Genomic DNA, 72,089 nt, shown 5'->3' with positions numbered 1-72,089 from the left:
CACTTTCTGCCATAAGGGTGGTGTCATCTGCATATCTGAGGTTATTGATATTTCTCCCGGCAATCTTGATTCCAGTTTGTGCTTCTTCCAGCCCAGCGTTTCTCATGATGTACTCTGCATATAAGTTAAATAAGCAGGGTGACAATATATAGCCTTGATGTACCCCTTTTCCTATTTGGAACCAGTCTGTTGTTCCATGTCCAGTTCTAACTGTTGCTTCCTGATCTGCATACAGGTTTCTCAAGAGGCAGGTCAGGTGGTCTGGTATTCCCATCTCTTGAAGAATTTTCCACAGTTGATTGTGATCCAGACAGTCAAAGACTTTGGCATAGTCAATAAAGCAGAAATAGATGTTTTTCTGGGACTCTATTGCTTTTTTGATGATCCAGCAGATGTTGACAATTTGTTCTCTGATTCCTTTGCCTTTTCTAAAACCAGCTTGAACATCTGGAAGTTCATGGTTCACGTATTGCTGAAGCCTGGCTTGGAGAATTTTGAGCATTACTTTACTAGTGTGTGAGATGAGTGCAATTGTGTGGTAGTTTGAGCATTCTTTGGCGTTGCCTTTCTTTGGGATTGGAATATTACTCAGCTGTTAAAAATAATGCATTTGAATCAGTTCTAATGAGATGGATGAAACTGGATCCTATTAAACAGAGTGAAGTAAGTGAGAAAGAAAAACACCAATACAGTATATTAACACATATATATGAAATTTAGAAGAATGGTAATGATGACCCTATATGCAAGACAGCAAAAGAGACACAGATGTAAAAAACAGACTTTTGGACTCTGTGGGAGAAGGCGAGGGTGGGATGATTTGGGAGAGTAGCATTGAGACATGTGTATTACCACATGTGAAATAGATCACCAGTGCAAGTTCTATGCATGAAACAGGGCATTCAAAGCCAGTGCCCTGGGAACACCCAGAGGGATAGGATGGGGAGGGATATGGGAAAGGGGGGTTCAAGATGAGGAACACATGTATACCCATGGCTGAGTCATGTCTATGTATGGCAAAAACCACCATAATATTGTAAAGTAATTAACCTCCAATTAAAATAAATAATTTAAGAAAAAGTGAAAACAATTAGAAAAATAGGAGAATGTCATACTATTGTTTTGGCTAAAATACATATACTTAGGTTCTAGAATGTTTTTCTTTGTTAATGTTTATTTATACCACTCTTCCAATTAAGGATTTTATAATTATGACTCATTCTTTTAAAATTACATTTTACATAAAATAATAGAATATTTGGATGCAGTGCATGTGGAAGAGAGGAAATACTTATGAAAGTAGGTTAAAAAAAAACAGAGGATCAATCTAGCCAAAGAGAAAAGGAAAAGTCAGAAAAGAGGAAAGAGATTCATAGAATTTAATGCTCTGAAAGACTAGATGACAGTCTGAAGAAAGAGAACATTCATAATAGAGAAAAACAGTATGAGGAAAACAGACACAAAAAAGACTGGAGACAGTATTAGAAGTGGCATTTTGAGTCAGTGGTCATGTATGGCAGAGTAGTTTCAGTCAAGAAAAATGCTGAAATTAGCCTGAAATGAGCTAGTGTGTACTAAAAAAATAGAGACACAGAGAGAAATCTGAGTACTTAAAGAGGTAAGACCAATTAATTACTATTATTTATTTGTTTTGCTAAGTTGGGAATTTTGGGGAAATTAAGTTGGGAATTAAGTTGGGAAAGTAGGAGGAGAATTTTAGGATGATACTGTATCTCAGAGAAAGTGAAGTAAAGGCAATCAATAGTAAAAATAGAGGAATTAGGCTTGACACCTGTAGAGAAGAATTCTCTCTCGGCAACTGTGCCATTTGCAGAGACATGGGTGGACCTAGAGTCTGTCATGCAAAGTTGACTATGTAAAAAAATGAAAAACAAAACAAAACAAAACATTGTATGTTAACACATATATGTGGAATCTAGAAAAATGGTACAGATGAACTTACTGTCAAAGCAGGAATAGAGACACAGATGCAGAGAACAAGCACAAGGATACCAAGGGGGAAGGGGGAAGGGTGGATTGGGAGATTGTGATTGACATACATAGACTACTGCGTGTAAAGTAGATACCTAATGAGAATCTACTGTATCACAGAGGGAACTCTATTCAGTGATCTGTGGTGACCTAAATGAGAAGGGAAATCCAAAAAAGAGGGAATTTGGATGTGAGAGTTGGACTGTGAAGAAGGCTGAGTGCCGAAGAATTGATGCTTTTGAACTGTGGTGTTGGAGAAGACTCTTGAGAGGCCCTTGGACGGCAAGGAGATCCAGCCAGTCCATTCAGAAGGAGATGAGCCCTGGGATTTCTTTGGAAGGAATGATGCTAAAGCTGAAACTCCAGTACTTTGGCTACCTCATGCGAAGAGTTGACTCATTGGAAAAGACTTTGATGCTGGGAGGGATTGAGGGCAGGAGGAGAAGGGGATGACGGAGGATGAGATGACTGGATGGCATCACTGACTCGATGGGGTCGCAAAGAGTCGGACACGACTGAGCGACTGAACTGAACTGATACGTATATGTATAAGTGATTCACTTTGCTGTACAGCATAAACTAACACAACCTCATAAAGCAACTATATTCTAAAAATAAAGGAAGCAAAAGTAAAAATATGACTGAAAATATTTGAGGTGGAGGAACCATAGATCACTGTGATCTTCAATGTCAAAAAGGAGAAAAAGTCATCTGTAACTGCCTGGGGGATAACCACTGGATTAGCTACTTAATGTGGTAGACTTTTGCCAATAATGTCATAGAACAACAAATATAAGAAGGATTAAAGAATCTTTGAGCAGATAAGGACCCAGTAGAGTCTAAAAAGGAATGTAATAATATGGAAAGAACCTAATCAGCTCCTGCTGGACCTCAAGGAAGTTACTCAAAGTAATAAATATGCCCCTTTTGGTCATCGTTGTTTAGGCACCAGAAATTATGCCTTGAATCACCATTGGAAAACTAATTTCTGTTTTCCAGGAAGTTCCAGTTTAGTTAAAATTGGAAAATTTAAGAATGGGAAAATTGTTTACTATCTTAAAATAGTTTTTGTCTCTCTTGGAAATTCTCTTTTCAAGAGAATTTGAATCACTGTCTTGATTAAAAATATGTATGCTTCAGTTCAGTTCAGTTCAGTTGCTCAGTCGTGTCCGACTCTTTGCGACCCCATGAATCACAGCACGCCAGGCCTCCCTGTCCATCACCAACTCCCAGAGTTCACTCAGACTTGTGTCCATCGAGTCTGTGATGCCATCCAGCCATCTCATCCTCTGTCGTCCCCTTCTCCTCCTGCCCCCAATCCCTCCCAGCATCAGAGTCTTTCCAATGAGCCAACTCTTCATGTGAGGTGGCCAAAGTACTGGAGCTTCAGCTTTAGCATCATTCCTTCCAAAGAAATACCAGGGCTCATCTCCTTCAGAATGGACTGGTTGGATCTCGTTGCAGTCCAAGGGCCTCTCAAGAGTCTTCTCCAACACCACAGTTCAAAAGCATCAATTCTTCGGCACTCAGCCTTCTTCACAGTCCAACTCTCACATCCATACATGACCACTGGAAAAACCATAGCCTTGACTAGATGGACCTTAGTCAGCAAAGTAATGTCTCTGCTTTTGAATATACTGTCTAGGTTGGTCATAACTTTCCTTCCAAGAAGTAAGCGACTTTTAATTTCATGGCTGCAGTCAACATCTACAGTGACTTTGGAGCCCCAAAATATAAAATCTGACACTGTTTCTACTGTTTCCCCATCTATTTCCCATGAAGTGATGGGACCAGATGCCATGATCTTCATTTTCTGAATGTTGAGCTTTAAGCCAACTTTTTCACTCTCCACTTTCACTTTCATCAAGAGGCTTTTTAGTGCCTCTTCACTTTCTGCCATAAGGGTGGTGTCATCTGCATGTCTGAGGTTATTGATATTTTTCCCTGCAATCTTGATTTTAGCTTGTGTTTCTTCCAGCCCAGTGTTTTTCATGATGTACTCAGCATAAGTTAAATAAGCAGGGTGACAATATACAGCCTTGATGTACTCCTTTTCCTATTTGGAACCAGTCTGTTGTTCCATGTCCAGTTCTAACTGTTGCTTCCTGACCTACATACAGGTTTCTGAAGAAGCAGGTCAGGTGGTCTGAGATTCCCATCTCTTGAAGAATTTTCCACAGTTTATTGTGCTCCATACAGTCAAAGGCTTTGGCATAGTCAATAAAGCAGAAATAGATGTTTTTCTGGAACTCTCTTGCTTTTTCCATGATCCAGTGGATATTGGCAATTTGATCTCTGGTTCCTCTGCCTTTTCTAAACCAGCTTGAACATCAGGCAGTTCATGGTTCACATATTGCTGAAGCCTGGCTTGGAGAATTTTGAGCATTACTTTAGTAGCATGTGAGATGAGTGCAATTGTGCGGTAGTTTGAGCATTCTTTGACATTGCCTTTCTTTGGAATTGGAATGAAAACTGACCTTTTCCAGTCCTGTGGCCACTGCTAAATTTTCCAAAGTTGCTGGCATATTGAGTGCAGCACTTTCACAGCATTCTCTATCAGGATTTGAAATAGCTTAACTGGAATTCCATCACCTCCACTAGCTTGGTTCATAGTGATGCTTTCTAAGACCCACTTGACTTCACATTCCAAGATGTCTGGCTCTAGATTAGTGATCACACCATCGTGATTATCTGGGTCGTGAAGATCTTTGTTGTGCAGTTCTTCCGTGTATTCTTGCCACCTCTTCTTAATATCTTCTGCTTCTGTTAGGTCCATACCATTTCTGTCCTTTATCAAGCCCATCTTTGCATGAAATGTTCCCTTGGTATCTCTAATTTTCTTGAAGAGATCTCTAGTTTTTCCCATTCTGTTGCTTTCCTCTATTTCTTTGCGTTGATCGCTGAAGAAGGCTTTCTTATCTCTTCTTGCTATTCTTTGGAACTCTGCATTCAGATGCTTATATTTTCCTTTTCTCCTTTGCTTTTTGCTTCTCTTCTTTTCACAGCTATTTGTAAGGCCTCCCCAGACAGCCATTTTGCTTTTTTGCATTTCTTTTCCATGGGTATGGTCTTGATCCCTGTCTCCTGAAAGAATGTGGTCCACTGGAATGGCAAGCCACTCAGTATTCTTGCCTTGAGAAACCCATGAACAGTATGAAAAGACAAAATGATAGATACCAAAAGAAGATCTCCCCAGGTCATTAGGTGCCCAATATGCTACTGGAGATCAGTGGAGAAATAACTCCAGAAAGAATGAAGGGATGGAGCCAAAGAAAAAACAACACCCAGTTCTCGATGGGACTGGTGATAGAAGCAAGATCCAATGCTGTAAAAAGCAGTATTGCATAGGAACCTGGAATGTCAAGTCCATGAATCATGACAAATTGGAAGTGGTCAAACAAGAGATGGCAAGGGTGAACGTCGACATTCTAGGAATCAGCAAACTAAAATGGACTGGAATGAGTGAATTTAACTCAGATGACCATTATATCTACTACTGTGGGCAGGAATCCCTCAGAAGAAATGAAGTAGCAATCATGGTCAACAAAAGAGTCTGAAATGCAGTACTTGGATACAGTCTCAAAATGACAGAATGATTTCTGTTTGTCTCCAAGGCAAACCATTCAATATCACAGTTATCCAAGTCTATGCCCCAACCAGCAACGCTGAAGAAGCTGAAGTTGAATGCTTCTATGAAGACCTACAAAACCTTTTAGAATTAACAGCCAAAAAAGATGTCCTTTTCATTATAGGGGACTGGAATGCAAAAGTAGGAAGTCAAGAAACACCTGGAGTAACAGGCAAATTTTGCCTTGGAATGCGGAATGAAGCAGGGCAAAGACTAATAGTGTTTTGCCAAGAAAATGCACTGGTCATAGCAAACAGCCTCTTCCAACAACACAAGAGAAGACTGTACACATGGACATCACCAGATGGTCAACACCGAAATCAGGTTGATTATATTCTTTGCAGCCAAAGATGTAGAAGCTCTATACAGTCAACAAAAGAAGACCAGGAGCTGACTGTAGCTCAGATCATGAACTCCTTGCTACCAAATTCAGACTCAAATTGAAGAAAGTAGGGAAAACCACTAGACCATTCAGGTATGACCTAAATCAAATCCCTTATGATTCTACAGTGGAAGTGAGAAATAGATTTAAGGGCCTAGATCTGATAGATAGAGTGCCTGATGAACTATGGAATGAGGTTCGTGACATTGTACAGGAGACAGTGATGTACGCTTAGGCTTGATGATGTTTTTTCTCTAATTCATTTAAAATGGCATTTTACATAAAAGCCTCTTCATCCTGAAAATGTCATTGTGTGTGACTCCTTTCAGTTTGGTTTTTTGCAATTCAAGAACCCCTCCAGTGTAAAAGATTAGTTTGAAATTGTTGATGTTTGAGTTATCTGCAGAACTATCCAAAAATCTGAGATTCTTTAATGACTTATAAAACATTTTATTTTTATGTAGAAGTGAAAGTATTTTAGCTTAATTTTTCCTATTGCTTTGGCCATGAAAAGAACAAATTTTCACTTTATCTTTGGATGGACTTAGGCATTCTGCACTGAGAGTGTTCCAAATTCTTAGTAATATAGTAGGGAGTAATGGTTTAGAAAGATGCACATATGAATTCACTTTCTATCACTAACTCCAGAAAAAATTATTTATCCTTTCTGGGTCTCAGTTGCTACTCTTCCCAGCCTACAATGACTTTTCCTTTCCATTCCGAATTTCTTACGAGTGGAGGTCTGTATTAGTTTCTATTACTTCCATAACAAATTACCACAAACAAAATCAAAATTACTCTTCTACAATTCTGGAATTCTACACTCTGAAATAGGTCTCCTTGGACTAATGCCAATGTGTCAGCAAGACTACATTACTTCTAGAGGTTCTAGGGAAATATCTGTTTCCTTGCCTTTTCCAGCTTCTAGAAGCTACTCTCCTCCTGTCTGTGACCCCGTCCGACTTGGAGGCCATCAGTTCATCACTTTGAGTTTCACTTCAGTTGCTATGTCTACTTCTCTGATCCTCTTACCTTCTTCATTCATATATAAGAAGCCTTGTGATCACAAATAATTTAGGATAATCTCCCAATTTTTAAAATTTAATCAGATCTGTAAAATACATTTTGCCATGTAAGGAACAGATCCTTATGGTACAGAATAAAAGATTAAGAAGCGGACATCCTAATGCTTTATTCTGCCATCACAAGGACAGAAAGGGTACATACTATAGATTTATACTTCTTCACCCTACTGTTGTTCATCAGTTGCTAAATTGTGTCTGACTCTTTGCAACCCCATGGACTGCAGCATACTAGGCTTCCGTGTCCTTCACTGTCTCCAGGAATTTGGTCAGATTCATGTCGATTGAGTCCGTGATGCTATCTAACCATCTCATCCTCTGCTGCCCTCTTCTCCTTTGAATTCAATCTTTCACAGCATCATCACTTTTCCAATGAGTTGGCTCTTCACATCGGGTGACCAAAGTATTGGTGCTTCGGCTTTAGCATCAGTCCTTCCAATGAATATTCAGGGTTGATTTCTTTTAGGATTGACTGGTTTGATCTCCTTGCTGTCCAAGGGACTCTCAGGAGTCTTCTCCAGCACATGATTAAAAAGCATCAATTCTTCTGTTTTCAGCCTTCTTTATGGTCCAACTCTCACATCCATACATGACTAGTGGAAGAACCATAGCTTTGACTATACAGACCTTTGTCAGCAAAGTAATGTCTTTTCCTTTTAATATACTATGTAGTATATTAAAAGACATAATATTCATTCCAATCCCAAAGAAAAGCAATGCCAAAGAATGTGCAAACTACTGCACAATTGCACTCATTTCACATGCTAGCAAGATAGTGCTCAAAATCCTTCAAGCTAGGCTTCAGCAATACATGAACCAAGAACTTCGATCTGGAATTTAGAAATCTGGATTTAGAAAAGTCAGAGGAATCAGAGATTAAATTGCCAACATCCGTTGGATCATAGAAAACGCAAGAGAATTCCAGAAAAACATCTGCTTCATTGACTATGAAAAGCCTTTGACTGTGTGGTTCACAACAGGCTGTGGAAAATTCTAAAAGAGATGGGAATACCAGAACACCTTAACTGCCTCCTGAGAAACCTGTATGCTGGTCAAGAAGCAACAGTTAGAATTGGACATGGAACAATGGACTGGTTCAAAATTGGGAAAGGAGTACATTAAGGCTGTAAATTGGCTCCCTACTTATTTAATTTATATGCAGAGTACATCACGTGAAATGCTGGTCTGGATGAAGTACAAGTGAAATCAAGATTGCCAGGAGAAATATCAGTAACCTCAGATATGCAGATGACACCATCCTAATGGCATAAAGTGAAGAGGAACTGAAAAGCCTCTTGATGAAAGTGAAAGAGGAGAGTGAAGAAGTTGGCTTAAAACTCAATATTTAAAAAACGAATATCACGGCATCCAGTCTCATCACTTCATGGCAAATAGATGGGGAAAAAATGAAAACAGTGACAGACTTTATTTCCTAGGGCTCCAAAATCACTGCGGACCATGACTGCAGCCATGAAATTAAATAGGCACATACTCCTTGGAAGAAAAGCTATAACAAACCTAGACAGTGTATTAAAAGCAGAGACATTACTTTGCCAACAAAAAACATAGTCAAAGCTCTGGTTTTTCCAGTAGTCATACATGAATGTGAGATTGGACTACAAAGAAGGCTGAGAACCGAAGAACTGATGCTTTTCAACTGTGGTGTTGGAGAAGACTCTTGAGATTCCCTTGGACTGCAAAGAGGTCAACTCAGTCAATCCTAAAGGAAACCAACCCTGAATATTAATTGGAAGGATAGATGCTGAAGCTGAAGCTCCAGTATTTTAGCCATCTGATGTGAAGCACTGACTCATTGGATAAGACCCTGATGCTGGGAAGGATTGCGTGCAGGAAGAGAAAGGGACGACAGAGGACAAGATGGTTGGATGGCATCACTGACTCAATGGACATGAGTTTTAGTGAACTGGGAGATGGTGAGGGACAGGGAAGCCTGGCGTTCTGCAGTCCATGGCATTGTAAAGAGATGGACACGACTGAGCTACTGATCAACAACACACTGTCTAGGTGCTAGTGGTAAAGAACCTGCCTGCCAATGCAAGAGACATGAAAGACGTGGGTTGATCCCCAGGTCAGGAAGATCCCCTGGAGGAGAGCATGGCAACCCACTCCAGTATTCTTGTGGAGAATCTCGTGGATATCAGATCCTGGAGGGCTGCAGTCCATAGGATTGCAGTCCATAGAATCACAAACACAACTGAAATGACTTAGCATGCACGCAGTAGATTCATCATAGCTTTTGTTCCCAGGAGCAAGCGTCTATTATTTTTATGGGTGTAGTCACCATCTGCAGTCATTTAGGAGCCCAAGGAGATAAAATCTATCACTGTTCCAACCTTTTCCCCATCTATTTACCATGAAGTGATGGGACCTGATGCCATGATCTTAGTTTTTTGAGTGCTAAGTTTTAAGCCAGCTTTTCCCCTCCCATTTTCACCTTCATCAAGAGGCTGTTATTTAATTCTTCTTCACTTTCTGCCATTAGGGTGGTGTCATCTGCATATCTGAGGTTATTGATATTTCTCCTGGCAATCTTGATTCCAGCTTGTGCTTCATCCAGCCCAGCACTTCACATGATGTACTTTGCATATAAGTTAAATAAACAGGGTGACAATACACAGCCCTAATGTACTCCTTTCCCAATTTTGAACCAGTCCATGTACAGTTCTAACCGTTGCTTCTTGACCAGCATACAGGTTTCTCAGAAGGCAGGTAAAGTTCTCAATGAAGCAGAAGTAGATGTTTTTCTGGAATTATGTTGCTTTCTTTATGATCCAACACATGTTGGCAATTTGATTTCTGGTTCCTCTGCCTTTTCTAAATCCAACTTGTATATCTGGAATTTCTTGGTTCATGTACTGCTGAAGCCTAGCTTAAAGGATTTTGAGCATAACTTTCAGTTCAGTTCAGTTCCGTCGCTCAGTCGTGTCCGACTCTTTGCAACCCCATGAACCACGGCACACCAGGCCTCCCTGTCCATCACCAACTCTTGGAGTTTACCCAAGCTCATGTCCATCGAGTCAGTGATGCCATCCAATCATCTCATCCTGTGTCATCCCCTTCTCCTCTTGCCTTCAATTTTTCCCAACATCAGTGTCTTTTCAAATGAGTCAGCTCTTTGCATCAGGTGGCCAAAATATTGGAGTTTCAGCTTCAACATCAGTCCTTCCAATGAACCCTCTGGACTGAGCTCCTTTAGGATGGACTGGTTGGATATCCTTGCAGTGTAAGGGACTCTCAAGAGTCTTCTTCAACACCAGAGTTCAAAAGCATCAATTCTTCGGCGCTCAGCTTTCTTTATACTCCAACTCTCACATCCATACATGACCACTGGAAAAACCATAGCCTTGACTAGATGGACCTTTATTGGCAAAGTAATGTCTCTGCTTTTGAATATCTTATCTAGGTTGGTCATAACTTTCCTTCCAAGGAGTAAGCGTCTTTTAATTTCATGGTATGTACTGCTGAAGCCTAGCTTGAATGATTGAGCATAACCTTACTAGCATGCAAAATAAGCACAATTTGTATGGTAGTCTGTACATTCTTTGTCATTGCCCTTCTTTTGGATTCAAACAAAAACTAGCTTTTTCCATTCTTGTGGTCACTGCTGAGTTTTTCAAATTTGCTGATATATTGAGTGCAGCACTTTAACATCATCATCTTTTAGTATTTTAAAGAGCTCAGCTGGAATTTCATCACCTCCACTAGCTTTGTTTGCAGTAATGCTCCCTAAGGCCCACTAAACTTCAGACTCCAGAATATTAGGCTCTAGGTGAGTGACCACACCATCGTAGTTATCTGGGTCATTAAGACCTTTTTTGTATAGTTCTTCTGTGTATTCTTGCCACCTTTTCTCTTTTGCTATTGTTAGGCCCTTACTGTTTCACCCTACTACAGACAGGGAAAAATATAACTTTTATGAAAATTCTTCATGTGAGTGAGAAAAATATCTCTTTTCTTTGTGAGTTTATTTGTATAATGAAGTATCTCTCTAAAAATGCCAATATGTAATAGTTCTATTAGTATGCTTGAAGATTAATTAACAGGGACACTTCTTATCTCATTTGACTTTCATAGGTTTTGTCCATCTACATTGTGAAATGGATGATTCTTTCCCAACATTTTATTTTGTTACTTATGTATGGCTTCATGCTAGCCAAAGGTTAAATGTTACAATTATTTATGCTAATCTCAATTTGCTTTTGTGCTGTAGACAGTACAAATAAAGCTGCACCAATTGATTACACATCACTGACAGCAGAAGAAACATACAGTTTCATCAGTGAAAAACCTGAGTCATGTAGCAACTCAATGGTTATGTGCAGCCTCATGAGAATGACAATCAAAGCCAGGTCATAATGATATGAATATTTATTGGGTACCTCATCCTGCTTGGTGAATTTGATAGTCCATTAAAAATATGTTTAAAAGGAAACATTTCTGTCTTTACTGAATACTATTTTATAAAATACAGTGTATTATATTGGAGTTTTAAGTATTTTTACATTGAATCTCTTGTTTTTAAGTTTTATTATTTTGTAGTCATTTGATTTAGTTTTAAAATGGATGAATATCACATTTAAATATCTATGTTCACAAATATTTCTTTGTCTGACACAGGTCCATTGTTGTTTCATACAGATATTATTTTGGTAAATTAGACTGAAGAATAGTTAGAAATGATACAAATGTATAAAAATAATGTCTTGGTTAAAATAAACATCTATAAAATTTGTTCATCAAAATAACTATCTAAGGCTTGGTGATAAATTATTGCAAGAATGAAAATAGAAAGCATAACTTCCAAACTGTTAGAGGGAAAGAAAGGGGAGGATAAAGAAAGCACTGTCAGCTCAATAGAAATCAGGAAAGGAAGAGGAAAAATAGGCCAAATATTCAGCAACTATTTAATGAACATCTACTATAGACCAGAAATTTTTCTGTGAAAATGTTATTTTAGCAGATTGGTAAGCACAATAAGTGTTAATAGATTAAAGTCTTCTATTAAATGTCAAAGACTTTCAAGTTGTATACATTGGTTTTTTAAAAGACTCTAGAAAAAAATAATTGAAGTTCAGAAATTGAGACTATAATGCTTTGTAAATTGACATTATTTAAAAGATTGGAAAGATAAAATGCTAGTTAAGTAAGTTATTTAAAGAAAGATCTAGCTCTTAGATGAAAAAAAGACTCTAGATATGTGTGACATATCTAGAGCAAAACATGTGGAAAGACATAACAAAGGAAGGGGGAAGATATGTAATATGAATATGTTTCACCTAATGATATAACCTTAAAATATATAAATTCAAAGATATACAGAATTATAAGGTAAAGCCAACATATGCACAATCATAGTGTGTTTTTTAAAAAAATCTCAGAAATTAATCTATCATAACTTAATTTTATAGGGGTTAAGAATCCTAATATGTAGACTAGATTTAAATAATTAAAATTTACCTTTAAAATTAGTAGCAGAATGCACATTACTTTTGTTTCCGGTTGTTATTAACTTGACTGTCAGGCCATGTGATCAATTATCAAATTATAAACCAAAATCTGAAGATCTTCTGATCCTGAAATCAAAATCCTCTGGCAATCTGGCTAATTAGCCTTAACAGAACTCTTTTCTGCTTCCATTTGTTCCTAGCTTTCCCTGTGAAATTTATTAAAGAGTGTTAAATCTTAGACCACAAGGAAAAGAGGACACAGATAAGCAAGTATTTGCTTACTAGAGCATTCCCTATGAGTGAAGGAAACTGCTACGTTCTAATTCTATAGAGGATAGATATCCTTTGCATTTTTTAACACACTCAGATTGCCTAAATGAATGAAAAAGTAGCACAAAAGTTTTGAATTCTACAACTATGCATTCTAGTTGCCAAGAAGAAAATTACATGATAGGGGCATTCTAAATTTATTTTAGTAAGTAATCTTAATGAGGAAATCTCGTTAATAATAAATAAAATGAGATGCGATATGAAAAAGTTATGATATTCAAAACTGTATTTGGTTGTTTAAATTGGGTTACATTATTTTGTTCTGAAGCTTGGTGGATAATGTGGTACTATGTCATTTAGATATCTATTCAGTGAAACACAGATTGGATATTTAAACACAAAGGATGCCTACAGCACCCTGTTATATCCTGTCTTCTTGACTCAGGGTGTTCTTTTTTTAGGCAGGATAACTAGTGAATACAATCAGCCTTTATTACAGTGAAATTAGACAGTATCCTAATGGTTAGCATATATCCAAGAAAAGAGGACTCCTTTCGGAGAGGAATGATAAAACAGATCAATCAGAAGAGATAAAACTATGAAGTTAACATTTCAAATTATTGGGATTTATATTTGATTTTGTTTTTTTCTTATTTTGGTATTTGGGCCTATATTGCTTTACTTTCCAACTGCTTCTTCTGGCTGTTATGTGTGAACCACTAATTCATTTGCAAAGTAATAGGGATTGCATGTAGAAAATAAAATGTGATCTCCAGAGCAGTGTTAATATAAGCATAATTTTTGGTTTAAAAGTTTTGGTCTTGGTATCTCCTTGGTGGTCCAGTGGCTAATACTTCTATGCTTCCAATGTAGGGGACCTTGTTTTGATCCCTGGTCAGGGAACTAGTTCCCACATGCTGCAATGAAGTTCAAAGATCCCACATGCTGCCCCTAAGACAGGCACAGCCAAATAAATGAATGAATAAATACATATTTCAAAACAGGATTTCAGTCTTCACTACACACCCCTTGGCTACACCTTGCTAGACCCAGGATTTTTAACATTTTTGGTGATATTTGATTATTCTAGGATAGGAGAGGTCAAGCTGGCCACAAATGTGAAAGGTGTGTTTGAATAACTCCAGAAATTCCTGGCCAACTTGAACCAAGTATAAAAATCAGAATTAGGATCCCTTCTTGGTCTTGGAATTTATTATTCTTTCCATATTCTTTAATATTCTTTCTGAAAATATACTTTAATAATTGTTATTCCTATTTGTTATTACTGTCTTTTTAAAACCTAAGACTCTGACTACTAATTTAATTTTTCTGATGTACCTATAGTTTATACTTTATTATACACAATTACACAACTAATATAAAGTAAAGATTAAACCCTTAATCTAAGATGATATGCGGAGAAGGTGATAGCACCCCACTCCAGTACTCTTGCCTAGAAAATTCCACGGATGGAGGAGCCTGGTAGGCTGCAGTCCATGGGGTGGCAAAGAGTCAGACACGACTGAGAAACTTCCCTTTCACTTTTCACTTTCATGCATTGGAGAAGGAAATGGCAACCCACTTCAGTGTTCTTGCCTGGAGACTCCCCGAGACGGGAGGGTCTTGTGGGCTGCCATCTATGGGGTCTCACAGAGTCAGACACGACTGAAGTGACTTAGCAGCAGCAGCAGCAGCAAGATGGTATGGATCTAACAGAAGCAGAAGATATTAAGAAGAGGTGGCAAGAATACACAGAAGAACTGTACAAAAAAGATCTGCATGACCAAGAAAATCACGATGGTATGATCACTCACCTAGAGCCAGACATTCTGGAATGTGAAGTCAAGTGGGCCTTAGCATCACTACGAACCAAGCTAGTGGAGGTGATGGAATTCCAGTTGAACTATTTCAAATCCTGCAAGATGATGCTGTGAAAGTGCTGCACTCAATATGCCAGCAAATTTGGAAAACTCAGCAGTGGCTACAGGACTGGAAAAGGTCAGTTTTCATTCCAATCCCAAAGAAAGGCAAGGCCAAAGAATGCTTGAACTACCACACAATTGCATTCATCTCACATGCTAGTAAAGTAATGCTCAAAATTCTTCAAGACAGGCTTCAGCAATATGTGAACCGTGAACTTCCAGATGTTCAAGCTAGTTTTTGAAAAGGTAGAGGAACCAGAGATCAAATTGCCAACATCCACTGGATCATGGAAAAAGCAAGAGAGTTCCAGAAAAACATCTATTTCTGCTTTATTGATTATGCCAAAGCCTTTGACTGTGTGGAGCACAATAAACTGTGGAAAATTCTGAAAGAGATGGGAATACCAGACCACCTGACCTGCCTCTTGAGAAACCTATATGCAGGTCAGAAAGCAACAGTTAGAACTGGACATGGAACAACAGACTGGTTCCAAATAGGAAAAGGAGTACGTCAAGGCTGTATATTGTCACCCTGCTCATTTAACTTATATGCAGAGTATATCATGAGAAACGCTGGGCTGGAAGAAGCACAAGCTGGAATCAGGATTTCTGGGAGAAATATCAATAACCTCAGATATGCAGATAACACCACCCTTATGGCACAAAGTGAAGAGGCACTAAAAATCCTTTTGATAAAAGTGAAAGAGGAGAGTGAAAAAGTTGGCTTAAAGCTCAACATTCAGAAAACGAAGATCATGGCATCTGGTCCCATCACTTCATGGGAAATTGGTGGGGAAACAGTGTCAGACTTTATATTTTTGGGCTCCAAAATCACTGCAGATGGTGACTGCAGCCATGAAATTAAAAGACGCTGACTCTTTGGAAGAAAAGTTATGACCAACCTAGATAGCATGTTGAAAAGCAGAGACATTACTTTGCCAACAAAGGTCCGTCTAGTCAAGGCTATGGTTTTTCCAGTGGTCGTGTATGAATGCAAGAGTTGGACTGTGAAGAAAGCTGAGTGCCGAAGAATTGATGCTTTTGAACTGTGGTGTTGGAGAAGACTGTTGAGAGTCCCTTGGACTGCAAGGAGATCCAACCAGTCCATTGTGAAGGAGATCAGCCCTGGGATTTATTTGGAAGGAATGATGCTAAAGCTGAAACTCCTGTACTTTGGCCACCTATTGCGAAGAGTTAACTAATTGGAAAAGACTCTGATGCTGGGAGGAATTGGTGGCAGGAGGAGAAGGGGACGACAGAGGATGAGATGGCTGGATGGCATCACGATTCGATGGATGTGAGTCCGAGTGAACTCTGGGAGTTGGTGATGGACAGGGAGGCCCGGTGTGCTGCGATTCATGGGGTCGCAAAAACTCAGACATAACTGAGCGACTGAACTGAAGATGACTTGAGGGAAACAGGGGAAAAATAAGGCAAACTTCCACTTTCATTGTCTTGGTGCGCCACTGAATAATTTTGATTACATGTCTCTTCTATGACAGAAAAACCTGTTCAAATAAGTTTGTATGTTTCAACTTTAGCTAACTGGACCAAAATTTTTATCAGGTCAATAAAAATTTTATAAGAGTTATCTAGTATCTTCTAAATTTTAGTTGGAAATATCATGTAACTTAACTTCATCATTAAAAGATATGAAAATTTACACTAATAACTTGTCATGTTAGGCTAAAAATATAAATTCTCTATTAAAATATTTTTCTTGTCATACAATATAGAAAAGTAAAATATTCCATATAATGTTATTTCTTAAGTTTTTAAATTAATATTGATTTTTTTTACTATGAATGTCTTTAAAATATTATTGAAATGGATCGTCTATAGAGTTTTTTTTCTGTCAGTTCTTTGTTTTATGGGATGAATTCTGTAACCACATGTACTCCATAGATTAGAAATGGAAATATGTTTTTTATTTTATGAATATAAGTAAAGCTTTAAAAATAATGTACAATAATCACAGTATAAACTTACTATAAACTTTCATAGGCTTTATGTAGCTTGGAAGAAAAAAACCCTGTGCTTGACAGTGGAATGATTGAACTGACAATTGAGTCAGTATATTTTGAATTCAATAAAATTTTAGTCCTTAGAACCAAGGAGGTAATACCCCAACTTTTCCCTGCTTGTTTATTTTATTGTCTTCATTTCTGGTTCTCACTAAAAGGAATGTAGAATCAACATGGTGGTGAGACAACAAGATTGAAAAATTATAGGGATCAGGGCATATGAAGAGCCATTGGAAGTAAAGAAAAATGGAAGACTCTTTGATTATATGATGTTAATCTTAAATAATTTATTGAAAAGAAAAATGGATTTTACATTTTTATTTGTACTATGGAGAATATGTTTAGGATTAAAATGTGAGATTATATGGAAAAAGAATTAGATTCAATAAGAAACAGTTTATGTTACGTTAAGCTAGATTGAGGTAATGAATTTCTTCCATGGAAGTCTGAATGATTTATGGAAGGTATTTATAAAGCATTTTGCTATGATTGAAGACCTGAGTTAGATTACTTCTGAGGTTTCTCTCAAACTCTACATTTTACTTTTCTATATTTAAAGACAAAGAGTGGACTACATTCTCTACCAAAATTCATCCTGGACGTGTAGAATGTTGACCTCATGCTAACTGTACTCAGAAGCCAGTTGTTGCTTTTGAACCGTGGTGTTGAAGACTCTTAAGAGTCCCTTGGACTGCAAGGAGATCCAACCAGTCAATCCTAAAGGAAATCAGTCCTAAATATTCATTGGGAGGGCTGATCCTGAAGCTGAAGCTCCAATCCTTTGGCTACCTGGTGCAAAGAACTGACTCACTGGAAAAGACCCTCTCGCTAGGAAAGATTGAAGGCAGGAGGAGAAGGGGATGACACAGGATGAGATGGTTGGATGGTGTCACTGACTTGATGGACATGAGTTTGAGCAAGTTTGGGAGTTGGGGATGGACAGGGAAGCCTGGCGTGCTGCGATTCATGGGGTCCCAAAGAGTCAGACACGACTGCGCGACTGAACTGAACTGAAGCTGGGGCAAAGTGAAGATAAACACCATGCCCATTCACAGAGCTAAGGAGACTTGCAACTGGGATTTTAACCCAGAAGGATCTGACTCCTGAGCCTGAGCTCTTAACACATGTTATTCTGCTGCCAATTTATAGAAAACAGCTTTAGTGGCCAGTGTGCTCTTAAATCTCTGGAGAATCATTTCATTGAAAGAAAATAGAGTGGCAGAATATGTATCTTGAAATTTCTTATGTCAGAATATTAGAGGACAAGATGATCATGATAGTGAAGTCAACAATTGTGCTTTCTCCTGAAGCAGTTAGTGCTATCCTAAGTTATTGGTACTTTCAAAGTCCTAGACATGGTGAAAACATTATCTCACTTGATTCTTAAAACCATCTTTCTTGTACAGTAGGTGGAACTATTTCTGTTTTACAGATGAAGTTGAGGTCCTAAGTTATTCTCCAAGAAATGAATGAATGATGTACTACCCAGAGTAGCTATGTTTTACTTGGTTTAGTCTTTTATTCTATAGAATGAATCTATTCTCATTCTGTGTAGAATCATTATCACTTATCGAGAAGTTACTCCATTATGCAAAAGGTGGCATGCTTTCAAAGCAGAATTATAGAATACTTTAAACTAACTTTTAACAGCTATAAGCAATAAAATTCCTGTAGTTTATGGAGAATAGTCTATTAATCAGTTAATTATTGAATTAGTCAGCAATCAGTGTGCTAGAGTCTATGAAGGATGTAATAATTCGTGCAGTTAAGGAGCTTGCACTTCACTTGAGGAGTCAGAAAATGTAAACCTAAATCTATTTCTGCTTTATTGACTATGCCAAAGCCTTTGACTGTGTGGATCACAATAAACTGTGGAAAATTCTGAAAGAGATGGGAATACCAGACCACCTGACCTGCCTCTTGAGAAGCCTGTATGCAGGTCAGGAAGCAACAGTTAGAACTCAACATGGAAAACTAGACTGGTTCCAAATAGGAAAAGGAGTACATCAAGGCTGTATACTGTCACCCTGCTTATTTAACTTCTATGCAGAGTACATCATGAGAAACGCTGGGCTGGAAGAAGCACAAGCTGGAATCAAGATTTCTGGGAGAAATATCAATAACCTCAGATATGCAGATGACACCACCCTTATGGCAGAAAGTGAAAAAGAACTAAAGAGCCTGATGATGAAAGTGAAAGAGGAGAGTGAAAAAGTTGGCTTAAAGCTCAACATTCAAAAAACTAAGATCATGGCATCCAGTCCCATCACTGCATGGCAAACAGATGGGGAAACAGTGGAAACAGTGTCAGACTTTATTTTGGTGGGCTCCAAAATCACTGCAGATGGTAACTGCAGCCGTGAAATTAAAAAATGCTTACTCCTTGGAAGGAAAGTTATGACCAACCTAGACAGCATCTTAAAAAGCAGAGACATTACTTTGTCAACAAAAGTCCGTCTAGTCAAGGCTATGGTTTTTCCAGTGGTCATGTATGGATGTGGAGTTGGACTATAAAGAAAGCTGAGTGCCGAAGAATTGATGCTTTTGAACTGTGGTGTTGGAGAAGACTTTTGAGAGTCCCTTGGACTGCAAGGATATCCAACCAGTCCATCCTAAAGGAGATCAGTCCTGAGTGTTCATTGGAAGGACTGATGTTGAAGCTGAAACTCCAATATTTTGGCCACCTGATGCAAAGAGCTGACTCATTTGAAAAGACCTTGATGCTGGGAAAGATTGGGAACGGGAGGAGAAGGGGATGACAGAGGATGAGATGGTTGGATGGCATCACCGACTCAATGGACATGGGTTTGGGTGAGCTCCAGGTGTTGGTGATGGACAGGGAGGCCTGGCATGCTGCGGTTCAGGGGTCACAAAGAGTCTGACATGACTGAATGACCTGAACTGACCTGAAACACTTAACAGTAAAAGAAAGTCAAATGATAGAAACAGTAACAACAACAATAAAAAATGCAGTGAGAGAAACTGGTTTGGTGCACCATAAGTATTAGGGAAAACTTCATGGGATTTACCCTATGTGTTGATGAATGACTGATTCAGAGGAGTGGAGAGAATCAGAGACAACACTTCATATAGAGAGAAGGAATAGAATGAACATTGATAAGCAGTGTGTAGTATATATGTTGGGCTCCAATGAATAGATGTGTCTGGAGGGTATTTTGCTTGATTATTTATGTTACCTTAGTTCTTTATTTTAAGATTAATACTTTTACATATTCCTTAAGAACATGTACAAATATCAAAAGCAGTAGATTCTGACTGAGAAGCATGGTACAATGTAAAAATTAACTTGTTCAAGAGTCTTATCTCTAGGTTGGCCTCCCAGAGAAGAAGTCCCCCTGTAAAGCTCCAGTGAATTTGTCTGTGGCTCTATGGTTAGTCATTCAGTCCTGGTGTTGTCATTTACATATGTGGCCCAAGTCTGTGACATCTTCCCATCAAGGGGCTGGGTCTAGGTCCCAACTTGGGTGGACCTCATGACTGTTTTCACCAATAGAGTAGCATAGATATGATGTCATGTGGTCTCCGAAATGAGGTCATGAAAATCATGCGGTTTTGTCCTTATATTCTTGAACACTCACCTTTGAAGTCCCAAGCCATGATGTAACATGTCTCAACAGTGAGGCTGCTATTTTCCTCATGGAGAGGCCATGTTTGGGTTCCCTCATCTACATAATCAGCCCATTGTCCTTGCCAAATAACCAGATATATGGCTGAAGCCCTGTTAGACCTTCCAGATCAGCCCACCTGCTGGCTGAATACAACCTAAGCTTCTATCATTGCCAAATGAAACAGAAGAATCATATGGCTGAGACTTGACTTAATTTCTAACCCATGAAATCATGAGGCATATATACAGTAGTTCTTAGACACCACATTTGGGATTGTTTTTATGCAATAATAGATAACTAAAAGAGCCAATCAACTGTTAAGTCTTGAATTCCAGTCCCAACCACTGAACTCAGCCATCATGCTAATAGTGTAATTTTTGCTTCCCTCGTTAAGAAACAAATGATGTGCTGAATGGCTCTGGAGCATAATGGTCTGTAAGGGACCTGGGTCTCTTCTACCTCTCTGGTCTCTATATTTTTTCCTGGTGAATATTGCCAAAGCTGACCTAGACAAGGGTACAACCTCCAGCCCTAGTTTGCACAAAACATGGGTATTTCAACATTCCATGAGACACTGTGGGATTCCTTTAGATAATCTAGAAGTAGGGTGGGTACCAAAACACTGGAGAAAAAAGATATTCAAAAGCAGGGTACAGATCACACTCTACTATTGTGAATTTTCTGGGCCAGTCCTGATTCTAAATGTTCTATCACCAAAAATTATTGAAACATCTTAGAATCGCCTATATTTTTGGTGTCTGACATTTATTCCAGACTTCATCTTTCACTGGACAAGCCACAGAATCTTTTGTCAGACTATATGTCCCAATTTTGTGTTCAGAAAAATAGGCCAATGTACTTTTAACTCAAAGTTACTGTGTGACAAATTTGGTACCTCTCATCAGAGTATAGAGGCTGAAGGCCTCCTGGACACTATAAAAGGAGAAAGTAGAAGAAAAACAGTTTCTGTATAAGGTTTATATTTAGTTCATATATACAGATAGCTTGCCAAAAGTAATAATTTAGCCTAGTTTTTTAATAGTTGAAATGATCATTAAAAGCCTTTCTGGTAAATGTGCATTTCTCAACAAGATTATCTTGTGGATTTTTAAAGATATGCTTTTAGTATCATAAGAGAGGGAAACTTTTATCTCAACAAAAAGTTGAGATTCCTTACCCCATTTTTGTGTTTTGTCTTTTTTCCCTGATTGTATACTGAATTTTTAAAATTATGGTAGACCACAGTCATTGCTATCGTGCACATTTTACCTTTATTTTTTGTCAGAGTTGGGGGGGGAGTGAGCCAAAAAATCTTAATGGCACCATAACTCAGCTGGCTTATGAACACTTCATAAAGAGTACTTCTGGGGCTAACACTGCCTTGACGTAATTGCTTACCATACATGGCTGAATTTGCAAAAGGCACCTCCTTGCTACAGATGGTCAAGTGGGCTTCATGTACTAATCTCCTTAATGATAATCAAAATAGGTTTTGATCAATAGAAACAATATCTGTCAACTAAGTTCTTTTCCTCTTTTCTAGGATGTTAATATTATATAAACAATTCAAACATTATTGGTGTACATAATTAAGAAATTTTAAAAAATGGAGCCTTGATATTTCTAATTATACCTCTAATATACCATAGAGTAAATTTTGCTCTATCTTTCAAAAAGAAAAACTCCCATCTTTCATCTAATCCATCATTGTACTTTCCCTTAAGTTTCTTTACATTATCTCAATAAATTAGTTTATCTTACTGATCAGTAGTAGTCTTCAAAATAAGAGTATATCTGTACCCTTTCCTATTTAAAAAGATGCCTTAATGATTAATGGAGACAATTCTCCATAGTTAAAATTTTAATTTTACTTATAAAGAAACTACATAGTAACTATTGGGTTGGTCAAAAAGTTTGTTCATGGATTTCTGTAACATCTAATGGAAAAACCTGAATGAACTTTTGGGCCAACACAATATATTTCATAACTTTTTGATAAAGTGCTAATTAAAAAAATTCTTAAAGGGAGTGTCCACTTTAGAAAATAAGAAATGATGGCAGAAGAATGCAGATAAAAAAATGCATGATTTGGTCAGAGTGATTCAAGTAATTGACTATATGTAAAATAGGCAAGGGAGAGTCAATTAAATGAGTGAGTTATTTAATTGCCAAACTTCTTGATTAAAAGTGACATCAAAGGGTCTGAATTTTTTTTAAAAAAAAGGGTCTGAATAAAAATTTACATTGATTAGGTTCAGATCATTTGGTTATTTCTCCAAGTTTTTTGTTTCTAATGGAGAAAAGAGAAAAGATCTATAGAAGATGAGAAAATGGTAGAAGAGACAGCTGGAGGCCTGCTTCAATATTAGCAAGACAGCCCCTTTATAAGAAGTTCATTGTTTAATTAAAGCTAAGTGTCGGGTAGAAGACGTTCATCTATAAGTGATTCTGAATTAAAGCATAAAGTAGGAGAAAGTACTCTAAGAAGTTTCATAGCAGGTCGCTTGCTTAAAGTCATAGACAGGAAAAGAGACAAAGTATTTCAACTCCTGAGAGCTCTGTCTTGAAAGCAAGGGCATGCCTGGAATGGAAGGGAGCCTAACATTTAGTTAGGAAGTGACAGTTAGTGAGGCAAAACTCTATATGCAAGACTTTGCATTTGTTTAACTTGACACTGTGACTTGCCTTAAATACAATAATGATATTCCTGGTATAGTAGAGAACATGTGAGATTACAATCAAATGACTACATAGATGTGGTACATATACACAATGGACTACTCAGCCATTAAAAGGAATGAAATTGGGTCATTTATGGAGACATGAATGGACCTACAGACTGAAGTAAGAGAAAAACGAATATTGTACATGAATGCATATATGTGAAATCTAGAAAAATGGTACAGATCAATATATTTGCCAGGAAGGAATAGAGATGCAGATGTAGAGATGAGTGGACACAGGATGGCAAAGGAGAGGACAGATGAACTGGGAGATTGGGATTGACGTATACACACTGCTGCTACTGCTACTGCTAAGTCACTTCAGTCGTGTCTGACTCTGTGTGACCCCATAGATGGCAGCCTACCAGGCTCCCCCATCCCTGGAATTCTCCAGGCAAGAACGCTGGAGTGGGTTGCCATTTCCTTTTCCAATGCATGAAAGTGAAAAGTGAAAGTGGAGTCGCTCAGTCGTGTCCGACTCTTCTCGACCTCATGGACTGCAGCCTACCAGGCTCCTCTGCCCATGGGATTTTCCAGGCAAGAGCACTGGAGTGGGGTGCCATTGCCTTTTCCGCATATACACACTACCATGTGTAAAATAGTTAGCTGGTGGGAACCTACTGTAAAGCACACACGGCTCAGCTCAGCTGTCTGTGGTGACCTAGAGGGATGGGATGAGGGGTTAGGAGGGAAATCCAGGAGGGAGGGGATATATGTATACATGTAGTTGATTCATGTCATTGTACAGCAGAAACTAACACAATATTGTAAAGCAAAGTGAAGTCGCTCAATCGTGTCTGACTCTTTGTGACCCCATGGACTGTAGCCTACCAGGTTCCTCCATCCATGGGATTTTCCAGGCAATAGTAATGGAGTGGGTTGCCATTTCCTTCTCCAGGGTATCTTCCTGACCCAGGGATCAAACCTGGTTCTCCCACATTGTAGATAGATGCTTTACCGTCTGAGCCAGGGAAGTACAAATATACCCCAGTTTTAAAAAGAAGAAGAAATTCTGAATATATAGGAAAAGCAACTTCACACACAGAACACTTTTTCCCTTTTAGTTTTCAATATAGTTGGAAAGAAACATATCTTAATTCCATTTCTCAAAGGACAAGTATATTCCCTCCCGAACCAATCTTTCCTCAGCAGGCTGATTTAGATAAGAAAATGAAAAAGAGCTAACCGAATGGATCCTCTAACCTTGTGATTCAGGAATTGGGGCTGGGCGCCCCTCGGGGTTGCAGAGCAATTCTGAAACTGCCAAAGGTCTCTGAACAGCTGTTTGGTAGTAGCTTCAGCAGAGCTCGTTAGCACAGCTCCTGGTTGGAGCAATGTTAACTGCATCTCTTTACTGTCGCCATCACACTCCGTCTTATCATGTCTCTCCATTATCACTTGCCCACCTCCCCAGCTTGCTCTGTTAACACTTCTACTCTCCAAGGAGGAAAGCATTCTCTATCATTCTCTTTCCCTCTCTTTCCCTCTCCCACTTCGCTTTGACTATTTCTTTCTCACCTCTCCCACTTTTCATGTCTATCCAAGGCTGCTGCCTCTTTTCCTTTCCTCCTTCTCCATGGCTGTTTCTCCCAAACCAAAATCCATAGGTTCTTTTTTCCCCTCCATCAAGCACTGCTCTTGACTAGCTTCCATGCTTTTGATGGAAAGAGCTGCTTGGATGCCTCATATCATAAGACTAGAGGTATATTCTCTTTCTTTGGGAGGGAGACAGTATACCGAATTGGTTAAGAACACAGGCTCTGAAATTAGATTAGAACTTGGCTTACATCTCAGTTCTTACATGCTGTAGAATGCAGCATCCATTCCTTTCCCTTAGTTCCCATTTCCACATCCGTTAAATGGGGATAATAGTATCTTCCTAGAGTTAAGTACAGGGATTAAAGAAGTCATTGTTATAAATGCCCTTTACTCAGTAATTGGAACAGAATCAGCCAGCAATAAAAAACAGCTCCTGTTAATCATAATGATACCTGCTGCTCATATAAGGACTGGTCTCAAGTCTTTGGCTTTGCTAAAATCTCTAAGTCTTCCCTTTTTGCCCATCCAGGGATTCCTGTCCAGCCTCAGGTCCTTCATTCGTTTATTCATTCAGGAGCCTCCTTAGAGGATATGTTACATCCTATCCTCAGGTACTTTTTGTCACTCTACTATGGTCACAAAATAAAGTTGATAAACTTGAAGACATTATTCCTTCTAGATACGTTAATGATCTAGAGGAGGGGAAAGGGGAAGAGATAAGGGAGGATGATAGGGATCCCTTTTAACTTCTAAAGGGTCCTCTGTTCCCAAAGAGTAGATTTCTTGGTAATGGACCAGCTGCATGGGCAGGAGAGCTAATCTTCTCTGTCTGCTCACTGGCAAACTTGTTTCTAATATCTTGCTTCCTTCTTCGCTGCAAAAGATTGCGGTTTTTGTTGTTTGTGTGTTGAGTGGGTGAAGTATCAAAAAATTAGTGTGGTCTAGATATCATGCTGAATATATTTAGTTCTTGGTAAATCCTTTGTAACCTCATTTGATCCTTGTAACTTTTTCAGTAGGCATTTTTATTCCTACTTTACAGATCAAATTGACCTTTAGAGGGGTTAAACAGCTTGCTTTAAGTCATTCAGCTAGTGCATGACAGGTCTTTCTGATGCCTGAACTCTGGCATCATTTGCTTGAAAGTGAAAGTGAAGTCGCTCAGTCGTGTCCAACTCTTTGCAACCCGTGGACTGTAGCCCACCAAGCTCCTCCATCCATGGTATTCTCCAGGCAAGAATACTGGAGTGGGTTGCCATTTCCTTCTCCAATGATTTGCTTACTGCACACTTAAACTCAAACTCAGACTCAAACTCATGTGTGTGTGTGCACTAAGTCGCTTCAGTCATGTCCTACTTTTCGACTCTATGGACTATAGCCTGCCAGGCCCCTCTGTCCATTGAATTCTCCAGGCAAGAGAATTGCTGCAGAATACTGGAGTGGTTTGCCATGCCCTCCTCCAGGGGATCTTCCTGACCAAAGGATTGAACTCGCGTCTCATGTCTCATTCTTTGTCAGGTAGATTGTTTACCACTAATACCACCTGGGAAGCCACTCAAACTCATACTCATACTCAACCTCAAGTTCATACTCAAATTCATAGTCATATTCATACTATCTGTGAGTCCAGAAGTTCTGAAACATTGTGACTCACTACATTCTTCCCCCACTCCCAAAATATTTAATTTATGTTCAGTGATAGAGACTTCTTAAAGTACCAGACAGACTGTGATTCTTCTTAGCAGTTCTTAGGAATCACTATTTCCTCACTGCTGAGTAGGAAAAAAATCCAGGGAAGTGCTAGGTACTTCTACATTCAGCACTAAATCCTGATTTTCCCTAAGCCTCTGTTTGGGACATGATGCCCTGTTCTTCTCTTCATTTTGTATAAACGAGGAAGTGGACGTGTATGTTTTGTTTCCATTGTGTTTAATCATGCTTTTAGTATTTTTTTTAAAAAGAATTGCCCAGATGTTTTAGGTAAAAATCCTAGACCAGAGTTTATATCAGAGTTTCATTAAATCAGAGGCAAAATGAACACCAATTTATGTTTCTATAGAATAATATACACTGTAGATACTTAAAAATGGATGGGCGAAGGAATCAACTTATGATCTCTAACCTTAAAACATGATGCTTTTTTCTTGGCTGCATGAATGCCAACTATTTGGATTTGTAAGATGAGTTCAACCCATCTGATTACATCCAGGGTATACAAGTCTATAGCATTTTGTATAGTTGTGAACTGATGAAATTACACCAGCCAGAAGCACTGATTTTTCTACTTGCACTATTTAAGTCAAAAGAGAAAGCACAGGTTCACACCTCACCAGAGAAGAATGAAAATTTCAAATCTGAAGCTGCAAGCTAATGGACTTCAAGGTGAATCATATTCATAGACATATGTAGATTAATTCGTGTTTTTCTTGAATTAACTGTGAATATTTAGAAATTAATAGATTTCACATGCAGATACAGATTTCTAGTGTTGCCTGAAGAATTAGATGATTTCCTAATGCTGAGCTGAAGAGCAGGAAATTCTGTGGGGCACACAGCCTCCAGTCCTGATCTATTTTGTTTGCTTAACTCCTATGGCATTTGAAGTTTTGATCCTAGCCTTAGGTACTAGTTTTCAGATGATATTCTAATATATTTGTTTTTGATTTGCTTCCAATTCAGCTCTCTTATTGGTGGGTACCTACACCTTATTCTCAGAATGGGTTCTCAAGAGATCATACTAGTGGGCAGCTGGCTTCCAACCACCAGGCACCAGTCCACTAGAAAAAAGTGCAGCTTGAAAAGTCTTCTGCTGTATCAACTTCAACCCTATTGTTTCTAAACATTGGAAAAGTTGGCGGAGGGGTTTCAGCAGCTTAAGTCAAAGGAGGATACTCCATTATGGAAATGTTAGACCGTTTAAACAAATGGAACCGCTATGCTGGTGCCTGCCCATGGAGGATCAGCCCTGCCTGTATCTGGGGCAAAGTGTAGTGTCTTTGCCCTTGATCACATCCTTTACAAGCCTGACTCTGTGAATTAGCTGTGTATTGTGTGTGTGTGTGTGTGTGTGTGTGTGTGTGTGTGTATGTCAGGTTTACTTATTAGATTTAAGTTTTACAAAGGTAGTGTAAAGTCTTGGACAATATAGACAGGTCATAAATGTATTTTAAGTGGAATGGATTGAATTATTTATTTATTCAATAGGCTCTGTAGTGTTCATTGCCATATGATAAATGAAAACATGACTTCCTTGTGCATATTTGATTTTCATGCACTTATATTTCATATCAAGAAGAAAACTAATCCATACTATCATATAGGAACATCTCTGATCAACACATAAATAGCTTAAATAAACATTTAAACTTTGAAACTGAAGTGTAAACAGGAGAAGAATTCATAGATTTTCTTCTTGTCTTATCCTGCTATGGACACTAGCAGGCATTCTATCCATATCTACAACTGTAATTGCACACGATAATTAATGCAGAGCTAGGAAAATTAGTTTAAAAATATAAGGTTATTTTCAGATCATTAGATATTGATAGTGCTTTTTATTTCATCCTCTACTATAATTTTAAGCTTTAGAAAATTTTAATACATATAGGAACAATGAGAAGAGATAATTGCTAGAGGAAATATTTCTATTAAAATGGTGGATTACAGAGAAGGTAAAAATTTTCCAGGCTGAATACAAATTTTCTGTATAATTATAATACAGTCTTAAATACTGTCTTAATAGTAAAAGATTCTTCCAATAAAAGTTGTTAAATGACAGTGTATTTGATATAGAAGATTTGGCTCAAACATTCCATGTGTAGTAGCACATAATACTTTCTAACTGAAGCTTTCTGAGTCAAGAAATTTCTTTCTGTTTAGACAGTAGTATGAATAGTAATTGATACTTACCAGGGTTTAAGAGACTATTTCTCTTTGAAACAATGGATTTTTTTCTAACCCCATTGCCTTTTGTAAAAAGATGTCTTTGGAGATATTGGTAAGACACACAGTTACTGAACTGACTTTATTAAATGAATCTGATGTGTTATTTTACACCAAAAAAATGTTCACATGCATTCTGAAACTTAAAAGTTGATTTTAAAAGTAAATGCAAGTAATTGATGTAAAAAATGTTTTCTTTCAATGCTCAGAAGATTTCATCTTTAACTAAACATACATATACATTCATTTTTATCATAATGTGAATAGAATTCTTGTATTTGTTCTGTTAAAGTGATCTGTGATTTCAGAGTCTAGGTTACATTTAAAAATGGACATTTGATTTGCCTTTAAAACAACTATCTAGTGGCACAGAAGTATTAAAAAAATTCCTAACCAAATTAGAATTATGTCAGTGAAGGGTAAGGGTGGTCCCCTGACAACAGTGGCCTGGTTTGGCTCCCTCTACTCATCATGCTCTTCAGATTTCTGGGCTGATTCCAGAGTCTTCAGACAGCAGAGTTGATTTTGGGTTGCTTACCGAAGAGCTGTCAGCACCAAAATGATAGTAACAAAGTTGAAACCAGAGGCTGTCTGCGGTCAGTCAGATGTTGAGTCACACAGCAAGGGATACTGGAGTCCATTAGGCTGAGAGTCTGGAGGGATGGGTGAGTCCAGAATCTGTGGGTTCTGTCATGGGAGCATTTCTTTAATAGACTTCAGGACTAGCCACTGAGATCATGGCTTTGGCAGTCTTAAAGGTAGAATAGTTAGAAAATGGGACATGACAAACAGCCTCAGAAATGTGGGCTTTTCTCTTCAGTGGAAGAAAAAAATGTTATTTCTCCATACCTTGCAAACTGATTGGCCACAAATTCATGTGATAATTTCATGACAATGCCCAGTGAAGTATTTTACTCTGCTTTACTAAGACTTCTGGGTCAAACTGACACTTCACTTGAGTTTAAAATTTCTTTGAAATTTTAAAGGGTCTTTGTAATACTATGGTGAGTCTTCTACAGGCCCCCTTAAACCTTGTAGTATATTGTGTTATTGGACAAGTATCATTTCTGCTGAAAAGTTATTGTCTATGCTAAAAGACTGAACCATAAAAATGCAATTTAAACAAGGCATGGAGTTGCCAGCATGCAAATCAGTTTTTTTTTTTTTTTTCAAAGAAGGCAAGTTGTTTTGGATGAATGAAAGATGTTTATTCCTTGGACTCTGAGTATAATATTGGTAAACTCAACATGGGCTCAGCCAGAAGGCCTGGGAACTTTTCTTGGAGGGGTTACTTGAACTTTGAATCTTGAGTTTCTCCATTTGTAAATAAGTTTTTTCTTAAAGGCTTGTTGTAAGAAATAATAAAAATGTGAAAAAACCTTTATATATAGTAAAACAGTATACAAATGTCAAGGGTATTTAAAAAAAATTTCCTATTCATAAAATTTGGAGCCAGTGGGCACCAGACTCAATGGCAAAAATATTTCATTCCCTCTAAGAAGTTAATTTTCGTTTTACACTTCTGGTCTGAACAATCAAGATATCTAACTATATAAAGCATGTTACTGAATGCAAGTTCATGTACCCGCCACATAGTGGGGCCAAGCAATACCAAAACATCTGAGTTTGGAGCAGAGAAATGTTATTTCAGGGCCATGCAAGGAGATGGATGACTTGTGCTCAAAAATCCGCTGAAAAGGGTTTCAGCAAAGCACGTTTAAATGAAAGGTGCTGGAGGAGCATGGTTAGTTACTGCAAACTTCTTGGTGTTGCAATTCTTTGTTCTTGTAGTTGCCCACCTTGGCCAGGTCAGGTTGTTCCTGTAAACCTCCAGTAAAACAAATGTTATCCTCTGTTCCACAACTTTCTATCTTTTTATGAATGGACTTTTAAAGGTCAAAGCCCTGAGAAATGGCAGTCCTGTATCTTTCAGGCTATAGGCAGCATTCTTGTACAAAGGTGCAGAGCCAGCATTATTAAGCTCAGTTGTGTCTCTTTGCAACCCTTTGGACTGCAGGCCACCAGGCTCCACTGTCCATGGGGATTTTCAGGCAAGAATACTGGAGTGGGGTGCCATTTCCTCCTCCAGGGGATCTTCCTGACCCAGGGATCGAACCTGTGTCTTCTGCGTCTCCTGTTTGCAGGTGGATTCTTTATTGCTGAGCCATTGGGGAAGCCCCAAGCACAAGCAATGGAACAGATATAATGTGGAGTCAGATTTGTTCTTCTCTATTACACGTATGCTTGCTTTCTGAAGATTTCAAACTGGGAACAAGGAAGGTGGATATAATATAAATAAATAATCTCCTGGTTCTTCCCATATGTCTATGCCCATTATTTCTCTTTTTCTTTTCTTGGGTTCTTTTTCTCATTATCCTTTCTGTTTCTCTAAATTCTCTAGCCTTTTCATATCATAACTTTGTCATATGTGTGCATGCATGCTTAGTCACTCAGTTCCATCTGACTCTTTGAGACCCCATCTACCGCAGCCTGCCATGGCTTTAATGACCACTTATATAACAAATACCCCTCAATCTGCATTTTTAGCTCAGAAATTTCTCTTTCTCTCAGAACTGTAGAATACAATAATGTTCACCTAAGTATTCACAGATACCTGAGCTCTCAAGCTCCTAAAACTGTTCCTTTTTCTGTATTACATTCCTTGGTCGTGCTCTATTAAAATCTGTTCTCCACTGTTAGGGTTATCTTTCCTAAATGTAAGTCACTTTAAGCCCTTATTTATTCATTTAGATAGTCAGTTCTGTTGCTCAGTCGTGTCCGACTCTTTGCCACCCCATGGACTGCAGCATACCAGGCTTCCCTGTCCATCACCAACTCCCGGAGCTTATTCAAACTCATGTCCATCGAGTTGGTAATGCCATCCAACCATCTCATCCAGTGTCATCCCCTTCTCCTCCTGCCTTTAGTCTTTCCCTGCATCAGGATCTTTTCCAATGAGTCAGTTCTTCGCATCAGGTGGCCAAAGTATTAGAGCTTCAGCATCAGTCCTTCCAATGAATATTGAGGACTGATTTCCTTTAGGATGGACTGGTTGGAGCTCCTTGCAGTCTAAGGGACTTTCAAGAGTGTTCTCCAACACCACAGTTCAAAAGCCTCAATTCCTTGGCTCTCAGCTTTCTTTATAGTCCAACTCTCACATCCATACATGACTGCTGGAAAAACCATAGCTTTGACTAGACAGACCTTTGTCAACAAAATAATGTCTCTGCTTTTTAATATGCTGTCAAGGTTGGTCATAGCTTCTTTCAAGGAGCAAGCATCTTTTAATTTGATGGCTGCAGTCACCACCTGCAGTGATTTTTGGAGCCCCCCAACCCCACCAAAAAAATTAAGCCTCTCACTGTTTCCATTGTTTTCCTGTCTATTTGCCATGAAGTAATGGGACTGGATGCCATGATCTTAGTTTTTTGAGCATTGAGCTTTAAGCCAGCATTTTCACTCTCCTCTTTCAATTTCATCAAGAGTCTTTTTGGTTCTTCACTTTCTGCCATAAGGGTAGTGTCATCTGCATATGTGAGGTTATTGACATTTCTCCTGGCAATCTTGATTCCAGCTTGTGCTTCATCCAGCCTGGCATTTCGCATGATGTACCCTGCATATAAGTTAAATAAACAGGGTGACAATATACAGCCTTGACATACTCTTTTCCCAATTTGGAACCAGTCCATTGTTCATGTCCGATTCTAACTGTTGCTTATTGACCTGCATACATATTTCTTAAGAGGCAGGTCAGGAGGTCTGGTATTCCCATCACTTTAAGAATTTTCCGCAGCTTGTTGTGATCCACACAGTCAAAGGCTTTGGCGTAGTGAATAAAGCAGAAGTAGATGTTTTTCTGGAACTCTCTTGCTTTTTGATGATCCAGAGAATGTTGGCAATTTGATCTCTGGTTCCTCTGTCTTTTCTAAATCCGGCTTGAACATCTGGAAGTTACGGTTCACATACTGTTGAAGCCTGACTTGGAGAATTTTGAGCATTACTTTGCTAGTGTGTGAGATGAATGCAATTATGTGGTAGTTTGAGCATTCTTTGTCATTGCCTTTCTTTGGGACTGGAATGAAAACTGACCTTTTCCAGTCCTGTGTGGCCACTGCTGAGTTCTCCAAATTTGCTGGCATATTGAGTGCAACACTTTCACAGCATCATCTTTTAGGATTTGAAATAGCTCCACTGGAATTCCATCACCTCCTAGCTTTGTTCATAGCGATGCTTCCTAAGGTCCACTTGACTTTGCATTCCAGGATGTCTGGTTCTAGGTAAGTGATCACACCATTGTGATTATCTGGGTTATGAGAATCTTTTTTGTCCAGTTCTGTGTTTTTCTTGCCACCTCTTCTTAATGTGTTTTGCTTCTGTTAGGTCCATACCATTTCTGTCCTTATTGTGCTCATCTTTGCATGAAGTATTCCCTTGGTGTCTCTAATTTTCTTGAAGAGATTCTAGTCTTTCCCATCCAATTGTTTTCCTCTATTTCTTTGCATTGCTCTCTGAGGAAGGCTTTCTTATCTCTCCTTGCTATTCATTGGAACTATGCATTCAAATGGTATATCTTTCCTTTTCTCCTTTACCTTTAGCTTCTCTTCTTTTCATAGCTATTTGTATGGCCTCCTCAGACAACCATTATGCCTTTTTGCATTTCTTTTTCTTGGGGATGGTCTTGATCCCTGCCTCCTGTACAATGTCACAATCCTCCATCCATAGTTCTTCAGGCACTCTGTCTATCAGATCAGATCTAATCCCTTGAATCTATTTGTCACTTCTACTCTATAATTGTAAGAGATTAGATTTAGGTCATACCTGAATGGTCTAGTGGTTTTCCCTACTTTCTTCATTTTAACCCTAAATTTGGCAATGAGGAGTTCATGATCTGAACCATAGTCAGCTCCCTGTCTTGTTTTTGTTGACTGTATAGAGCTTCTCCATCTTTGGCTGCAATATGATTTCAGTATTGACCTTATTTATTAAACCTTTCTGTTTTCCATCCCCTTTAGAATTCGTATCTGTTTATCTTTCCGCATTCAACTCCTCACAGAATTGACTTGTTGTTCCCCAAATGTGTTAGGCAGCTTCTTACCTTTACACTACTGCCTGTGCTGCTCTCTGTCTGGAGGGGCCTCTCTGACCTTGTCTGTTTAGCAAGCTCCAGTTTTACATTCAAACCATCAAAATGTCTTCTGCAACATCTGTCAAAATATCCTCTAAGAAATTTGCCCTGTCTACCAGGTCCTCCAAATAAGATTAATTACTTATATTATTGTACTTTGTCCACTGTATTATAATTACTTGTTTATGTATCTTCTCCTTTACCAGACTCTGAGTAATTGGAATATAAGGTCCATGCCTTATTCACCAGAGCACATGGCTCACAGCACAGTTTCATACACACATGTGAAAATCACTTGGTTGTGTCTGACTCTTTGCGACCCTATGGACTATATAGCATTCTGCAGGCCAGAATACTAGAGTGGGTAGCCTTTTCCTTTTCTAAGGGATCTTCCCAACCCAGGTCTTCCGCACTGCAGGTGGATTCTTTACCTACTGAGCCACAAGGAAACTCAAGATTATTGGAGTGGGTAGCCTATCCCTTCTCCAGCAAATCTTCCCGACCCAGGAATCGAACTGGGGTCTCCTATAGATTATTTACCAACTGAGCCATCAGGGAAGCCCTCATATACACAGAGATGTTTAATAATGTTTGTGGAGACCAATTTAATGAAGACAGTAACGCTGTTACACAACTAATTTCTGAACTGGTTTGCGTCTCTGGGCAGTGGGGCAATACGGATCTGGAGAGGTTATTACTTTTGTCTCTTACCTGTACTTGTATATTCCTCTGGAATTTCTGTATTCTGTTAAGATTATTTCCTGGGTGGAAGAGAACAAAAGATTGTTTTCAGTAGGTATTATCAGTCGCTTTCTTTTAACATCATGATAACTTAGGAAAATACTCATTAAATGTAATTTACAGAGAAAAGCATCATTCATTCATTGAACACATGTTCTCAGATCACCTACTGTCTGCCCAATACTGTTCTGAACATTGGAAATACAACAGTGAAATAGGCAGACACAAATTCCCACCTTCATAGCCAGAAAGAAAGAAGAAGAAAAAAAAAAGAATGAAAGGAAAAAGGAAGGGAGGGAGGGAAAAAGAAAGAAAGACAGAAAGAAAGAGAGAAAAAGATTTTATTAATAGAGAGAAAGCACTTACTTATTTTTCCACAGATCTTATATCATGATTTCTTGTTTCTAAGCCCTCCTTCCTTCCTACTTTCCCACTTTAAAACATTTTATAGGCTTAAAATAAAAGGCAAATACAAAAATTGAAATATTCTCAGAATATTAGAGTTCATGACAAATATTGGAAATGGACTGTTCCTATGTGCTTTGTAGGAAGAGTGAGAAAAGTTATCATTTTGTTAAGGTTTATTGGGATACAAAGCATAGAAAATCAGTGTGTTCTGCAATACAGATTCCACGACCAATCTGTCTGTTTTGGTCTAGTAAGTTTTAAAAAATATGTTTTGCTGAATTGCTGTATCCTTGTTTCCTCAGTCAGAATGAATATATGTGTGTGGTTTGTGTCAATGCACTGCTTCAAAGTGAAGTTGATCTGATACTTACACTATTGGAGTGTATTGTGCTCAGTAATTTTTCAATCGAATGGACAGTATGCAATATTCAGTCATCCCAGGGCAGTAGTAACTCATACTCTCCACTTTTTGATAATTCTTTCAAAAGATTTGATAAATATGTATATCATATGACTGTAAGAAGTATGCCTGCCTATTTTCCATCTTTTCTACTGGAGGTAGGTAGTTGCCTAAAACTAAAAGTTTACAGTGCATAACCACATTGGGAGTACAGAAACCAAATTTTAATGGATATCAAACAAGAAAAGCAGCAAACACCTAGAGCAAAGTGCTCTACACCCCCCTTGAGTAATGATAGCTCATTTACATGGGTGGACGCCAACTCTTCTTGGCTAGGAGGCAGTTTTAAATAGTGTACGTTAGAGACGCAAAACCAAGTTTTCCACGAATCCTCACAGAGGAGTCTTACATTCTCCAAGTAATGATTAATGAAGTTTCTGCACTAGAATTTTAGTCATATGGATTTTATTTTCTCCTTCGTTTAGTCACAGCTTTTCTCATTTCCCTTTATGGCCAGCTCCTGACTTTGGAAACCACACAAACACACTTAGGCAAAAGCACATGAACAATAGTTCTGGAAAATGTAGGCCAATGTTGCTGAGAGCTCTTGCCAGAAACTAATTTTAGTTAGAGATCTGACTGTTTTCAAATCATTCACTTTCCACCCTTCCTACCAACCCTGGAACATTACAAATGAAAGTGCATCACAGAATTTGGAATTTGTGACGAGAGTTCTTTAAAACTTCTTTCATCATTTCATACCAAATTCAAGAGTTAGCTCAGGTCAGGGGTTGATGACCTTTGGCATGCACACCAGAAGTGGACTGAGAACGAGGGGCAGCATTTTGGATATATTCTTCTTTTCTGACAAATATTCCTTTCCTTCCTACAGGTATAACTCAGCTCCAGGAGGGCTAAATACTCACCGAAATGCTCACCCAGTTCTGTTTTTTAGGTTGTTTTCTAGTTGCTATGATATTAACTGCTAGGTAAAATGAGTGAATTAAGGACAACCCCTCCCAAATCATTTGCATTTAAAAGAGGATAGTGAGAGATAGGAGAGCCTAAGGCAGCTTTGGTTCTAGAAGGAGAAGCAGGGGGTGCTATTTTTAGACCTGGGCAGCTAAATTTTCTACCTTGTACTCTGCCCCTTGAGTTTATAGCCAAGATTATAAGTGGATGGTTACAAATAGCATCCTTTGGTCCAAACTCCATTTTCAAAACTATTTTTTTCTATTCATAGTTTCAACAAAAAGAATCTTAGACATATTTTATAAATGTCAAAATCCTTACCATGTTATTTTTTAGGCATCCTATTTTTCAGTTTGAAAATTTTAATTCCTGTTAAGATTTCTTTTTATGGTCACCTAATTGGTTTTTTTTTAATTTTTTTATTTTTTAAATTTTAAAATCTTTAATTCTTACATGCATTCCCAAACATGAACCCCCCAATTCTAATTCTTCGACCAGGGTTACTGTTTTCTTTTGAATTGTCTCCGGGTTATCTTTTTTCCTAATTATGCAGTCAATAACCAAATATATCTCTAGAGTAATATTCAACACATGGGGAAGTTTAACAAAAATTACTACAGGTGATACTGTTGCTGTTTAACTGTTTTCAAATTTATTCTACAATTTCAAGCATAAAATTATCAAATTTTGAATTGTATTTTTTTTTTTAATTTTGTGTGTGTGTATACAAATTCAGCAAGATTCCAAATGACTTTTGGGAAATAAAAAAGCCAAGCTGAAATTATAGCTGTTTCTTGTTCAATTTGTAGCCCTACTCTAGACCCTTAAAATTTATTCACAACAATGCACAATATGCTTTTACTTGATATTTCAATAATTTAATTTAGAATTATACTATCCAATGTATGTCTCAGATAACTCAACATTTTCCTGATTATTTTTCCAAATTATTTATATTTTCTTGAATTTTAATCAAATTTTCCAAAGGTTGAGCAGCACCTCCTTCCAGGATTTCATCCTTAAAATGGATAAACAGGATCCCTGTTTCATCATCCAAGTTGTGGATAAAATATGTAAAAGCTTTTTTGCTAAGTACCTTCTGGCTTGAAACACATCGAGCCAGTCCTTCTTAAGTGATGTCTTAGATTGTATACATAAGAAATACTATTTCTCTAATGCTTGACCACTGCCACCACATTCTGGGAAATGAACACTGAATTTCCAATCCATTTGCCCAACTTGAACATTTGACATCACTGAGGCAGAGTTTGGTAGGCAGAGGACAGAAGGATGCCCTAGGCCATGCTATTAGGAGACATCAGAAAGTGTTCTGGGACGTGAGGTGCATGGGCACAGAATGGGGGAAGACAGATGCCTCAAGGGCAAGAGCTCTAGTCGGTATTAAAAGAATTCAGATTGGTCAGTGCATTAGCCATGCAATATTTGAAGAATATATTCAATATTAATTTGTAGAAATTTTGCACCCTGGAGGTGTAAAATGGAAATTTATTCTTTATGACAGGTATCAGAGTTGGTTGAGAAAGAGTGAGAGAGAACTGGAGAGGCAGTCAGATGATTGGCTCTTGGCCTGACTGCGTGGCTTTTTTAGCAGTGAGGAACCACAAATAGCCCAGTGTCACCACTGGTTAAGAGTGAACTAGGCTAAAATCCATGTTTATTAAGTCCTAGGACAGTGTTCTTTCTTTCCAATACACCATCACCCACATTATAGCTTTCCTAGTTGCTATTTATCAGTCTACAGTTCTTTTCAGTGACAATCATTTTGAGTATAGTTGAAATGTAATCTCAATTGCATCTCTTCTGAATGAATTACTGCTTTTGTTATGACCTGAGAGTTTTATTAATAGTAGCTATTGATTTGTATTATTTTGTTGCTCAACTTTTTAACTTGATCTTATTTTTCACTTATTTTTATCTGACTTTTCTCAGTTTTTTACTTAGATAAATTTAAAGTGAGCAAAAGAAGGTAACTTCATATACCCTCGTCAGATAATTATAAATTTTCAGTTGTTTTATTCAAACACTCCAAAAATTTCCAAATTGCAGTTAAAATGCTGAATTCTAGATCTATTAAATATGCCATTTCCATCAAGAAAGAAAAAGAAAATATGCTGCAAGGGGCTTCCTTTACAGATTGTTGCTCCACCCCACTCCTATTTTAAAAAGTTGCTTTCTAAATCAAGTACTTTTTTTATTTCTTAAAGTATGGTGTATTTCTAATTGTAAACTCTCAAATATTGTGTGTGATCTTGATGAGGGAAAATTTTGGATTTTACAGTATGTCAAGGATATTTTAATTATCTGCTAATTTTCATACCTGGTAATCTGAGGAATTTTCCGCAGACTAACTGCTGGCTTTTGTTTCTTGGTCACAACCCATGTATTTTCATCACTGGGCACCACAGGATATATTACAATCTCTGATCTTGGACTTTTGTGTCATTGTCCTAAGTTAGCTGAGTAGGTAGTTGAAATATTTACATTAGACTTTCCTAAATGTGTATAACTATACACATTGTATCACAATACAATCTCTGATCCTGGACTTTTGTATCACTGTCCTAAGTTAGCTGAGTAGGTAGTTGAAATATTTACATTAGACTTTACTAAATGTGTATAGCTAACAGTAACTTAGCTACACAGGGAAATGACTACAAATCTCTTTTACTAAGCCAAAGTAAATGTGTCCTCAAATTAGCTTCCCCTTAGCCAGACCTCAACTATGTCCTCAGTTTCTCCAATACAATGATATATGCTGCTTCTGCTACCGTGGCTACTGCTCAGTTGCTAAATCATGTCCAACTCTTTGTGACCCCGTGGGTGGTAGCCCACCAGGCTCCTCTGTTAATGGGATTCTCCAGGCAAGAATGCTGGAGAAGGTTGCCATGTCCTCCTCCAGGGGATCTTCCTGACCTAGGGGTAGAACCCACATCTCCTATATTACAGGTGGATTCTCTACTGCTGAGCCCACCAGGGAGGCCCATATACGTGTGTGTGTGTGTGTGTGTGTGTGTGCATGCATATATTTATTGTAGACTTTACACATATAAAGGATTTATATATAATTTATAACTATTAGTAAGAAATATAGTACTCCACTGTAAATTCCTGATATAGCTAATTGATTTTCACAGAATGTTTTCCTTGATTTTTTGCCCAACTCTTGGATTGATGATCACCTATTTTTTCCCTCCAACCATGATTTGACTTGTGTCTCTTTTCTGTTAAAAGAACAGAAGAAAATAAAAATAGAAATAAGAGCAAAAGACAGAAACATTTTAGTTGAAAAGAGTGATAGTCATTGAAGTCTTTATCCTCATAACCCTCCCCATGTTCCAGGCTGAGAGGCAGTCCTTGTCAGAAGTTTCCTTCTAGGGATGTTACAGGAAAAACCATGATGTGGTGTGGAGGCTTCTACCTAGTATCCTGTTCTGGTGCTGCCATCTATTCTCTGTGTGATTGCAGGCAAGAGTCTACCTCTTAGTTTCTTTATTTGTAATAACAGCGCCTGAATCAGAGCAGTTGTATGAGAATCAAATTAATGAAAATGTAGAATTTGAGGCACTTTGATAATGAATTAGGGACTTCCCAGGTGGCACAGTGGTAAAGAATTCGCCTGCTAATTCAGGAGACACAGAGGGTGAGGGTTCAATCCCTGAGTCAGGAAGATCCCCTGGAGAAGGAAATGGCAAACCACTTTAGTATTCTTGCCTGGGAAATTCCATGGACAGAGGAACCTGGTGGGCTACAGTTCATGGGGTTGCAAAGAGTCAGACATAGCTGACACATGCACACATGCTATAATGAATTAGGACTAAAAGAGTTAATATATCATAGCAGTTAGTACATGGAAGAAAGAGAGCTACAAAGATTAAAAAAAAGAAGCCATAACCTTTGCATATAAATAAATGTACAGCTTATCATTGCAAGTTAATTTGAACTTTGGAAATGTACTTCTAGAATAATGCAGGCTGTTTTTTGAGGTCACCACCTCCTTTAGCTTCCCTTCGTCAATTCACACATTCATACATATAGCAAGTGTTGATTTAGCAGATAACGGATAGAAGATACTGTACTATGCATAGGATGAATAATTGTCTTCAATTTTCAAAAACGATTAAAGTAGTCAAAAATATACACATACTTGCACATACTTTAAAGAAAGGTAATGTCTGGTAAGTGTATGAACAGATACAAACAATGTATCTGTGAATTCAGAGATGGGAGAGAGGATTTCTAACCAGTATGTGCTAGGAAAGGAATAATAATGGTAGAGGATTTGGCTTGATCCATTGAAGCAGAAGGGAAGAACTGATAACCCAAAGGCTGAATTTGTCACCAGGCTAAAAATGCACAATATTTTAAAGGTGTGGTGTTTTTTTTTTTTTTTTGCATTATTTTCCAACATTGGAAAATTTCTCAGAAATATCTGTGGTTTTTTACTTTTATTGAAAAATTGAAAGATCTGGCAACAGTCCTTGACCTTTGTTTCAACACTGCCACTGTCATTTGGAAGCAAGTTATCTTGGTCACTTCAGGCTGCTGCTACAAAATACAATTGACCAGGTGGCTTATAAACAACAAGGATTATTTCTCAGTAACTGAGACTGTGGGCTTCCCCAATGGCTTGGTGGTAAAGAATCTGCCTTCCAATGAAGAAGATGTGGGTTCGATCCCTAGGCCAGGAAGATCCCCTCGAGAGGAAATGGCAGCCCACTTCAGTATTCTTGCCTGGAAAATCCCATGGATAGAAGTACCTGGTGGGGGCTACAGTCCATGGGGTTTCAAAGAGTTAAACATGACTTAGTGAGTGAAAGCGAAAGTCGCTCAGTCTGACTCTTTGTGACCCCACAGACTATACAGTCCCTGGAATTCTCCAGGCCTGAATACTGGAGTGGGTAGCCTTTCCTTTCTCCAGGGGATCTTCCTAATCCAAGGATTGAACCCAGTTCTCCCTCGGCATTGCAGGCAGATTCTTTACAAGCTGAGCCACAAGAGAAGCCCAAGAATATGGGAGTGGGTAGCCTATCCCTTCTCCTGTAGATCTCCCCAACCTAGGAATGGAGCTGGGGTCTCCTACATCGCAGGTGGATTCTTTACCAACTGAGCTATCAGGAAGCCTGACTTAGTGACTAAATAACAAATCAGAGACTGCAAAGTCCAAGGTCAAGGCACCAACAGATTCAGTATCTGGTAAGAGCCTGCTCCCCAGTTCATAGGCCAGCATCTTCTCATATGACCTCATGTGGCATAAGGGCAGAGAGGGAGTTAGTTTTCTCAAGACTCCCTTTAAGAGTCCAGATATGAAACATTCACTATCTCATTCATGAGGGCTCCACCTTCATGACCTCATGTAATTCTAATTACCACCCAAATGCCCCATCTCTTAGTACCATTACACTGAAGGTAGTGTTTCAACATGGATTCTGGGGGGACACAAACATTCAATCCATTAACACCAGTAATAGTTGCCCATCAGTGAAAACTAGGGTTATTTCCACCTTTTGGTTAATGTGAATAATGCTGCCACGAACATGGCTGTACAAATATCTGGGTCTCTGCTTTCAATTCTTTTGGATATATACCCCAAAGAGGAATTATCAGAAGTGGTAATTCTGTGTTTAAGTTTTTGAGAAAACACCAGACAATTTTCCACAGCAGCTGTACCATTTGACATTCCCACCGGCAACACACAGGGGTTCCAATTTCTCCACCACAGTCATATGGGTCTTTATTCTCTCTCCCCTCTCTGGAGCAGAAACTTCCTTTTCTGTGACAGGTTTGAAGTCTATCTTAAAATATGGTGTGACAAAAGAAAAATATTCAGATAAATGTCAGAGTAAGGTTCAACTTGAAAATTCCACAGGACTAAGAAAAGATCAAGTAATATAACGCTTTTGCAAGGCACGTGGAAAGCCCTAATCCCCCTTCTTCCAGGGGGAGGTTTGATCCCTTCTAGCTGGAGAGATTTAATAGGTGTTAAAATGATTGCGACTTGAGCTTAAGGAATTACAGAATTTTAATACCTAGCATAAAACATCCAATGCAGACAAACTTAAAAATTCTATACAACATAGGAGGAGAAAATTGGGAATAAAGAACCAGCTAAAATGAATCTCATGTGTGGCATTAAAAAGAGGACTGGGGAACTATTTCCACGACTATGTTTGCCAAATTATACAGTGAATATATGAATGGGAATGGTGCTAGATAGAGCTTTTTGATATAGCTTTTAGTTCCTATTGCACATGTATGTGTAGTTTAGAAATTAGGGAATCTTGATAGCAAGGGAATCAGCTCCCATGACATGCATTTAACAGAAACTCAAAGATGCAGAGGAGAAGGAGAGCTTTCTTGTAGAAAAGAGAGGTTTCAAGGGTGTAGCAGACATATTTCTTGCCATGTTCCATGCCAGTTATTTGTTGAGGTGGGGGCTAGTCATCCAATTAAAAAAAAAAACAAAACAAAAACTAAGGAATCTAAATTTAATATGAGGTTGTGACCACTCTTGTAGAAGAAAGGGTTTGGAGGCATCATGATCTATGCAGCCCAAGAGACTCTGACAATGGAAAAACTGGTCTACAAAGCTCTACACCAGGTGGCCTCTTATTACTACAGTAGCACCTAGTATCTTAAGGGAAGTTGCACTGTATCTGAGGGGTGTGTGTGTGCTCAGTTATGTCTGACTCTTTGCGACCCCATGGACTATAACCTGCCAGGCTCCTCTGTCCATGGGATTTCCCAGGGGAGAATACTAGAGTGGGTTGCCATTTCCTGCTCCAGGGGATTTTCCCAACTCAGGATCAAAGCCACATCTCTTGAGTCTCTTGCATTGGGAGACAAATTCCTTCCCACTAGCGCCACCTGGGAAGTCCCATTGAAGGGATGGGCTTGAGACAAAAAAAATATTTCACATCTTAGATAAGGTAGAGTAGAATCAATTCTATCTCTGCAGCTTCAAGAATGTCAGGATGCAACTTACAGGTGTGCCGCTGAGTGTACTTTGGCCAGGGAATCTGGCCAAGTGTTCATGTCCTGGAAGAGCAAGAGGGAATGATTTAATGTGAAGAGCCCCACCTCATGGTATTGGGGGTATGCAGAATCACCAAGAGAGATCTTGTGTCTTACTGACAGACCCACACAGCAAGCTCATGCCTGGGGCTCATTTACCTTCCTACTTCAGGAAGAGGAAGAATGATCATGTTTAAGATCCTTCTGCTCTAGCATTTTTAGGACCCTTCCTACAGTGCCCAAGTATTAGTTCAGCTTTTAAAAAATATATATACTTGTTGTGTGTATTGTTACTACTACTTCTGGATTGGGATGGCTCAGTGACTTATCACTGTCATGCTTGCATTTACTTATTGCAGCTGAATCATTACATATACGATCAGTTTTTATTAGGTTTTAATACAAGTTCATTTTCCTAAAATGTCATTAGGTTATCTCACTACTTTCATATGTTTTTTGTACTTTTTAAAGAGACAGCATCTCTGGAAAAGGACTTACCCACTTCAGTACCCTTGTCTGGAGAATTCCATGGGCCGAGGAGCCTGGATGGTTACAGTCCATGGGTCGCAAAAAGTCAGACATGACTGAGCAAGTAACATTAACACAGGTGGTAGCATCTACCTAATGTAGTTATAAACTAAAGGGCCCTTGCCCAAAAGAGACAATTCATTTAGTGAGTCCTCATAATACCTGTTATTTCACCAGAGAAATTAACCTTTGGAACAAAATGTGTTCTTCTCTTCAATCAGTAGGTCTCTTTAGTGTTCCTGCTTCTCAGACATGCTGTGCTTTAAAAGCAGATTAGAACTGACAACAATTAGTCAGATGTCTGAATTTTTGACGGAAAATAAAAATGAGCTCCTGTGCACAGGAAGCCCCAAATTCATCTCTCTTTTGCCTAAGGTTTTCTTTCCTCAATATCAGTTATCAGTTTAATATAATATTGTTGACTTAACAATGATATATTTCAAGCTGAAGGCAGAAATGAATTTTGCATTAATAAATTGTTTGGAGATGGATTCAAAGAGTTTTTCATTATATAAGAAGGGGAGCTATAAAGCATGTTTGGTGGTCTTTCCATCATACTACCTGTGGCCCATTTGTGGAGATGACATTTATCAGTGTGACAGGGAATATTAAGCAAGTGATAGACAGTTATTAGCTGAAGTCCTGATATATTTACACCATGGGAAAATGCACTTGGTATTTTCTTTCTGGCAACTGGTCGGCTGTTCATAATTTGATGGAAAATTGATTAATCACACATTTAACTCAATGCAAGATCTTCTGCACTGTAATAAATTATGGCCATTAATCAATAAGTACAAAGTAATTCCAAGAGTCTGGAGACATGCTGGTTTCTAATAGAAAAACTTGCACTTAGGCCTTCCTGCCAGTGACCACTTCATCTGAGGTATTTTGCACCTGCCTCAATCCAATTAGATGACATAATTAATGAACCTCAATGCTCTTGATAATTTGTTATACAAAAGAAAGAATATTTTGGCACATCCATTAAAACTTGATGTACAACACTTTGTAGAAAAGGAAAAAAAAAATTGGTGAACCAAAGCAACAGAGGGACTTATGCTGGGAATCTTGGAGTTCAAGTATAAATGTGGGAAGCCACAGTCTTACTTCATGTTGGGTGAAGATTCAGTTGCAAAATAATCCAATGGGGTCTTTTTTTTTCCCGTTAGAAAAGTGAACTCAGCCTGTGTGCAAAGTTTCATGCCATCTTGTTTCTTTTATGACAAATTAAATGGTGTGATTAGAATAAGTATTCAGGAAGTATTGTTTCAGAGGCAATCTAATAAATGTTTTCTTGGTTAAGTATCAGTTACAGTTTTACATATCACAGTCATTCTGCACCTGTTTTATGCAGCTAACAATAGGCCTCTCAATAGATTTTCATGAGAGAAAGCCTGGGAAGATAAAAAGAAAACCAGTTTGCAGCTAATTCTGTCACTAGGAAACGCCAGGAGTAGATTGTGTTTAGAGACTTTGAAAAACAATTAGCTATGGATTATACGACTAAAAGGCCTTTCCTAGCTGTACCTGGAAAATACTTTGCCCATTTAATGCCTTCTAAGCTGTCACTGAGCTTGAACTTCAGTCCCAGTGATTAATGAAAAGCTGCAGGGCACAGCTAGGAGCTAAAGTCTCAATTATGAAAAAGCAGTAACTAGTTTAATGTGCTGATGCTTTTATACTTAAAGTGACAGCTATGAAAAATGGCAATATTTCCAATCATGCTTTAATAATTTATCATTCATTTATTGGCATGTCCAATGTGCTTTACTCCCACTGTTCTTTTTCTTTTTCTGGGCTCCTGGTGTTATGACACTGAAAAACACAATGTGATCTGGTTCCTTAAAAAGCCGACTTTCCGTTTTTGAAGCTGAGACCTATCACCATGAATTTTATGTCTGTCTCTGTCTATCGATTTATCTATTTATCTATTTATCATCTATGTAATTTCTAGTTAGTGCCATAATACAACAAAAGAGTTGTTTTGTTTTGTTCTTATGTGTTGTTGTAGTTTTCAGTTGCAACGACCAGGTCAAACCTGTGCCCCCTGCAGTGGAAGCACGGCGTCTCAACCACTGATCTGCCAGGGAATTCCCTGGCAATAGAGTTTTTGAAAAGAGCACAGTCCAATGACCCTTGCCTTTTTCTAGGTCACAAATTGCCACCTTAATTCTTGACAGATACCTGGAACTGTATGTCTTTGGTTATAAGAGAAACTAGACAGAGGTGGGTGGAGGAATCAGTGTTAAAGTCTCTCTGTGCCAAGGGGAAATCAGTCCAGAAATACAGACTGTGGATTAGTAGAAGCCAATTACAGAGCAGTAAATGAGGCTGAGGAAGACACAACATATTATTGTGGGTAGTGCTACCAAGATATCTTGTCAAGTTATTTAGGTTCACTGTTACATTTTTTATTTCAGTGAATTGTTTAGTCAACAGCTATAGTCATTCCCCTGGTTTATTTTGTTAGATTATATTAGACTGTTTACTGTAGTATGTGCAGGGCTTAGCATAATACCTGACACAGCACCTGATGAGTGGACAAAAAAACAAATGAATAAAGTGAAGCCACAAACCTGGGTTGTTAATTTAATTTCAGTTAAATTTCTGAAGTACTATTTGAGTGCCCACTGGTGTACTCAAACATGAATGTGCAAAATGAGTGGGACTTCAAGGAGCTTGAAAACCAGTTATATTGATAAGTATTTCAAATTGAGATCATAACACATTATAAAAAAGTTTATATAGAGTCTGTATTGATATTGTGTGGCAGAATATTTTCCATTCTCCTTAGGTAGAATAAAGGCACAAACAAATATATTTAGTAGTCTTAAATTGCAACTGTCTAGGATTTTGCTGAATAGATTATTAGTACTTATGAAATAATAATAAATAGTACAGTATAATAGTATTGTCTGGATGTTTTCCTTTCTTTCCTAATTTTTTTCTGCAGTTTTAAGATATATTTCCCTATTTTAAAGTTGAAACATTTATATATCATATGAATATGTGTGACTTTCAGTAAAAAAATTATAGAACTATTTTGGAAACATAGGAAGAAAACATATAATTTAGAAATATCTTTCATATAGTCTGATAGTGAGCAGCATATTTTGTTTCCTTTAATTACTATCATCAGTGGCACATGGTCCCAGCTCTCCAAGGATTCAGATCACAAGGTGCTTAAATGAATATACCTACAAGTGAAGTCATAAAACTCAAGTTTCAAGGCAGGTGGCAGTTTTGCTAGTAAAATATTCAAGGAACCACTTGTAACTAAAATGGGCTTAATGTACTTTTCTACTTGTTTGTCCCAGTGGAAGCTCAATTTTGACCCAGATAACAATGGTACTGTTCACCAGACCACATGGATCTTGTTTTTTGATGAGCTATTAGGATGCTATTTGAGTACAGTTATTTAAGTGGCATGCATTGTCATTTCTCTGATAAATAAGGAAGTGTGTTTGATCTGCTTCTATAAACAAACCAGCCAGGTGACAACCTGTTCACAAGACTGAGCTTATCAAAACTACACAACTGGAGGATGGGTTTAAAACTTACTTTTAAATACAGCAGCCTATATAATTTACTTTAAACAAAAGCCTTGATATTTGGGGGCAAGGATATTTAATGCATTTTGAAAAAAATAATGCAATAATATAATTTAAAGGAAAAAATGATGTCCCCTTTGGGCAATTATATTTAGCCATACTAAAAAGTATAGAACATTGGTTAATTATATATGACATTGGTAAACTGGTTAAATTTCTTTCTGATGTTTTTTCCTCCATTCTAGTCTAGCCAAGAGAATATGAGCCCATATTTATTCCATTGACTAGTACTCTTGATCTGTGGTAAATAACTTGTCAATAAGATTGTCTTTACTATTAATATTATCCTGTTAGTTTCTTAAATAGTACATTGTCACACTCAATTCAGCTTTTCATATCCAGGTGTGCTTCTCTGGGTTTTTCTTTTTTTTAATGATATGATTTTCTTCTTATGCTATTTAACTTATCTAATAACTTTCTTTTCAAAATGCTTCAAATCACTTTCCAGGATTATTCTTAAGCTGAAAGTTAATCATATTCTTTAAGCCTTTATTATGGTTCAGATCCATTCCTCCAGCAAAATTTCTCTGGGAACTCTGATAAGTCATTTTTTCCCACCCTTTCCCCCAAATATCTGTGAATTTGCAAGCACACACTGAAATGTATCATGGGTGCTGCCTTATTATTCTCTACAGACATTGATCCAGGCATCTGTCCACAGATATCTTCTTACATATGTGGGTGCACATACATGCTACTTACACACATACATACAAACACAACCTTCATATACATACAACACATACACATATACACAAAACCCACACTTTTTTTGGATGTGAATAGACTTTCAGCTATAAAGTCTATCAGCCTTTTTTCCCTTTAGTCTAGTCTTGTCCCACACAGAACTTAAAAAATAAAAAAGTTATGACTCTTTAAATAACTTCATTGCTTTTCCTTTGAAAAAAGGGAAGAAAGAGCAGCTTAAGCTCCATTGCTTTGATTGCAGTGATTGAGTAAATATCTGTTGGGTGGTGGAAAACAGCTCTATGCTCTTTGGGTAAGGATGACGTGATCCCGCTGTGGAATTTTAGGAAGTTTTGGAATTTTCAATTAAACTGTTCCATCTCGAGGTAGTTTCCCCAAAGCTATGGGGGCGGCTTGCCCAGATCCTTTTTCCATTAGGTCAAACAAGGTTAAGAAGTGGGAGCAGTGCCAGGAGCTTGGGCTATTAGGTCCAGCTGTAAGATTCTATCTTCTTTCTCTGTTTATGGGGTCACTCCACCAACCCTTTGTTTTGATAGATAGCTCCTAACACAGCAGACAGTTGCAATCTGGGGACAATCTACACAGTCACCAAAGGCTTCAGGTTTAGAGTGTTTTTAGCTTACCTGTTCTCAACAGTTTAGGAAGTTTATATATGTGATCTTGCAATCTTCTTTTTATAATAATAATATAATGATGATGGTGCTCACAATGATCACTGACATTTATTATATATTGTTCCTATATATTTGTATATATTAATTTATTAAAAATTTACCACAATCCTATGAGTTAGTTTATCATATAGTTTATCACCCCCTTTATATAGATGGGGAAGCTGATACATAAAAAATTTCTATGTCTTGCCTGAGTTTATACAACTGGCAAATGACAGAGTTGGGTTTTGGATACAATGTTCACTCTTACTTGCTATGCTATACATATTCTAACTAGTATGAATTACTTTCTATTTCATAAAATGGGAGAAACATAGGAGAAATAAGGTCACTACAAAGTAGTTGCTGTGATGAGGTCTCTAGCAACTGAAATTTTTATACAAAACCCTCTTCCATCACAATCTCTTCTTTCCATAAATAGTCCATTTTGCACTGATGCCTTGTCTTTTGATCATAAATAATAAAATGGAGAGAGGAAACTCATCAAGCATTTCTTAATGATGTTTCTAAATATCTGAGAAATGCTGCTCAGCCTCTCTGGCGACAACCATGTTTTCATTTCTGTACCAGCCATTAGGTTCTGCTCACTCTTATTTACCGTATTTCTACTTCATCAAACTTTATCAAAATTGCAAGTGAACATAATTCTTTGGAAATTAGCAGCTTCTACCTGTGCAAAATATTACTTCCTTCAGGGAACACAATATTTCAAATTTCTGACCAGCTACATACCTAATTTTTAGAAAATTCCCCATATGTTTGAGTTTTATCTTCCCATTCTTGGTTCTGGAAAGCATTATTTCCTCTTTCTTTTAGATATCTGACCATATGCCAAATTTCCACAACTCTGTATACTGCTTTATGGTGTAGTAATACCATAAAGTAATACCATAAAATGTAACAAGCCTTAATTTATTGATGTTCTTTGAATATTTTATAAAGTTGTTTTATCAGCCAATTTTATATATCTCTTAAAAACATATCATCTTCACATTTTATCCCACTGTCTTTAGTTTATTATTCTTGAGAAATTTAAGACTCTGGCATCTCAGAAAATATTTTAAATGTTTTAAATGTAGCAGGTTAAGCTAATAACTATATTCATGAGAAATCAAACATTTCCAAAAATTCTATTATATGTTTATTCCTCTAGGAAAAAGAGTGAGGTGATATTAAGAAGGCTATCTTTCCAAATTATTGTTTAAAATAGTAAAATAACTTTTATTATAAAAGTCAAAATTGTGGTCCATATTGCATTTCCTGATTAATTGATCTAACGTGTTTGAAAACAATTGGTGTTTGTTTTTCAGTAGTGTAATGTAACTGGCCTGTACTAGTTTGCAGGAGCTGATTCCTAAATGTTCAGGAGCTTAACCAGTTGTTAAATCCAGCCATTGTTAAAATGTAAATGATATAAACTTACAGATAAACAGAATCACAGATAGTAAAAATTCACCTCTTCATGAATGTTAACTACATTTTACCATTACTAAGTCTTGAGTTTATGTCTATCGTATCTGTATGGTGGAAATACCATGTAATGGTGTTCACGTTTCTTTCCAACTCCACATTAATCGATATCACATTGCTCACTCGAAATTGATTAGTAAGAGTATTTACATTACAGAAACTGATGAATATTACAAATTGAGACACTTTCCAACCCTCCCAATCTACCGCTATTTAAAGTTGGTTGCTAAACATTGAGCAGCCTACCACTGGCTTTCATACAAATAAAATTAATACTATGAGATTTTGCCTTAGAATGAAATTGGTATTTTCAGCATCCCTAATTAATATTAACAGAAGATTAATTGGACTTCAAGAATTTTTTTATGTCAGGACTTCCTTCCTGATCACGTGGTTGAGACTCCATGCTTCCACTTCAGGGGATGTGAGTTCAGTCCCTGGCTGGGAAACTAAGATCCCACGTGTTGTGTGGCATGGTCAAAACAAATAAAAAAAGAATTTTTTACTTTTAAAAACAAAAAAGCAATAATTAGAATTAATAGATAAACCTATTTCTTACAGTCATTCGATAAACAAGTGGCTGGTCAGCAAACGTTGAGTTCTATGACATTAATTGCAGTGAAGAGTTCATTAAAAACATCTGTGTGTCAGTTTCCAGTTGTACTGTGTAATGCTTTTTAGGATATTGTCCATTATATCACATACACAGAAAAACCATTTTGGAGGGCCAAATGGGTTTAGAAAAATATCTCTCGAATTCAAATAAGTAGAATTTACTAAGTTGAGAGGGTTCACTTTCCCTTAACTACGGGACAGTTTTTTTCTCATGGAAGTGGTGAATTGTGCAGCTGATTATGTCCTCAACTTTAGCTTGATTGTTACAAAACTTAGAGACAAATGTACAACCACCCCTGTTAACAACTGACCAGGACCTTTTGATTTGCATTATTGTGTATCAACTTTAACACTGGCTTTAATTTACTGTTCTATTTTAATTTTCTGTTTTATACTCTTTATTTTTGATGGGTAGGGATTAACTAGGCTCCCTTAGGTGGGAATTTACCCTTCCTCACAGGCTCATGGATCTTCTTAACCTGATATTAATCTCTCTCTTGGCCACAGGTGATTGGGCCCTGACCTAACCTGGGCCAAATGAATCTCTTTCCTTTGGTTTGGACTAGGGGCAGAGGAAAGCAAGTCAGTCTCTCTTCAGGAACATCTAATTAGATTAAAACTTGGTGTACTTGATGACCTCGTGCTGCCTCATGGACCAAGAACAAAGGAAGGCAGTCAACAGTGAGAGAGCAGGGTGGCGCAGATGCTGGGCAAGACCATGGTTAGGAAACACTTGAGGAATGTGCTGACCATATTTGGTTTTGCGTCCACTTGGTCCCAAGTCAGAGCTGCGTTCCCGTCCTTGAATCTCTGTGTGCATGTGTGCCCTGTCGTGTCTGACTCTGTGATCCTGTGGACTGTAGCCCCCCAGGCTCCTCTGTCCATGAGATTCTCCAGGCAAGAATATTGAGCCCCCCTCAAACTTACGGTAAATTATCTTTTAGGTTGTTGCTTTTAGTTGCTTTCTTTTACTTACAAGCAAAAGACTCCCAACAATACACTAAATTTTATTCAATTTTGTACATATTTTTGTTTGATAACTCTGTCTATTGGTAATGAGGTGGATATACATAAAATATTTATGATCAGTACTATATTATTCCAATATTTTATATTAACACAGTTTTCCAAGTGATATTAAGGAAAGTGTCTCAGGAAGACAAAACTAGTTACTCCCTAATTTTTAAAAAACATTCATTTATTTATTTATGGCTATGCTGGGTCATCGTTGCTGCATGTGGGCTTTCTCTAGTTGCAGCAAGTGGGGGCTACTATAGTTGTAGTGCGAAGGCCTTTCATTGCAGTGGTTTCTCTTGCTGCAGAGCTTGGGCTCTAGGCATGCAAACTTCAGCAGTTGCAGATCACAGACTCTAGAGTGCTGACTCAGTAGTTGTAGTATAGGGACTTAGCTGTCCTGCAGCATGTGGGATCTTTTCCGGATCAGCAATCGAAGCTATGTCCCCTGCATTGGCAAGTGAATTCTTAACCACTGACCCACCAGGGAAGCCCATCATTTTTTTTTTTTCAATTGGATATAATTGCTTTACAATGTCACTGTACAACTAAGTGAATCTGCTGTATGTATACATATATTCCCTCCCTCTTGAACCTCCCTCCCACCCCGCTTCCTCCATCCCACCCATTTAGGTCAGCACAGAGCACTGAGCTCCCTATGCTATACAGCAGGTTCCCTCTAGCTATCTGTTTTATGGAAGGTCATGTATATATGTCAATTCTACTCTCCCAGTTCATCTCACCCTCCCCTTCTCCCTGTGTCCATGTGTCCATTCTCCATGTCTGTGTGTCCAGTCCTGCTCTGCAAACAGGCTTATCTTATGTACTAGGCACCTAAGTACATGGAAACATTCTATATTCTGCTATTTACAATGAAGAAGAAAATGGTTTTATAGTTTCTCTTTGTGACTCAAAATTTTACTACCTCACCTCAGCCCTTAATCCCCCTTCTCCTATGTTCTAACTCAGTGTATTGATTTTCATTACAGCTATGACAAAATTCCTGCAATCTCAGTGCATTATAACAATGCAATTTATTATTCTGAAGTTCTTTGGTCATAAATGTGTTATGGATCCCTCCAGATTAAAATCAAGTATTAGCAGTCCCTTTCTGTTTCCTTTCTGGAGAGTCTGGGGAGAATCTGCTACCTGTTCATTCAGGTTGTTGGTATAATTCAGTTTCCTATGGATATAGGTCTCAGATCACAGTTGCCTTGCAGGCACTGAGGAGTATTTCTAGCTCTCAGAGGCCATCAGCATTCCTTGGCTAGTAGCATCCTTTCCTCCATTTTCAATGTTGCAATGGCAAGTGGAGTCCTTCTTACTTCTCATCTCTCTGATCCACAACCCTGCTTTCCTCTTCCATTTCTAAAGACCTATGTGATTAGATTGATTCCACTTTGGATTCCCCCATTTCAGTGTCCTTAACCCCAATCACATTAGTAAAATATCTTTTGTCAGTAAAGTAGCATATTCAGAGGTACTTGGGGTTTGGCCATGGACCTCTTTGGAGGACATTATTTTGCCACACTTGTCTGTGGATTTCTACCCTCCCATGTCCTTGGATCATATGTGGATTTTTCTGTTTCACCCCTCCATATACAATATGTATTTTAATTATATCCCATAATAAGAGATGGGCATACCAGACTACCTGATCTGCCTCTTGAGAAACCTGTATGCAGGTCAGGAGGCAATAGTTAGAACTGGACATGGAACAACAGACTGGTTCCAAATAGGAAAAGGAGTACATCAAGGCTATATACTGTCACCCTGCTTATTTAACTTATATGCAGAGTATCTCATGAGAAATGCTGGGTTTGAGGAAGCACAAGCTGGAATCAAGATTGCCGGAGAAATATCAATAACCTCAGATATGCAGATGACACCACCCTTATGGCAGAAAGTGAAGAGGAACTAAAAAGCCTCTTGATGAAAGTGAAAGAAGATAGTGAAAAAGTTGTCTTAAAGCTCAACATTCAGAAAACGAAGATCATGGCATCTGGTCTCATCACTTCATGGGAAAAGATGGGGAAACAGTGGCTGACTTTATATTTTGGGGCTCCAAAATCATTGCAGATGGTGACTGCAGCCATGAAATTAAAAGACACGTACTCCTTGGAAGGAAAGTTATGACCAACCTAGACAGCATATTATAAAGCAGAGACATTACTTTGCCAACAAAGGTCCATCTAGTCAAGGCTGTGGATTTTCTGGTGGTCATGTATGGATGTGAGAGTTGGACTATAAAGAAAGCTGAGTGCGAAGAATTGATGTGTTTGAACTGTGGTGTTGTAGAAGACCCTTGCGAGCCCCTTGAACTGCAAGGAGATCCAGCCAGTCCATCCTAAAGGAGATCAGTCCTGGATGTGCATTGGAAGGACTGATGCTGAAGCTGAAACTCCAGTACTTTGGCCACCTGATGTGAAGAGCTGACTCATTTGAAAAGACCCCGATGCTGGGAAAGATTGAGGGCAGGAGAAGAGGATGAGAGAGGATGAGATGGTTGGATGGCATCACCAACTCGATGGACATGGGTTTCAGTGGACTCCAGGTGTTGGTGATGGACAGGGAGGCCTGGCATGCTGCGGTTCATAGGGTCACAGAGTCGGACACAACTGAGCGATTGAACTGAACTGAACTCAATTCTGACAGTCTTTAATTGACATAATGCATCATTTTGCCCAATGGAGCTAATTCTAGCAGTGTTCGCTTTCTTTGTCTCCCTCTCCTTCTGTATTTCCAGCAGAGGTTATTGACATTAAAACCCATCCACTCACCCAACCTGGAGATCACACTCACCACTATTGACTGGTATGAAACTTGTTAATTCCTTTTGCTTCTTCATCCCCATTCCATTGAAATCTGCTTCTGCCTCTTCCTTTGCTCTCAGTTAATATCCTCATCTCACCCCTGAAACACTGAAGTATTCATACTCATTCTCTCAGCCTCATATTTATTTCCAACTATTCTCCAATACATCCCCAGCTTTTTTGTTTAATTGACTCTTAGCAACTCTTTTCTTACACATTTTGATGGCTCTGTATAAACAGTGAGTTGTCTAGGATCTGACTCCTATTCGTTTATCCCCATCTTTTTGTTCCCTTTGTCATATTCTCAATCTATCTATACTCACTACTTTTTGTTCCCTATTTTACCTGTACACATACTGTTATCTTTGACTTCAATTTTTTTAAATTTTCCTCCTTCTTTTTATTTACTTTTTAATTTTTAAAATTGAAGAGAAAAATCTCTGTTTGCTTTCATTTTCCACCTTCTTAAACTCTGCCATTCTCTTGCCAAACTTCTGCAGCTTATTAATTTCAGCCTTCTCTGCACCTCTTGATAGAAATTGCTCATGTCCTCTGAGCTTTCACTGTAATTGTAAGTACCACTTTTTAGCTCTCTTCATACTTCAAGGGATATTTTACTTTTTAAAAAATATGAATGATTCTCCTTTTGGATTTTACCTCCTTGAAGTTGATTACCATGTCCTTTTCATCTTTGTGTACCACTGGGCCTAGCATAGAGGCTTGTACACAACAGTGACAAGTGAATAGACCTACACAAGTAATAAGCTATAAAAAACAAATTCAGGGAATACATATTTCAAATCCAAACTTTTAGCTACTTAACTAATGTTGGTCTGAAAATGATAACTCAGATTATATATAATCTGAAAAATTTATTATCCCAAGAGTAGAACATTGGCAACTGGAAAGCTAGAATCTATGTTTTTGGATAGAGTTTAAGTACCAAATGAAGTCAGGGTTTCCTGAAGATTTGGAAATTACTGCATAAACAAGTTACCACCAGCAAAGGATTTAGATATTCACAGAAAGCCAATTTGGTAAGCTTGTTTCAAGATAATTTTTAATGCTTTTTCATTATATCAGTTATAATTAAACTACTTTATATATGTAATTATGTGACCCAGTTATCGAGACAATATATTATGGAACTGTGTAAAACAAGTCCTACTGATTCGTACTTCTCCTGGGCTCTGTTTGTACTTAATCGGTTTCTGGCCACCCACTGAGCTGGCCTGGAAGAAGCTGCCTTTTGATCTCTTTTATGAAATGACCTTTGAGGGCAAAAATAGATGAGAATAAACCTTAAAAGGTTTGTTATAAATATTCTGTTTGGCATCATATATCTTTCCAAAATGTCAGAATAAAATACTTAACTAAAAAGGGTAACTTTAAGGTCTTAGACAAATAAGGCTAAGCCCACCACTACAGGCTGCTTATAATGTACGCTGGTCAAATTTGACACAAAGCCCCCCACGATTGCCTTGTCTAGGGGTCAGCAACAAGTGAGGATGAAGAAACTCCTACCACACTTGATTACAATACCAGAGCTGGTCTTTTATTATTTTAGCATCCCTTTTGCCCTGTAATCCTCAGTCTTTGCAGTCTGTGTAACCAGCCAATGCTCCCATCTGTCATGAAAAGCAACATATGTACTCAGGAGAGAACAGTTCACGTTAATGATGCTAACTTGCTTTCTTTAATCAGAAAAGGCTTATATGGAGCCTGTGTAAAGAGTGCAGGTGAAAACAACTTCTGACTGACAAATGTAATGGGTCCAGACACTCTAAAAATGTATTTTTTTGTTGTTATTAAGACGAGATATGAGAACAGTGTGAGGAAACAATGTTAGATTTCTCTTGAAAAAAATGATGTAGGGACGATTGATTCCTCCTTTCAGTGTTTAAATCTCTGATTCATTCTCCATCACTTATTCATTCAGCAAACACTTACTGATGACCTACATGTGAGAGGCAAAAATTGCTAGAAATGGAACAACGGTCTACATCTTTCAACAATAATTTATGCTGTATATTCTCACTGTTATAGGTCAAGGTTTTTATAATTCTTACCATGCACAACTGCTGAATTTTCTTTGTATATTTTCATCTTTAACCTCTCCCAGAACTGGCTCTATTATCATTTATTTTTGACCAAATGACCTGCTTTTGTTGAAGAGGGGCCTATAAGATAGAGAATCTCAATTGTATCATCTCAGAGAGAATTGTATCTTCTTAAAGCAATGTGTTGGGATGTCATATCGGGATAAAGAAAAGCCTTGTCAGGCAGAAACTTAAAGTAACATTAAAGGGATAGGAAAGAAGAGAAGTTTTTGAAATGCCTTGAAGTCTGAACAAGGAAATCAGAGGAAAATGAGGCTGTAAGACAATTCAATCATTCAGCATGTAGATTTATAGATATTTGCTACCCAGTGTAAGAAGAGATGACACCAGCTACAAGAAAAGTTATGCACATACAAACTTCTCTCTCTCTCAAGATACACCATGGAAGAAAGCTTATGTAATAATTAATAAATTAAGCTGAAGAAGATACAAAAGCAGAGAACAGGAAGGAGGAATACGAGAACATAAAACTTTACTAGGTAAGAGTAAAGATAAAAAATTCCTATTAAAAGAAGTTAAAACTTGGAAACCATTAAATATCTATCTATGAAGTGAGGCAAACAAGTCAGTCATTTGAGCTATCAAAAAAAAAGCTTTATAATTTCTTTAAGAACACACACACACAAAGGAAATTTGAAGGAAGCCTATTTAAATTTTATTTTATTTTTAAATTTAAAATGAATAAATGCTAGTTTGTTGAACTTTTGAAATAGATTTAATGTGTATAAAGTTTTAGAAATATCTTAAAACATGTTACAAATTCTAATCAGTAATAGCTCATTTAAAATTGAGAAAATCATTACCTATGATTTTAATCCATTAAGTTAAAAAACAGAATATATACATTAACTTGAATTCATTCATATTTTTAATGTTAATAACATTATTTATTATCCATTAAATGTCAGAGAGGGGCCTTACTGTATGATTTCTAGTAATAATCTATGATATTATTATTCTATTTTTATGTATATTTCCATTTAGTTGAATAATTTGTATAGATTAGAAAAGTTAAAGATATACCCTGGGCTTTAATTTCTTGAGACAGTAAACATATATTCCACAGAAGATTGAAGTTAGCTTCTAAGCATTAATTTCTTTGATGTGCTGGATAGGTGGAAAGAAAAATATAGTAGAATGTTAGTAAAAATCAGCACAGACTATTTACAATTTATTATTCTATTCCACAGCAATAGCTATTGCTAGTATTTTAGTGTATATTCTCCTCCCCCCCCAAATAAATGCACTGTCTCTATATTGTACTTTTAAAATAAAACACACTGTACAATGTCTGCTTCTTGGTATTTTGTTTTTCTATATAGAATTCGTAGGTAGATATACCTTTCAATTTCAACAAATAAATTAATGACTGAATATGTTTAATGGGCTTCCTTGGTGGCTCAGTCTGTAAAGAATCCACCTGCGGGAGACCTGGGTTCGATCCCTGAGTAAGGAAGATCCCCTAGAGAAGGAAACAGTAACTGACTCCAGTGTTCTTGCTTGGGAAATGACATGGACAGAAGAGCCTGTTGGGCTGCAGTCCATGGGGTCGCATGAGTCTGATACAAACTTAGCAACTAAACCATCACGTTCTATGTTTTGAAGTGTACCATAATTACCAACATATCAATGAGCATTGTTACAATTTTCTTCTCTCTAAAATCATCTTTTATATATGTCTATATATATCCTTATTATGTAGGGTCAGTGGTATCCACATATTCAAAATTTTTTTACATATTTGTTAAATGTTGCTCAAAGAGTTATACTAATGTATACATTCATAAACCATATAATCTCATCCTAAGTTTTGAACAAAGCAGTTATTTCCATTATTTTTAATCTTTGCTAATATGATTTTGGAAAAAAATGACTTTTTCCATTTCCCATCATTTCTAATTTTTATTTTTAATTAGTGGAGAACTTGAAATTTTTTTAATCACAAATTTATTAGTGCATTATAATCCTTCTTTAGTGTGGTTTTTTCAATTCTGTTTTTAATTTGAAGTAGGGTTGATTTACAATATGATATTTGTTTCAGGTACACAACAACTAGGTCCTGGGAATTCCCTGGCAGTCCAATCGTTAGAGCTCTATGCTCTCACTGCCGACGGCATCCATTCGATCCCTCATTGGGGAACAAAAGTCCCACAAACCAAGCATTGTGGCCCAGAACAAACAACAGCAACATCCTTTTTTCTACCCTGCAAAAACCTTTACATATTAGTGATTTTGACTTTCTCATATATTTCAAAGGTCTTTCCCTAGTTCAGCATACAGACCAAAAAAATTTTTTAATATTATGCAGTAAACAAAATATGTCCAACCATAGGACAATAGGGGAATTCTTACGTTTTAACTTTAAGGTAGAAGAAAAAAATGTCAGGGAGGCTGTTTTGGTATTCTCTTTTAAAAGAGATTTTTTTAACAATTTGAGTTAATTCATCATTTCCAAGATATATTATTCCATTGAGGATGTTTGAAATCAAGTATTAACTAAATTACTCATGTCACTGTTAAATACACTGTCTAAAATATTGGATATTTTTGAAGGATTGCAGGAACAAAAGATACAGCCTAAATAACTGGAATTTAACCTCTGAAAGACTTACTCCTTAATCTCATACTATGACTTATTTGCTTTTAGATACAGAATGAAAATCTTGATCTTTAGAGATCAGCCTACAGGTAGAAATGGCAATCAGTTTCCTTTCCCAGGACATCAATAATCCATATTAGTTAGAACATTGTCATCTGTGTAGTTCTTCTGCAGGATTTTATTTTACTTCTTTCAATGAACGAAGTCTTTCCATTCTGTTTTTATTTGCTGACAGCAGAAAATATGTCTACAGTTCATTAACATAATGAATGGGATGGGAAATTAATTCTATGGAGACTAAGATTGTTTGGTTTGTCATGAGACCTACCCAACATTTACAGCTTTTTCCCTTTTGTGCTGTTCCAGTACACTGTTAAAAGATTGTGCCATAAATCTGAAAACATGTTTTGCAAAGTTCATATCTGCATTTGCTACCTTTAATATTAATAGGAGTATCTTTAAAGTGAGTAAATTGAGAAAGTGGCTGAAACTATAGTTTATAAAAGAAGATTAGTGGGTTTAATATGCACTGGAGAGTAAAAGAAAAATCTTATTACTGTATGGAGAAATTACCTCATAAAGAAGCTAATACAACAGGCTAGGGAGTAATTTTTAACAAGGTTTTTATGATGTGCAAGTGTAGCCAAGTTAATGAACTTATCTTTCTAGTTATTTTCAGATTGTAACAATGCTCTTCTTTTCTAGTTCTTGTGCTTTAAAAAGTAAAATACATTTAATCACCTACAATAAAGCTAATTCATTACTTTAATAAATCAAGAACAATCTTATACTGTATACTTAAATATTGCAGCAATAATGCTGGAAACCAGATCAGGTGCTAACATTTATTGTGGAATAGAGCAAAAGGTAACCAGGAAGCTTATTTATTATTTAAATTAGTGTCTCATTTTGACAGTGCACGGTCATTTGGGAAAATTTGACTTCCTTTTCAACTACTGGACACAGGAAGTGGAGACAATAGAATGAGAAAATACTTTGTTTAGTTACCACACACCTCTTTGCAGCATGATCATTTGCTCATCGAAATTCACAAGTAATCCAGAGGATTGTACATTAAACAAACAATTCAGGGAGGAATCAGTAAATCCGGAATGTTTGTCTGCCAGCATCTTGTATGGAACTGCTAGGGATTATTTAGGAAGAGCATGTTGACATGTTTTTCTGCTCAAAGACAAAGGCAAACTGCTGAATCCTCTTATTAACTGCTGAGAACTTCCTATTCTGAAAATTCGATGAATTTGTAAAAAATAAAGTGAGGAAAAAGGTAAATGGATAAAGAAATGGTCGAAAAAATAAGTCCCTTTGTAATATCTGAGCTAAAACAGATTTATGATAACAGGTTCACCATCCATCACTTCAAATTATAGTATATAAGGTAGAGACATATTGACATCTTATTTTAATTTTGACTTTTCTTCAACATCAGGATGCCAGAGAAAATAACTTGAATTTGAATGAACAACATAAGATCCTACATGCTTGCCATGTTAGAACTGGTACTAGACTTAGATGAAATGTTCTCTCTTAGAGATTTTAGGTTCCCAGTCTCTCCTGATTTTGTCAACTTGATAACATAGCCTTTCACAGCAACATTTAGGCTGCTTGTGCCCTGCAGCCAGACACTGGTTGCTCAGGTCCCTTGCAGTAACTGTGCTGAATGTCACTCTATCTGCTGGACATTACTCATCTCCTTTTACTATCCACCTGTTTCCCAATCAATATTTTTCTGTCGTATACTACTCTCTTGACACTTTCTTTGCTAAATCATAGAGGATCATATTGAGTTCAAGCAATTTAAGCTAAGGTGTTACCAACTGATAGATTACCGTTACAGATAAGGAAATGCTTATTTCTTGACAGTAGTCTTGTATAATGCTGATTACAGTAAATTCAGGCATATAACCTAAATCATATCCTTTTTGATTATATAGTGAAAGTGAGAAATAGATTTAAGGGACTAGATCTGATAGACAGAGTGCCTGATGGACTATGGACAGAGGTTCGCGACATTGTACAGGAGACAGGGATCAAGACCATCCCCATGGAAAAGAAATTCAAAAAGGCAAAATGGCTGTCTGAGGAGGCCTTACAAATAGCTGTGAAAAGAAGAGAAGCGAAAAGCAAGGAGAAAAGGAAAGCTATAAGCATCTGAATGCAGAGTTTCAAAGAATAGCAAGGAGAGATAAGAAAGCCTTCTTCAGCAATCAATGTAAAGAAATAGCAGGAAACAATTGGGTGGGAAAGACTAGAGATCTCTTCAAGAAAATTAGAGACAGCAAGGGAACATTTCATGCAAAGATGGGCTCAATAAAGGACAGAAATGGTATGGACCTAACAGAAGCAGAAGATATTAAGAAGAGGTGGCAAGAATACACAGAAGTGTACAAAAAAGGTCTTCACAACCCAGATAATCATGATGGTGTAATCACTAATCTAGACCCAGACGTCCTGGAATGTGAAGTCAAGTGGGCCTTAGGAAGCATCACTAGCAACAAAGCTAGTGGAGGTGATGGAATTCCAGTTGAGCTATTTCAAATCCTAAAAGATGATGCTGTGAAAGTGCTGCACTCAATATGCCAGGAAATTTGGAAAAGTCAGCAGTGGCCACAGGACTGGAAAAGGTCAGTTTTCATTTCAATCCCAAAGAAAGGCAATGCCAATGAATGCTGAAACTCCCGCACAATTGCGCTCATGTCACACGCTAGTATAGTAATGCTCAAAATTCTCCAACCGAGGCTTCAGCAATATGTGAACTGTGAACTTCCAGCTGTTCAAGCTGGTTTTAGAAAAAGCAGAGAAATCAGAGATGAAATTGCCAACATCCGCTCAAAATAATAGTATATAAGTATATAATTCTAGTTATTTTCTCTGACATCCTGATGTTGAAGAAAAGTAAAAATTAAAATAAGATGTCAATATGTCTCTACCTTATATACTATAATTTCGATGGTGCCTGGATCAGTGAAAAAGTAGGAGAATTCCAGAAAAGCATGTATTTCTGCTTTATTGACTATGCCAAAGCCTTTGACTGTGCTATGGATCACAATAAACTATGGAAAATTCTGAAAGAGATGGGAATACCAGATCACCTGACCTGCCTCTCGAGAAACCTGTATGCAGGTCAGGAGGCAATAGTTAGAACTGGACATGGAACAACAGACTGGTTCCAAATAGGAAAAGGAGTACGTCAAGGCTGTATATTGTCACCCTGCTTATTTAAACTTATATGCAGAGTACGTCATGAGAAATACTGGGCTGGAAGAAGCACAAGCTGGAATCAAGATTGCCAGGAGAAATACCATAACCACAGATATGTACATGATACCGCCCTTATGGCAGAAAGTGAAGAAGAACTAAAGAGCCTCTTGATGAAAATGAAGGAGGAGAGTAAAAAAGTTGGCTTAAAGTTCAACATTCAGAAAACGAAGATCATGGCATCTGGTCCCATCACTTCAGGGCAAATAGATGGGGAAACAGCGTCAGACTTTATATTTTTGGGCTCCAAAATCACTAGAGATGCTGACTGCAGCCATGAAATTAAAAGACACTTACTCCTTGGAAGGAAAGTTATGACCAACCTAGACAGCATATTAAAAAGCAGAGACATTACTTTGCCAACAAAGGCCCATCTAGTCAAGGCTATGGTTTTTCCAGTGGTCATGTATGGATGTGAGAGTTGGACTATAAAGAAAGCTGAGTGTCAAAGAATTGATGCTTTTGAACTATGGTGTTGGAGAAGACTCTTGAGGGTCCCTTGGACTGCAAGGAGATCTAACCAGTCCATTCTAAAGGAGATCAGTCCTGAGTGTTCAGTGGAAGGACTGATACTGAAGCTGAAACTCCAATATTTTGGCCCCCTGATGCAAAGAACTGACTCCTGTGCAAAGACCCTGATGCTGGGAAAAATTGAGGGCAGGAAGAGAAGGGGACGAGAGAGGATGAGACGGTTGGATGGCATCACCAAATCAATGGGTATGGGTTTAGGTGAACTCTGGCAGTTGGTGATGGACAGGGAGGCCTGGCATGCTGTGGTTCATGGTGTCACAAAGAATCAGACATGAATGAAAACTAGATTTAAGGTACTAGATGTGATAGATAGAGTGCCTGATGAACTATGGACTCAGGTTCATGACATTGTACAGGAGACAGGGACGAAGACCATCCCCATGGAAAAGAAATGCAAAAAAGCAGAATGGCTGTCTGGGGAGGCCTTACAAATAGCTGTGAAAAGAAGAGAGGCGAAAAGCAAAGGAGAAAAGGAAAGATACAAGCATCTGAATACAGAGTTCCAAAGAATAGCAAGAAGAGATAAGAAAGCCTTCTTCAGCGATCAATGCAAATAGAGGAAAACAACAGAATGGGAAAGACTAGTGATCTCTTCAAGAAAATTAGAGATACCAAGGGAACGTTTCATGCAAAGATGGGCTCGATAAAGGACAGAAATGGTCTGAACCTAACAGAAGCAGAAGATATTAAGAAGAGGTGGCAAGAATACATGGAAGAACTGTACAGAAAATATCTTCATGACCCAGATAAACATGATGATGTGATCACTAATCTAGAGCCAGACATCTTGGAATGTGAAGTCAAGTAGGCCTTAGAAAGCATCACTACGAACCAAGCTAGTGGAGGTGATGGAATTCCAGTTGAGCTGTTTCAAATCCTGAAAGATGATGCTGTGAAAGTGCTGCACTCAATATTCCAGCAAGTTTGGAAAACTCAGCAGTGGCCACAGGACTGGAAAAGGTCAGTTTGCATTCCAATTCCAAAGAAAGGCAATGCCAAAGAATGCTCAAACTACCACACAATTGCACTCATCTCACATGCTAGTAAAGTAATGCTCAAAATTCTCCAAGCCAGACTTCAGCAATACGTGAACCATGAACTCCCTGATGTTCAAGCTGGTTTTAGAAAAGGCAGAGGAACCAGACATCAAATTGTCAACATCCGCTGGATCATGGAAAAAGCAAGAGAGTTCCAGAAAAACATCTATTTCTGCTTTATTGACTATGCCAAAGCCTCTGACTGTGTGGATCACAATAAACTGTGGAAAATTCTTCAAGAGATGGGAATCCCAGACCACCTAACCTGCTTCTTGAGAAATCTGTATGCAGGTCACAAAGCAACAGTTAGAACTGGACATGGAACAATAGACTGGTTCCAAATAGGAAAAGGAGTATGTCAAGGTTGTATATTGTTACCCTGCTTATTTAACTTCTATGCAGAGTACATCATGAGAAACGCTGGACTGGAAAAAACACAGGCTGAAATCACGATTGCCGGGAGAAATATCAATAACCTCAGATATGCAGATGACACCTCCCTCATGGCAGAAAGTGAAGAGGCACTAAAAAGCCTCTTGATGAAAGTGAAAGAGGAGAGTGAAAAAGTTGGCTTAAAGCTCAACACTCAGAAAACGAAGATCATGGCATCTGGTCCCATCACTTCATGGGAAATAGATGGGGAAACAGTAGAAACAGTGTCAGATTTTATTTTGGGGGGCTCCAAAATCACTGCAGATGGTGACTGCAGCCATGAAATTAAAAGACCCTTACTCCTTGGAAGAAAATTATGACCAACCCAGATAGTATATTCAAGAGCAGAGACATTACTTTGCCGACTAAGTTCCGTCTAGTCAAGGCTATGGTTTTTCCAGTGGTCATGTATGGATGTGAGAGTTGGACTGTGAAGAAGGCTGAGCACCGAAGAACTGATGCGTTTGAACTGTGGTGTTGAAGACTCTTGAGGGTCCCTTGGACTGCAAGGAGATCCAACCAGTCCATTTTGAAGGAGATCAATCCTGGGATTTCTTTGGAAGGAATGATGCTAAAGCTGAAACTCCAGTACTTTGGGCACCTCATGCGAAGAGTTGACTCATTGGAAAAGACTCTGATGCTGGGAGGGATTGGGGGCAGGAGGAGAAGGGGATGACAGAGGATGAGATGGCTGGATGGCATCATGGACTCGATGGATGTGAGTCTGACTGAACTCCGGGAGATGGTGATGGACAGGGAGGCCTGGCATGCTGCGATTCATGGGGTCCCAAAGAGTCCGTCACGACTGAGCGACTGAACTGAACTGAACTGAGCGACTGAGCTGAACTGAGCAGGGTAGTGTTGAAGGTATCATATTTTCATTGATGTTATTTAAGATGCCATTAAATTGCCACATACAGGTAGCTGCCTACTCCCAGTTATTGTACCTGATAATTAATGTTGTATAATAATGAAATAAGGGTTTCCCTGATGGCTCAGACAGTAACGAATATGCATTTAATGCAGGAGAACCAGAGTTGGGAAGATCCTCTGGAGAAGGGCATGATGACCTACTCCAGTATTCTTGCCTTGGAAATTCCATCGGCAGAGGAACCTGGCAGTCTACAGTCCATGGGTCACAAAGAGTCAGACATGACTGAGCGACTAACACTTTCACAATAATGAAATAAGCCTTTATTTTAAAATGTTTGCTGCACGCAAAGTAATTCATCAAATACTTTGTATAACTGAATATATATTACTAATACATATTTGTACTAAACATAGGTAGAGCAAGAATGTGTATGTTTACTGCACCTAAGAATAGATTGAATTTATTCTGCCTGCAGATTGGTTTCTGAGTTTCAGAAATTAGATCTCTTACATGATATCCAAATAATGGCAACTCAACCAACCCAGCTTTCAAAGGTAATAAAACAGTACAAGTGTAGAATTTCTATATGCCTGTTATTCTTATGATGAAATAATGTATTTTTCCATATCGAGTGATTTTACTACCAAAGTAATTCTACATTGATGGAAGGATTTTAATAAATTACATGTGCCTCCTTCCAAAGTTTTAGAAGAACAGTCAATGATGGGAAAGGTCATCCAACTACCTAGAAGGCAAACTGGAATGCTTGTACTCACTCTGGAGATTTGGTTGGATTGTTGAATAGAATCCCACGATCAGCACTGAACTGATATCTTTATATGTAATGTTCATCATTATTCTCTAAACTCTTCATTTATTTCTTTTGTCTCCCCGGTAACTCCTTTTCAAATCATCAAAAGCCTTGTCTTTGTGGTTGTTCTTGTGTTTTAAGGTAATAGATAGGAACCTCTAAGAAGTTCTTGCTCTTAGCCAGACTCAGAAAATCCCCTCATAAGAGACAGGATGTGTACACTTGGATAACAAGAAGAAAGCATGCAGAAAGTTAGAGTTAGGAGGTTTGTGCTGCAGGCCTCTGAGTATCTGTGCAGTGGAAATGGCATTGGTAACTGTGGTTTAGGCAGTGAGGGTTGGCCTGGAGAGATCTCAGGCAGAGCAGATAAGGGTGGTGAGATTTCATAGAGACGGTGCACAGCTAGGACGTTGGGAACACTGTCTAAAGTCTCCAGAAATCAGAGATGTCAGCAGATGTCTAAATGCTTAGTGCAATAGTGGAACTTCCTCAGTAAAACATGTAACTCTTACATAAAATAAATAACTTTCATTGTTTTTTCTCTTACTTCAAAATAGTTTCTGAATTTGAGGTTGTTTAGGTTTTTAAAATTTTTCTTCCCTTCCTACTTTCCCATCTTCCCTCCTTCATCCCTACTTTGTGCCTTCTTTTTTTCCCTCCCTCTCTTTTTCATTCTCTTTCTTCTTTTTCCTTCTCTCTCTCTTTCAGCTACAAGCAGTACCAGTTGCTGCATAGAATACATTCTAGAAATACAATTTCTTTTTTTAAATGGCTGTATTGTATTTATTTTTAATGGGTATTTATTATTTATTTGGCTACACCATGTGGCTTGTGGGATCTTAGTTCCACAATCAGGGATTGAACACTTGCTCTCTGCATTGGAAATGCAGTCTTAACCACTGGACCACCAGGGAAGTCCCTAGAAGTATAAATTCTGAATCAAAATACATTTTAAAAGCCAAAGACTTTTAATTTTAAAAAAAGTCCTTCATAAATAGTCTAACAATTTGCTCTCCTTTCAGCAATACATGAGTCTTAAGTTCTCCATCCTCTCATCTGTAGTGGATTTTGCCATTTAATAGTACTTTTGATAATTTGGTAAGTATAAGCTTAGTATGAGAAATAGTCCTCATCACATCTCAGTATTTCTCAGAAAATGGACTAAAATTTCCCATGATGATTTATGAGTGGCAAAGGCCTTTCTGAGGAATAATTTTACATTCTCTTTCTTTGAATTATCTGTTTCTTTGAACTATCCCTTTCTACTGAGATAGTTCAGCAAGAGTCTATATCTTTCTGGGACAAAAGTCTCAATATAATCTTTAATGTTCTGGTTTTCTAGTTAATGCAAAGTTCCTAATCTATGATCACGTTCTGGCCTTGAAACTAATTAATTGGTTTTAGGAATTCCTGTTTCTTTTATGCCCTTCCTTATACAATGGAGTCGTCAGAGGCCCCTGGCATTTTTGTTCTTAGTTTTCTAGGTGGTGTTCTATGGGCAATTTAAAAGTTGTTCACGAGTGTGACTGGGTGTGAGGACTAGGGTCAGTTGATGCTTCTCATTTGTGATTGTTCACAAAGGTAGCAGATATCTCAGAGGTTGTCCACTTGCAACAATGCGTATATATAAATATGTGTGTGTTTCTGCGGGGGTGGGGGAGGTTAAAGAAATACTGAATAAGTGAATAAATTATTGTATAAATGAAAGATTCAATGTGAAGTGTTTTTTCCTTGAAAAATATTTATTGTATTTGTGATATAAGAACAAAAAAGCACAAAAACTTATCCATGGCATGTTCCCAGTCTCTAAAAATGTGGTTTTAACAGACCCCATAAGTTTCATCATCTAGTCCTGCTTAATAAGTATATCTTATCTGCCCTGTGCCTCTCCCTCTGCGAAGTCCATGTTATTCTCTTGGTCCAAAATTTCAGTTAGGAGCCTGCTGCACATATCAGCTCATGAGCATGTGGTACGTGTTACCTATCTTTTTTATGTTAATGTATTCCACATGCCCCTGGCCCATTTTATGAAATAGTTTCCTTTATCTATTCTATTTGTCTCTGTTTCCTACTGTTCCAAATACAGTGATTCTCTTTCATGTTATTTGCCACTGAGAATACTTAATATAAATGTTTTCCATTCATAAATTTACTTTACATATAAATAATGATGCTTTCAATACAGTTCAGGACCATAGAGGGGTAATCCTCCCTAAACCATGTTGTATGAATATTTGAACTTAAAATATAGGCTTTAAAGACAAGCATTCAATCGGCAGGGAAACCATCTATTCAAAATCTGTTACTCATATAGACATCAAGGAGCATCATGCAGAGTCATTTGCTATTAACTGTTTGTTATTATGAAAACCTTTTACATGGATAATCAACCATGTGAGAATTACAAAGCACTTTACAAAGCCATTTATAAAGCAGATCTGCCTAGAGTGACTCTGGACAGAAGGAAAATAGAGGATGGATGTATTTGCTCATGGAGACACCAGCTCTCGACTGTCACACTGACTGGAGCACACCTTCATCTTGTAAATGAATGACATACTAATCCAAATGAACTCTTGATTCAAATCTGGCCTGGAACATAGCACACTTTCTTTGAGGAGGGGAGAAGGAAAGGACTAAATCCTCTCCCTCTGCATCCTTCTTAAATTCAGAAGTTTATATCTAAATTAGGGCCAAGAATCACTCAGCCAGAGCTGTCAGCCTCCATGGTCAATGGCCAAGCAGCTTTCAGTACTGCTGAGAAGTCTGTCATTCAAGATGCTGCTGGAGAGCATCCATACACAGGCTGGGTTGGCCTTGTCTGGCTCAACCTTTAGGACCTATCTCCTAAATGTGTTTGCATTTCTGTGTTTTTCTCCAGTTCCTGGGAAATACCTGCTCCCTTTCAGCTCCGCGTGGCCCAAGGTATAGCACAGAATTAGGAATTAGGAATTAGACAGACCCGGGGCTTCCCAGGTGGTGCTAGTGGTAAAAAACCCTCTTGCCAGTGAAGGAGATGTAAGAGACCCAGCTTCAGACTCTGAGTGGGGAAGATCCCCTGGAGAAGGGCAAGGCAACCCACTCCGGTATTCTTGCCTGGAGAATCCCATGGACAGAGGATCCTGGTGGATTCCAATGCATATTGTTGCACAGAGTCAGACCCAACTGAAGCAACTTAGCACAAAAGGGATAGCCTGGGATTTGACAAGAACTGAAGGCAACTTAATATACTGTTTCATTTTCTATGACAGCTAAGTACACAATGATTCATATTTTGCCTTTATTCATAAGGATAATGTAGGGGTAAAATTAGAATGGGCATCAAGATATTTTAGAAGTTTACACATTCTTCAACTTTGTGCTTTTCTCTATGTTCATTTTTCTGCACTAAATATACATTTATTTTTACTCTAAAAGAACCAATACATTATTTTTTCTAACTTTCTACTTACATATGGCATGAGCATGTTCTAGAGAATGTATTAATATACTGGAAAATTAAAATTGCAGTACTTAATGGTGGCAAGTGCAACTTGGTTGCAAATATACATGGAGTAGAATCAAGACGAGTCATTTTTAAAGATTTGTGAAATTCTTCAGGGCAAACATAGACTTTCTAAATCTTTACTACACACTGAAAACAATTCAATATAATAAATAGTGTTAGCCCATAATACAGACACCTGCCTATTTCCTCACCCCTGTGTTACTGATGAATCATTGTAGCAAAAGACAATTAGGAATTTGGGAGACCAGGGAAGAGCTTCAGCAGGCTGCTTCTTTGTGATGATGAAAACTTTATGAAACTAAATAACCAGGTCCTGGCACCTCTGTAATTTAAGAAATTGCTCCTGTAGTTCCTTCTCAGGCCTATAAAAAAATAAGAAAAGAAAGTAGGAGCTGTCTCTCTCTCTGAGAACTTGCTCTCCAGCCGTATGAATAGTTAATCCTCTTCATTAGGTGATCTCCAGCCCCATCCTGGCCATCATAGCACCAATCCTTGCCTGAAATAATCCACAAGATGATTGTATTTGCATATCTTGCCTTCATTGCACTCAACATATACAAAATCATATAGCTGTCACATCTGGAAAGGATATCCTTATATTTAGTAGAAATGTAGACACTTGTAAAGAATTATTGACATCATAAGAGAACAGGAAACTAGCCACTGTTGGAAAGCATACATCACAGAAGAAAGAACCTGTTATCCTCTGGCCAAACATGATCTTATTTAAGTGACATGTTAGTTACATTTCTAATGATATGTTCAATTGGCCTTAAGAAACCAGGTCACAAGATTAGTAGAGGCCAGCTTTAGTTTGCGAAGAGTTTTGAATCTCTTGCAGTGATTCTTGAAATGATACAATCAACAAAGGTGCATATATTTATCATGCAAGTTTTTTTAACTGTAGAATTTTTAAAATGATTTGTGTAATTTAACTCCATTTCTGGGCCTACAGTCTCTTCTCATTTTTACTTAAAGACTTACCTCAAATTCTGTTCATTTCCGGGGTTAAAAGTACCTTAGGTCTTAAGGGCATTGGGCTCAACAAAGGATGTTTCATTTCATCAAACCCCTAAATTTTTCACTTCTACAAAGTAAATGGAGAGCTGGATATGACTTTCTCTTGAGATGCCTGGAAGAGATTAGTTTGGGAGTAAAGCAAAATAATAAGTGTAACCCCACAAGCAATACAGGTAAATATATTTTATCACCTTGAATTTTACTTAGTGACAAAAATATGTTCATCTCTCAGTCTTCAAATCAGGACTCCAGCACCTAACCCTAAATTTGCTGGGAAGCTTGAAACAAAATATTTAATACCTGTTTCCTTTTCCTGTAGCACTTCTATCCACCACAGTCAAAACATCAGCAAAAAATTTTATTTACATGTATTTCTTCTCCATAGCCATTTAGTCATCAAAGTAGCTTTGATTTTTCCTCTAGAATGACTTGCTATCTATTCTTAATCTTTCATTGACATTGATAAATCATTTCAGACTAAACCCCTCTCACTTCAAATATCAATTACTGAAACACTGTATTTCATTAAATAGCCATGTGATGGTATAATATGTTGATAGACTATTGTTCTACCATGGAGTAGAAATTCCAAAAATAATCACAGACAATTAGAGTTATAATAATGTAATATGACAGAGAAGCTGAAGCAAAGGTAGAAAAGGAAATATTTCAGAATAAACTACTGATTTGTGTTTCACTATATGAATGGGCCATCATACAAAACTGAGACTGATGTTTTCAGAATAGTCCAGAAGGTGGTACATGTAGGCATTTTTTAAGGTCAATTATGATAAATGTTTTGTAGTCAATTAGGGTCTATTTGGATAGCACCTTATAGTCTTGGTTATTCAAGACACTTCATTTGTTATAAACATTGATCTCAGGTGGCCTTGGTCTGCAGCGTCTTGAAGCAGGGTTTCACTTCCCAGCCAGAGACTGAGGTTGGGTTGCAACAGTGAGAACTGAATCCTAGCCACTAGACCAGTGGTCAGTGACAAGGCCCTGGCCCTTTGGCTTTGCAGAAGAGAATTCCCATGAAGACAGAAAGCAGTGAAACAAGTAAAAGTGTTTATTAGCAGGAAAAAGAGTACAGTACATGCGGATAGACACATGGGCAGACTCAGAGAGAGAGTTGTGCCCTTGTGGCAGTTTAAATTACTTATATG

Source organism: Capra hircus, chromosome 1 (genome assembly GCF_001704415.2).
Source record: "Capra hircus breed San Clemente chromosome 1, ASM170441v1, whole genome shotgun sequence".
Lineage (NCBI taxonomy): Eukaryota > Metazoa > Chordata > Mammalia > Artiodactyla > Bovidae > Capra > Capra hircus.
The sequence above is the reverse complement of the archived record's forward strand: the minus strand, read 5'-3'. Positions refer to the sequence as shown.